Genomic DNA, 70,371 nt, shown 5'->3' with positions numbered 1-70,371 from the left:
AGCCTAATTGTGTGGTTGCATCATATAACTACTATTTTCCTTCTTGTGTGTTATTCTCTCTCTATGACTACTATCTTTGATTTATTTGATTCTTTATGTCCATTATTTTGTGTATGAATGCATTTATATGATTGAGACCTTGATTTCATTTGAGCTCACTTACCCAAATGGCCTTACCCTTTATCCACCTTTGTTAACCAATTTTGAGCCTATTTTAATCTCCTTTTGTTCTTAATTTTAGCACATCACTACCCCTAAGTGAAAAATAATAAATATCCTTAATTTGGATCTTTGATTAACTTAGGCTAGTGAGAGTGTGTATCATTTAAGTATAAAAAGTTTGGAAATATTGGTTAAGATAAAAGTGTATTTTTGAGTTTTCATAAAAAATCTTGGAAGTTAGATACATACTCATGCATTGAATGTTGAACTATATGCATTAATCTCTTTGTATATATTATGTTATTGAAAAAAAAAAGAGAATGAAAGAAAAAATAATATAAAAAGAAAAAAAAGAGAGAAAAAAAGAGAAAAAAGAAAGTAATAATAATAATGCATATGTGTTGTGATTGAAAAGAATGTATGAGTAGGTGAAAAAGTGAGATTATATTGTGTTGAAATTACATAGGTTGTTATATGTATTTGGTCAGAGTTTAGGCTAATTAAAGATGCAAATTTCAAGCTTACTTAGCCATATATATCCTTACCTTAACTCTAGCCCCATTATAGCCTTGTAAAAAGTCCTCATGATAATTGTATGCATGCACTGAATAATTGTTGATTGTTAGATGAAAAACAAATCTTAAAAAGTATGATTAGAGAAGAATCGAGTGGATTGACCCTAAACACTTGAGTGATTAAAGTGTATACACATTCGGTAAGGGTTCGATTGCTCAATTATATGTTTCCATCGATTATTATCTCCTTCTTGCAAGTTGTTAAATTTTTTCCAATAACTCAATTCAATTGTCGATTTGATTTGATTGTGATTGCTTTAACCCCTGTGTTTATACATGCTTTCTTGGGATTGATTTATTTTGACCAAGTAGTTGCATGCATGTAGATAGGCTGCATATAGATAGTTTTCTTGCATTGAATAAATGTTGATATCCCTTTCTTGTATCTTTCTTGGTTTAGCATGAGGACATTCTTGGTTTAAGTGTGGGGAGGTTGATAAACCTCAATTTTAGGGTTTATCTTGTGTTGAATTTAGTGGATTTTATCAACTTATCTCATATTTATTCAATAAAATAATATGGTTTTGTGCATTTCTCCTAATTTGTGTTTAAGAGTAAAAACATATTTTTGGGCCCTTAATTTGCTAAATTTAATTCACTTTAATTCCATTTGATGCCTTGATGTGTTTGATGAAGTAATTTCAGGCTTAGGAGGAAAAGATTAGATTAGAATGAAGAAAAATCATGTAAAAGTGGAGAATTCATGAAGAAATAAGGATTTGGTAATCTGTCTAGTTCTACGTACGCGTGACCCACGCATACGCATGACAAGCAGCACGTGACCAACTTAAAGAAACACGTTGGAGGTGATTTTTGTGCTCATGAAGGCCCAAATCCAACTCAATTCTAAAATATTTGAGGCCAAACTCAAGAAGAAACAATGGGGGAGCAATTATTGTAGCTTAGGAATCATGTTTTAGGTCATTTTCTAGAGAGAGAAGCTCCCTCTTCTCTCTAGAATTAGGGTAGAATTAGGTTAATCTCCTTAGATTTAGGTTTTATTTCTTATTTTCATCTAGTTTCTTTTACCTTTTCTTGTTCTATTGCCTTAATTTCCTTAGTTTATCTTGTTAATTTTTCTTTTATGTCACTTTTATGTTTATGAACTTTGTTACTTTTAATTTCATTTAATACAATTTGATGGTTTTATATTTATTGTTACTTAATTGAGTTGTTATTATTATTTTCTTGCATTTGGTAGCTTTAGATTTTATTATTATTGTAATTTAATATGTTTTCTTTTTATGCCTTCTAAGTGTTTAATAAAATGCTTGGTTGGATTTTAGAGTAGATTTTTAGCATTCTTGGCTTGGAAAGAGAAGCTTGGCAATCTTGAGTCATTAATACCTAACTTAGATTGGTGATCTAGAGTTGTTAGTTAATCTTGTTTCCATTGACACTACTTATGGATTGGGATGAACTAGGCCTAATTGATCTTCTTCCGATGTGAAGATAACGTAATAGGCTTAAATCTTGGTAATTATTGTGTTATGATTAATGACTAGGATAGAAAACTTTGATTCTCAATCCTTACTATGAATACCTCTTTAGTATTTGTCATCTTTAGTTATTGGATTTATTTTATTATCATTTAAATTCTTACCTTTTTATCAACCCACTCCCGTGAATCTCATAACCAATAATTGAGCATTCGATTGTAATTTCTAAAGAGAAAGGCCCATGAGTAACACTCTCGGTTAATTTTTATTGGGTTGAACTTGTGATAACCAAAACTAAACTTTGATGTGAGGATTCATTGTTGGTTTAGACTATGCTTGCAACAAAGTTCTTTTTCTATTAAAAAATTATAGACTGACATAAATTCTTACACATCAAGAAACAAGAAACATACAAAAGGGTACATCCTTATAGATTTAAAATCCAAAGAATTATTCATTTCTAGAAACGTTTTCTTTTATGGAAATTATTTTCCTTTAACACAAACAGCCACAAATATTCCAAGTGTTGCTATGAATATGATAAATCCATCACAAAGAATTTTTTCTTGCAATGACTTTGATCCCTTTGGGAACTTTCACACCACTTCAGATTCTCTCGTCACTTTTCAATCACCACAACACTCATTACCACCAATACTTACTGCACCTCATAATAATACACATCACACACAAACACTTAATCAAGATATTTCAAATCATAGCACGTCAACCACAAATAATATATCTCACACACAATTATATCCCTCGGCCAACATTAATATTAGATCTCAAAGAATAAGAAAACCACCCCTTCACTTGAAGGATGATCAATGTATGCATGTCTTCTCCTCCAACACTATTAATTCATCTTGTAGGTATCCAATAGATAATTACATCTTTTATGATGCACTATCATAATCACATAAGCACTTTTCATTATCTATATCAGCAACTTTGGAACCCAAGTCATATGATGAGGTTGTAAAGGAAGATTGTTGGAGGAAGGCAATAAATGATGAACTTCTGGCTCTTGAGAGAAATAGAACCTGGTCGTTAACTACTCTTCCTGCTGGGAAAAAGGCCATAAGATTTAAGTGGGTGTTTAAAATCAAACATAAGGCTGATGGTAGTGTAGAAAGGCAAAAAGCTAGACTAGTCGCAAAAGGGTTTACACAAACTGCTAGCTTTGATTATTTTGATACATTTAGCCCAGTCGTAAAGATGATAACTTTTCAATTGATCTTGGCACTTGTAGTAGTCAAGGACTGGCATTTACAACAGCTAGACATAAATATAGCATTCTTACATAGAGATTTATCTGAAGATGTATACATGAGGGCACCACCAAGTCTAAAGGTTCCAAACAACACCGTGTGCAAACTTGAGAGGTCTCTGTATGGCCTCAAATAAGCCAGCAGACAATGGAATTCTAAGCTAAAATCAGTGCTTCTCGTAGCAAGCTATATTCAGTTCAAAAGTGATCATTCTCTTTTCACCAAGTGTCAAAATCAAAAATTCACAGTAGTTCTTGTGTATGTAGATGATTTAGTTATGGATAGTGATGACATGAATGAAATCAATGCCCTCAAAGAACTGTTGGATGCAAAATTCACCATCAAGGATTTGGGATAACTGAAATTTTTTCTTTGAATGGATGTAGGTCGTTGGTGCGGTATTTATAACCCACACTTACTAACCGGCAAGTGCACCGGGTCGTACCAAGTAATACCTTACGTGAGTAAGGATCGATCCCACGAGAATTGATGGATTAAGCAATAATAGTGTTTGATAGGATTAGTTAGACAAACAGAAAATAGTGTTTGGAAGTTCAAAGAGCATTAAACAATCGTACTGAAACTAAAATAGTAAAATAAATGGCTTGGGAATAAAATATGGAGAAAACAGTTAAGGTTTCAGAGTTATCTATTTTCTGGATTAACTTTTCTTACTAACTATTTTAATTATGTAGGATTTAATTTATGGCAAACTATATGTGACTAGACCCTAATTCCTTAGACCTTTCTAGTCTCCTCTAAAATTCATTAACTGCCAATTCCTTGGTCAATTAATTCCAATTAGAAGGTGATAATCAATTTCTAGTTTATATGCCACAAAAACTCTAATTACCCAAGAAATAAAAGGATTATATGTTACGTATCCTATTAAATTCAGATAATTAAAATTTAGGAGAAATTATTTTCAAGCTGTTGTTCAAGTAGAGAGCTTTTCCAAGTTTTACAAGAACTCAAATAGAAAGAGGGTCATACTTCTGTTCCACCCAAATTCATAAAATAAAGAGCGAAAACAATTCTTAAATATAAATCCAAAACATAAATTAAAATAGAAAGAACAAATGAATCAATCCATACACATAGACAGAGCTCCTAACCTTAACAATGAAGGATTAATTACTCATGGTTCAGAGAAGAAAACTAGGATTCTAATAAAATGTACTGTGTTCCAATCTGATGGCATCAGATCCCTTTTTATAACTAATCCTAATAAATTTAAAATCTAATTATCTAAAATTAAAAACAATATCTTTTCCTAAAAATAAGATTTGAATTTAAATTCAAATTAATTAACAAGTCTTCAGCTGATGGGTGGGGACCACTTGATTTGTCCATTCTGTAGCTTCTAATCTGTGTTTTCTGGGCTGGAAACTGGGTCAAAACAGCCCAAAAATTGCCCCCAGTGTTTTTCTGCATTTTTCTGTATGTGGCGCATGTCACGCGTACGCGTCAGTCACGCGTACGCGTTGATGGTCTTTTCTGCAAGTCACGCGGACGCATCGGTTATGCGAACGCGTCGTTGAGCAAATCTTCAATTCACGCGTACGCGTTAGTCACGCGCACGCGTCGCCGTGGAAAGCTCCAATTCACGCGCACGCGTCAGGCACGCGTGCGTGTCGCTCCTCGCAGCCATCTCCTTTGATTCTTGTGCTGCAGAAACTCCATCAAATCTAGCCGAATGCTACCTAAAATAAACAGTATTGCACAAAACTCAAAATAGCATCCATAGTGGCTAAAATATAATTAATTCTTAATTAAACTCAACAAATTAGATGCAAATTCACTAGGAAAAGATAGACAAGATGCTCACGCATCACAACACCAAACTTAAACTGTTGCTTGTCCTCAAGCAACCAAAACTAATATAAGCTTAGGATGTGAATTTGCATGAGAATGAGAGTTCGATTAAGCTCGTGTCTCTTTTTATAGTGGGATTTATAACTGTAATCCTGAATAGGTTTGGCATCTCACTCTCCTTTAAATTAGAAGGATGTCACTGTCATCTGGAATTAGAATTCGGATAATATTATGAATTCTCTTATCTTTTATATTTCAGTTTAATCCTTGAACACAGCAAAATTTACTTTAATTTATTTTTCTTTGGTGCTTTGCACCTTGAGCCTAGCCGTGACTTTAAATGTTTTGTCTCAAGAATTACTTGACACAGAAACACCACAAGCACTTAACTGGGGAACTCTCTTTGAGTCCTGATTTTTCTTTCAATTACTCCCAAACAGTGATGCTCAAAGCCTTTGGCATACTCTGTTAAATGTACTTGGTTCGACTCTAAGTGTTTTATCTCAAGGATTACTTAAAACAATCACACCACAAGCATATGACTTGGGAAATGATGAGCGGATAATTTGTACGCTTTTTGGCATTGTTTTTAGTATGTTTTTAGTATGTTTTAGTTAGTTTTTATTATATTTTTATTAGTTTAGAGTTAAAATTCACTTTTCTGGATTTTACTATGAGTTTGTGTGTTTTTCGGTAATTTCAGGTATTTTCTGGCTGAAATTGAGAGACCTGAGCAAAAATCTGATTTAGAGGCTGAAAAGGACTGCAGATGCTGTTGGATTCTGACCTCCCTACACTCGAAGTGAATTTTTTGGAGCTACAGAAGCCCAATTGGCGCGCTCTCAACTGCGTTGGAAAGTAGACATCCTGGGCTTTCCAGCAATGTATAATAGTCTATACTTTGCCCGAGATTTGATGGCCCAAACTGGCATTCCAAATCAGCTCAAAACTGCCCGGCGTTAAACGCCGGAACTGGCACAAGAATGGGAGTTAAACGTCCAAACTGGCACAAAAGCTAGCGTTTAACTCCAAGAGAAGTCTCTACATGAAAATTCTTTAATGCTCAGCCCAAGCACACACCAAGTGGGCCCGGAAGTGGATTTTTATGTCATTTACTCATCTTTGTAAATCCTAAGCTACTAGTTCTCTATAAGTAGGACCTTTTGCTATTGTATTATCATCTTTAGATCTTTGAATCTTTTGATCACTTTAGATCTCTAGATCATATTTGGACGTCTAGTTCTTAGATTATGGGAGGCTGGCCATTCGGCCATGCCTAGACCTTGTTCTTATGTATTTTCAACGGTGGAGTTTCTACACACCATAGATTAAGGTGTGGAGCTTTGCTGTACCTCGAGTATTAATGCAATTACTATTGTTCTTCTATTCAATTCGGCTTATTCTTGTTCTAAGATATCACTTGTTCCTTAACTTGATGAATGTGATGATCCGTGACACTCATCATCATTCTCACTTATGAATGTGTGCCAGACAACCACCTCCGTTCTACCTTAGATTGAGTGGATATCTCTTGGATCCCTTAATTGGAATCTTCGTGGTATAAGCTAGAATTGATGGCGGCATTCAAGAGAATCCGGAAGGTCTAAACCTTGTCTGTGGTATTCTGAGTAGGATTCAAGGATTGAATAACTGTGACGAGCTTCAAACTCACGATTGTGGGGCGTTAGTGACAGACGCAAAAGAATCATTGGATTCTATTCCGACATGATCGAGAACCGATAGCTGAATAGCCGTGCTGTGACAGAGCGTGTTGAACATTTTTACTGAGAGGATGGGAGGTAGCCATTGACAACGATGAAACCCTACATACAGCTTGCTATGGAAATGAGTAAGAAGGGTTGGATGAAGACAGTAGGAAAGCAGAGAGACGGAAGGGACAAAGCATCTCCATACGCTTATTTGAAATTCTCACCAATGAATTACATAAGTATCTCTATCTTTATTTTATGCTTTATTCATAAATCATTCATAACCATTTGAATCTTCCTGACTGAGATTTACAAGATGACCATAGCTTGCTTCATACCAACAATCTCTGTGGGATCGACCCTTACTTGCGTAAGGTTTATTACTTGGACGACCCAGTGCACTTGCTGGTTAGTTGTGCGAAGTTGTGATAAAGAGTTGAGATTGCAATTGAGCGTACCATGTTGATGGCGCCATTGATGATCACAATTTCATGCACCAGGAAACAACTCTTTGAGCTTTTAATCATGTCTAACCTCCCTAGTCATTGATGCTCAGAGCCTTGGACCTTGCTTTTATTTTTATTTATTTATTTTTATTTTTTTCTTTTCTTTTGCTGTTTCTTTTGCTTCAAGGATTAAATTTTTTTGTTTATTTCAGAGAAGTCATAATAATTCTCTAAATTCATGTTCCTTATACATCAACATCCCTTGATTCAAATTCAAATATGCACTGTTCATATCATGCATTCAGAATTACAATTAATACCATCACATTTAAGTAAATAAGACTACTTTTAAAATTAACTCAATTTCTCATGCAATACATCACTTCTGTATTTTTTATTTGAATTCAAGTTCAGTGAGTAATACATGAGATATCTTTTCAGAATTAAAGCAATTAAGAAAAAAAAGCTAAACTAGTCCTAGGATTCTAACTAATAAAGAATCATGCAACAAGTAAAGCAAAATAGCAGAAAACCAGAATGAAACATAGAAAAAGAGGGGAGGAATAAAAATGAAAGGAACTCAACCACCTTAGTTATCCTAGCAGTCGCTTTATTCTTCAGGTTGTGCTCCTCCGTGAAGATGATTCGCCTCCCTTTGGGTGCCATAGGAATAAACAGAAAGCTTTAAGCGAAGCGTCAACACCAAACTTAAATGTTTGCTTGTCCTCAAGCAAAGAAGAACTGAAAAATAGACAGAGACAAATATCATGAAAATAGAGAAGGATAAAAGAACAAGAGAGAATTAGGATTGGGGGAGGGAAAAAGAAAATTAAAACTTGGGCGGCGAACTAGTGGAGTTGTGCGGCGTAGGCGACGCATACGCGTGCAGCACGCGTAGGCGTGGGTCGCCGAATTTTCTTAATGACGCGTAAGCGTCAGGCATGGGTCCGTGTGCCATGGGTTTTGTGCGATTTGCGCGAAGCCAGCCGCGCGCACGCACAACTCTCTATTCGCGTGGGTTGGGAACCAATAATTTCATACGATGCGTGCGCGTCATGCACGCGCACGCATGGATGACCATTTCTGCAAATGACGTACACGCATCATGGACGCGTATGCGTGAGTAAATTTTATGCCTCTAGCACGCTTCCAGCCCCAAGCCAGCACAACTCTCTGCTCGACACATATTTACATTGAAATTCAAGGTCACGCGTACGCATCATGCCAAAATCACGAATAATGCGCACGCGTGGGCTTTGTTTGTGCGAAAGGCTTCATTTTGGCGCCACTCCCGTGCAACTCTCTGTTCATATTTATTTTTCACGCACATGCATATGACGCGTACGCGTCAGCGACGCTTGCGCGTCATATGCTCCTCTTCTTTCCTTTTTTTATTTGTTATTATCCGGTTCCTGTTCTAAAATAGCTGCATGATCAGAAAATTAGTAAGAACTCAATAACTAAGAATGAAAAGGAACGATCATACCACGGTGGGTAGTCTCCCACCAAGCACTTTTAGTTAAAGTCCTTAAGTTGGACATGTGGTGAGCTCCTTGTCATGGTGGCTTGTGCTCGTACTGATCCAGGAATTTCCACCAATGTTTGTAATTCCAATGGCTACCGGGATCCCAAACTAGGCGCTTAACGCCTTTGAGCAAGTTGAAGCAAGTGACAAGGCCCTAAGAGTGTTGATTGTGGGAATGAATTCCAGGGTCCCAAACCTTGCTTTTACACCCGTCTTCTTGTAGATCACCATTGTTCCCACCGGGTGGTGTAACACCCTAACTACCAAAGCTCACGCTTCCGACTGCGCAACTCTGATAGCTCGGACATTACGACAACACTTATACTATTTAATACTAAAATATAAGCCTGTTTAAAACTTTAAACCGCAATACCGCTCCAAAAATTACTTTCGTTCGATAACATACATCCATAGATACCATACAACTTACAAAAGCTCATCAAGAGTACACCATATATATACATACATATATATAAATAATACTACAAACATTACCCAATACAATTCCTAACCCTCTTACAGAACATCTCAAGATAAAGGCGAGGGTACAATAAATAATAATCTAAAGCAATACAAAACATCTCAACAACAACTAAATAAACCCTTCGTAACTTCTGCACCATATCCTGAAAAGGGAAAAATGTAAGGGGTGAGAACATCATCCTCGAAAAGGTTCTCAGTAGAGGGTTTTTGGGAATTACTGTAATAGGATATGTGAAGATAACCGCACCAGTGATTAATAACTGTCTTATGCCTCTTTTCAAAAACAACAGTTTATAATAAAAGTAAACTCGGAAATCTTTTCTGAAAGAGGAACCATTTAATTCTCAAAAACTCAAAAGCCTTTCAAAGCGGTTTATCTATGCTAAAACAAAATAGCCTTTCATATCTTATTCCAAACCAAAAATACAAACCGAAATCAACCATCGGTTCATCTCATTCCAACCACGGCCCTAGGCCCAAACAATCCAACCATCAACCAATCACCATAGTCCAACAGAATCCCAGTAGCAAACACAAATAAGAAGATGTAAGCACAAACAAACAATTATTGCAAGTAGAACAATTAGCAGTTAATCACATAGGCAAACCAAGTACAATATGCGCACCCAAACAATGTCACATAAATGCATATGATGCATGCCTGTCCCTAGTGGCTGATGATATCATCTGTCGGTTATATAGCCAACCCGACACGTCCTGGTAGCTAACCATGGACAGAAACACCCCTTGCAGAGCAAGTAGGTTTGAGCTACAACCCCATTGCTACTACCCGCTCAACCCAGAGCCAGTGAAATAACCACTACTGTGGCTACTTCCCAGGTGGGTGTTTAAAAGCTCAACCTGGAGCGAGTGGAACCACCACTACTACCGCTACTACACAGGCGTCACAGTCTCTGACCTGGAGCAAGTGGGACGAACCACAACCCTTGCTACTACCCAAGTATCTTAAGTATATATTCATTCAGTCCCAGCTAAGGATCAACATCCATCTCAGCCATCCGGCTTAAATTCATAATTCATAGTCAGCCATACAGCCCATAACTCATTCGGTAATCAGCCATAAATCAATATCATACACAGCCATTCCGGCTCACGGTTCAATCCAGAACCAGCCAATATTCATAATCATACACAGCCATTCTGGCCCATAACAAAACAACACTTCCATCATTCAACATCATCAAATTCATAAAACCGGCATTTAAGCCATAAATTACTTTTCTCAAGCCATTTCACTTTGCAATCAAGTTTCAACTCTTTTCAGCCTTGGCTTTAGAAATCTCGTTTCTCAAATCATCTCAGACTCATACGCCACTTTTACTCAAAGTAAGTTCCCCTTTTAAAAACAATGCCACTCTCGGCATCCTCTTTCCACAACTTCCATAACCATGGTAAGTTAAAGATTCATTTTGAAACATTCAAAATCATCCATCTAACAAGGGGATTTAATAACAAAAGTTTCTCGACAGAGTCTCAAGCCTTTAGGGGAGAATAACATAACTCATTCCACCAAATTCATTTAAAATCATTAAAACATTGGCTTTCGGAATTGAGTCATAAAATAGGATCTAAGCCAATCCGAGACATGTAATCAATTACTCTTTTCAAAGCCATTTCCTTTACTTAAACAAAACCAGCTTCAATTCCATAATTAAATTTGAAGCGTTTCAAACTGCTAAGAGAATTATTTTTTGTTGTGTTAAACTAGAGTTCAAAGGGTACTCTGAATCTTATTCAAAACGTCAAAATAATGAGGTTCATCAATCAAAATCCAATTCCTTTTAAAATCACAAAAACTCTTCCAATGGACACTCTTTATGTTTAATAGAGAAAAACATAAACCCGTTTTACCTCTTAAAACAGCCCCAAGGCAAAATTCTCTTCCGAATAACTTGTACCCAAAAACATACTATTCTTCTTGGAAAACAAGGAGAAATCATGATTCCCCTTTTTCAATAATTCTTTCAAAGCATAGCTTCATCGCTTTCATAATCGTTCTAAGCAAAGATAATAAGAGAAGCACTAAATTCACAATCCTCCGAGTAAATAGGAAAGGCATTAAACTCAAAATTTCCCAAATAACATTTCAAATAAAGCCTCGGATTTTATAGAAATTTCGGCAGCATCTTCCCTAAAACTTGGACTTTGCCACCCGGTTCGGGTCCCAACTAAACCGTTCCTCAATCCCTTTCAACAGTCCAGAATCCAAAAATCAATTCAAAATCAAGCTAAATCCAACAGTCGCCTCATTGGAATATCTCGAATCAATATCAACTGATTTAACTCATTTCTAAAGCTTTAAAGAAACGGTTCAATAACAAATCATTTGTCCGAAACCAAGTCAATTAAAGTAAACCAGGCTGAATTCAAAAGTGCATTCGACTTTTCAAATCATCAAAATAATTAACTCAAACCAAATCAATCATCAGCGGATTAAACTCAGATTTCAAATCTTTAAAGAATCAACTACAAAACATTACATTTCACAAGCCGCACAACAATTCAGCCAAATCAATATCCATAATCATTCGAGTCAATTAAATAATACATAAGGCAGATACAATCACCAAATACATAATATCTCACATCAGTATCCATATGTAATAATTCCAATACATAAAACATAGTGTTTGGAAAGTGCCCCTACCTCAAAACGCAAATCCATAACCCAAACGCGTCACAGTGTCCTTTCTGCCTCAACCCGAAATCGACAATCAAAACCCAGGTTCCGCGTGTCTTTCTCAAAAGTAGAAACAACCTCAACGCCACAAGTAAACTCGGATTCTAACTCCTAGAACCATCAACATTACAATTACTTTATTACATAGAACAGAACACTAACGCAGAGCTTTCGAAATAGGAATACTTACTGAAACTAAGAACGGTTGAACCGGACCGCAGTGCCCTCTGAACCGGTTGGGCGGTGTCCCCGACAGCCACCTCCAGCGGCTGCGGAGACCCAACTCTGGCAACGGTGACTGAAACCAACATGCCGCAACAATAAAACTCCAGAATCTCACAAGAAACGAAAACCAAATTCGAAACCCTTACTAGCATTGGATCTCGACGGCGGCAGAGGCGTTTTCCGGCAACGGCAGCGGGGGTCTCAAGTGGCAGAAACGGCCAGAAGCTCCGGTGTGGTTCCGGTAGCCACAGCCACTTCTCCGGCAGCCATAAACACAGAGGTGCAGCTCCCCTTTCCAACAGCGTCACCTGCGGTGGTGGTCGGTGCAGCAGTGACATTTTCCGGCAGCAGAGGCTTACCGGCGCACCCCATGAGCAGCGACAAGGTTCCCAACAACAGCTGGGCTTCACGGTGGCAGAGTAAGCACGACTGGCAACGGTGCGGCTGGAGGTCACGGTGCATACGATGGCGACGCGGATGGACTCCGACGCGGTGGTTGGACCTCAGCTCGGCCTTAGATCCGTTCTCTCCTTCGCGCGTCTCCCTTTCTCTCAGCCTGGCTCGGCGACTCACGGATGAACCGAATGACGGTGGCACGGGGACGGTGGCGCGACGGCAAGACGTGGGTCGACGGCAGGGCGCGGCGGCACGTTCTCTTCTCTCTTCCCTTGCGTGACAGCCCTCAAGGCGTGGCACGACGACGCGGCAAGATGGGACGGCAGCGTTGAGCAGGACGGCGGCGCGATGGTGGTGGTGAGACTAGCACGCCGGCGCGAGTCTTCCTTTCCTTCTCCCTTATTCTGCGGCCCCTTCCCCTTACCCCCATTCTTCTTTCTTTTTCGTTCTTTCAGAGAGAAAAGAAGCTTTGTGTGTGTGTGTGTGTGTGTGCTGCTGTTAGAAGGGAGGGCTGCAGCAGTTGTGGGGAAACCAGGTCATGGGTCATGGGTTAGGGTTTCAGAGTTAGGGTTTTATTTTCAAAAATTAGGGTTAGGGGCATTTTGGTAATTTCACATAAAATTGGGAATAATATAGTAATTGGAACCCAATGTAAATCCAACACTAATAGTATATGGAAAAATACTATTTGCTCTTCTATTTTTACAAATTACTTTCAATAAAATACCCAAATCAAATAACCAAAAATAATATAATTAAATCCTTTATTTTCCAAAGTAGCAGTATTAATATTTAAAAATATTAATTATTTAATCCAAATCATATAAAATCTATATTGTTTCATAACTGCTAACTTTATAATTTAAATATAGAAAATAACCCAATAATTATAAAATTGGATAAAGATCATAACTCGTCTCAATTTCAATAAATCAAAACTTGCCTTAATTATCTTTAATAAAACAATTTCTGAAATTAAGGCTATAAATAACTATATGATTTGAGACTTGATCATAAAAAGGCTTTTCAAAGGTTCTGGGCCTTACATTCTACCCACCTTATAAAAATTTTCGTCCTCGAAAATTGGTACAAAATGAAAGAAATCTCATAACAGTTCACCCTTGAACACATTTAAGGAATAAGCAAAAATATCTCAAAATATAAACATATGTATGATTTTCAAATACTTGGATTATCGTATGCATAAGGATACAAAGGTAGGAATGTGATTGCAAGGCAAACTTTACAAGATAGGCTCAATGCACAAGGTCACGTAATCTCAAGGCTTTACAAAAACTTGAGGTGCCAAAATAGGGTGCAAATCAAGATAGGTGTTCGCAAAGTAAAGTGGTAATTAATGTGGTAAAAGGCTGCAAGGCATGTTTGTATTTAAACAGCGGGATAATTCGTTGACGAATCTTGTTCCCACTTCAGAACTTCACTTTCCCAACTCCACCAAACATTTTACAACCTCATAGCCAATCATATGCCTAACACCCACAAACTCGTTTGTAAGGGACAAAACACCCACAACTCGTAACATGGTACACCTACCGTTCCAGTTTCTGTATATACATATCACGTCTTAGAGAACTAACGCATCGCATTACTATGTCTACAAGTCGCACGTGATATCAAAACAATTCTCGAGTCTACTCAAAAGGGTACCAGATTCAGAAAGGAAAGACACATGTCAAGAATAATACTCATAGATTTGGGAAAATGCATCCAATCCAGGTAACAAAGACACTCAACCAATGAAGTTTGCTAGAAATTAATCGATTGACAACTTCAAAGATAACCCTTATATCAAAGAAATCCAACAGGACCAATAAAAAGAAAATTCAACGCAATATTTTAAAACAAATCCAAGTTGAATCGAAGAAGTGTGAGGTCTACAGAAAAGAATATCTCAGACCCAAGACAAAGCTCACAGAACTCAAGAGCACGATTAGAAATACTCCCGAATACATTGTTCATAAAAGAATCGAAAACTTGCGGAAAAATTACTTCGCAATTTAAAAGAAAAGTTAAGTAACAAACATTCTCCAAGAGAATAACAAAAGCAATAACGTGGCTTTGCTGTAATACAATTTTTATGTTGAAACAGATCATGCAGAATTTTAAAAACAAGGTGCACACAAGTTTGGCTAAAGGCTAAATTATCTCCTCAAATATTTTAGAAAAATAATTAGGTGCACAACTTAACCAAAAGCAATCATAAAACTCGGAAGAAGAATCAAATGCTTGTTCAAAAATCTCCAAAGTCCATATTCAAACAAGCGTGTATAAAAATCTTAGCGAAGTCGAAAGAGAAAGTTAAGCTCTATTTAGAAAAGGAAATCCGAGGTAAAAGTTTGCTATAAATTGGTAAAGGAATTAAGTGTTGCATTACAGACAAACCAGTTTCCAATAAACAAGAAAGCTTTCAAAACTTCGTTTAAAATAGTGCATGCCCAATTTAAATCAACTTTGTCAAAGATTGAACAATGGTTTCAATTGTAACCAAGCAACTAAAAAAAATAAGTTCGATTTAGAGCTTCTTCAAAGAGAATTCAATCTACTTTATAAAATTCAAAACAAGACTCCAAAAGTATACTTGAAATCACCATCTCACAATAATATTCAAGATGATTAGAATGTACTTGAAAAGGAGTCAAGTCATACAAGAAAGGATCTTAAATCAAAGTAGTTCAAACAAGATCCACTAGGCATGAGACATCAAACAAGCTTTCAATTGATTCAAAAGAATACAGAAGTCATAGAAAAGACAACTCAACCATTAGTAACTTCTCAAGGATAAATCTTTGACTAAAACTCTGGTAAAGACAATGAGAGGATAAACGATGCACCATTTTGAAACGAATCAAACTAACTCATATAGGAATGAGATTCACAAGAAAATAAAAACCAAGATCAATAGTAACGTTCACAAGGTGTAAAAGGTCAGTTAAAAACAAAGTCAAACATGACGTTCATGGAGATAGAAAGCTATGAGTCCAACATTCTCAAAAGAACAACAATGGCATAAACCATATAGCATGCTAAATCAAACTCAATTCAAAATAAGTTAAGTAAAGCTTATCAAACGAAACTCAACCGGGATAGAAATGAAAAATTCCTTCTTTCCAAAATTTTGAAAAATATCCAAATACATAATCAAATGAAAATGTGTCTTAGAACTATAGTAAAATTATTAGAAAGTCAATTTGTATTTAAAGTAAGTGCAGTTCCATAATACAGTAAAAGCTCACACGAGGTATTAGAAATAGACAATTGTTAAACTATATAAGAAATCTTCAAAGTTGCACCTATAGAAAAGTATATATCTTTTTAACAATTTTCATAAAAATCTCAAAATTGGCTACAATCACTGTTAAATAAGAGGAAAATTGAATCAATAATTTCTCTATTAATGGACTCGGAACCCGGAGTTAAAATGCACAGCGCAGAAGGACAAGTTCAAAGTCATATCAAATGATACATGAATCAAGAAGAACTCAATCAGAGAAAGGTAGATACAACAAGGATTTCAACCAAGCATATGCAATTAAGTTCAAACAGGATTGCATATGAATAGAGGAATAAAGTTGAAAAATCAAGCTACTTTTCAAAAGGATTAGTAACCAAGAACTTCAAGTTAGGATACGAAAGAATAGGTCGACTCGAATAGAATTCAAGACACACAACTGAATAGCCTCGAGAAATAGTTTCCAACGTTCCCAAAACCCGCGATTCGCTTTACTCGAAACTCGTATATCGCCTATGATAACCCATCAGTGCTCTCATGTACATAATTCACTAGTATTAAGCCGGCCAAACTTAATATCAGAAATTATGCAATGCAAGACTAACAGCGTTAATCAATAGACCGTCATGTGCATAAAGCTCTAATTCTCGTCATTTGACAAGACCTAATACATGACAAACGTTCAGAGTATGCAATTGAAGCATAGCCAGTCCAATCCTCAGGCTCTACAGGAAGGACTGCTCTGATACTATAATGTAACACCCTAACTACCAAAGCTCACACTTCCGGCTGCGCAACTCTGATAGCTCGGACATTACAACAACACTTATACTATTTAATACTAAAATATGAGCCTGTTTAAAACTTTAAACCGCAATACCGCTCCAAAAATTACTTTCGTTTGATAACGTACATCCATAGATACCATACAACTTACAAAAGCTCATCAAGAGTACACCATATACATATACATACATATATATAAATAATACTACAAATATTACCCAATACAATTCCTAACCCTCTTACAGAACATCTCAAGATAAAAGTGAGGGTACAATAAATAATAATCTAAAGCAATACAAAGTATCTCAACAACAACTAAATAAACCCTTCGTAACTTCTGCGCCATATCCTGAAAAGGGAAAAATGTAAGGGGTGAGAACATCATCCTCGAAAGGGTTCTCAATAGAGGGTTTTTGGGAATTACTGTAATAGGATACGTGGAGATAACCGCACCAGTGATTAATAACCGTCTTATGCCTCTTTTCAAAAATAACAGTTTACAATAAAAGTAAAGTCGGAAATCTTTTCTGAAAGAGGAACCATTCAATTCTCAAAAACTCAAAAGCCTTTCAAAGCGGTTTATCTATGCTAAAACAAAATAGCCTTTCATATCTTATTCCAAACCAAAAATACAAACCGAAATCAACCATCGGTTTATCTCATTCCAACCACGGCCCTAGGCCCAAACAATCCAACCATCAACCAATCACCACAGTCCAACAGAATCCCAGTAGCAAACACAAATAAGAAGATGTAAGCACAAACAAACAATTATTGCAAGTAGAACAATTAGCAGTTAATCACATAGGCAAACCAAGTACAATATGCACACCCAAACAATGTCACATAAATGCATATGATGCATGCATGTCCCTAGTGGCTGATGATATCATCTGTCGGTTATATAGCCAACCCGACACGTCCTGGTAGCTAACCATGGACAGAAACACCCCTCGCAGAGCAAGTAGGTTTGAGCTACAACCCCATTGCTATTACCCGCTCAACCCAGAGCCAGTGGAATAACCACTAATGTGGCTACTTCCCAGGTGGGTGTTTAAAAGCTCAACCTGGAACGAGTGGAATCACCACTACTACCACTACTACCCAGGCGTCACAGTCTCTGACCTGGAGCAAGTGGGACGAACCACAACCCTTGCTACTACCCAGGTATCTTAAGTATATATTCATTCAGTCCCAGCCATGGATCAACATCCATCTTAGTCATCCAGCTTAAATTCATAATTCATAGTCAGCCATACGGCCCATAACTCATTCGGCAATCAGCCATAAATCAATATCATACACAGCCATTCTGGCTCACGGTTCAATCCAGAACCAGCCAATATTCATAATCGTACAAAGCCATTCCGACCCATAACAAAACAGCACTTCCATCATTCAACATCATCAAATTCACAAAATCGGCATTTAAGCCATAAATTACTTTTCTCAAGCCATTTCACTTTGAAATCAAGTTTCAACTCTTTTCAGCCTTGGCTTTAGAAATCTCGTTTCTCAAATCATCTCAGGCTCATAAGCCACTTTTACTCAAAGTAAGTTCCCCTTTTAAAAACAATGCCACTCTCGGCATCCTCTTTCCACAACTTTTATAACCATGGTAAGTTAAAGATTCATTTTGAAACATTCAAAATCATCCATCTAACAAGGGGATTTAATAACAAAAGTTTCTCGACAGAGTCTCAAGCCTTTAGGGGAGAATAACATAACTCATTCCACCAAATTCATTTAATATCATTAAAACATTCGCTTTTGGAATTGAGTAATAAAATAGGATCTAAGCCAATCCGAGACATGTAATCAATTACTCTTTTCAAAGCCATTTCCTTTACTTAAACAAAACCAGCTTCAATTCCATAATTAAATTTGAAGCGTTTCAAACTGCTAAGAGAATTATTTTTTGTTGTGTTAAACTAGAGTTCAAAGGGTACTCTGAATCTTATTCAAAACGTCAAAATAATGAGGTTCATCAATCAAAATCCAATTCCTTTTAAAATCACAAAAACTCTTCCAATGGACACTCTTTATGTTTAATAGAGAAAAACATAAACCCGTTTTACCTCTTAAAACAACCCTAAGGCAAAATTCTCTCCCGAATAACTTGTACCCAAAAACATACTATTCTTCTTGGAAAACAAGGAGAAATCATGATTCTCCTTTTTCAATAATTCTTTCAAAGCATAGCTTCATCGCTTTCATAATCGTTCTAAGCAAAGATAATAAGAGAAGCCCTAAATTCACAATCCTCCGAGTAAATAGGAAAGGCATTAAACTCAAAATTTCCCAAATAACATTTCAAATAAAGCCTCGGATTTTATAGAAATTTCGGCAGCATCTCCCCTAAAACTTGGACTTTGCCACCCGGTTCGGGTCCCAACTAAACTGTTCCTCAATCCCTTTCAACAGTCCAGAATCCAAAAATCAATTCAAAATCAAGTTAAATCCAACAGTCGCCTCATTGGCATATCTCAAGGAAACCGTTTTAAAATCAAATTAATATCAACTGATTTAACTCATTTCTAAAGCTTTAAAGAAATGGTTCAGTAACAAATCATTTGTCCAAAACCAAGTCAATTAAAGTAAACCAGGCTGAATTCAAAAGTGCATTCGACTTTTCAAATCATCAAAACAATTAACTCAAACCAAATCAATCATCAGCGGATTAAAATCAGATTTCAAATCTTTAAAGAATCAACTTCAAAACATTACATTTCACAAGCCGCACAACAATTCAACCAAATCAACATCCATAATCATTTGAGTCAATCAAATAATACATAAGGCAGATACAATCACCAAATACACAATATCTCACATCAGTATCCATATGTAATAATTCCAATACATAAAACATAGTGTTTGGAAAGCGCCCCTACCTCAAAATGCAAATCCATAACCTAAACGCGTCACAGTGTCCTTTCTGCCTCAACCCGAAATCGACAATCAAAACCCCGGTTCTGTGTGTCTTTCTCAAAAGTAGAAACAACCTCAACGCCACAAGTAAACTCGGATTCTAACTCCTAGAACCATCAACATTACAATTACTTTATTAAACAGAACAGAACACTAACGCATAGCTCTCGAAATAGGGATACTTATTGAAACTAAGAACGGTTGAACCGGACCGCAGTGCCCTCTGAACCGGTTGGGCGGTGTCCCCGGCAGCCGCCTCTAGCGGCTGCGGCGACCCGACTCTGGCAACAGTGACTGAAACCAACATGCCGCAACAATAAAACTCTAGAATCTCACAAGAAACGAAAACCAAATTCGAAATTCTTACCAGCATTGGATCTCGACGGCGGCAGAGGCGTTTTTCGGCGACGGCAGTGGGGGTGTCAAGTGGCAGAAATGGCCAGAAGCTCCGGTGTGGTTCCGGTAGCCACAACCACTTCTCCGGCAGCCATAAACACAGTGGTGCAGCTCCCCTTTCCAACAGCGTCACCTGCGGCGGTGGCCGGTGCAGCAGTGACGTTTTTCTGTGGCAGAGGCTTACCGGCGCACCCCATGAGCAGCGACAAGGTTCCCAACAGCAGCTGGGCTTCACAGTGGCAGAGTAAGCACGACTGGCAACAGCGCGGCTGGAGGTCACGGCGCATACAACGGCGACGCGGATGGACTCCGACGCGGTGGTTTGACCTCAGCTCGGCCTCAGATCCATTCTCTCCTTCGCGCGTCTCCCTTTCTCTCAGCCTGGCTCGGCGACTCGCGGATGGACCGAATGACGGTGGCACGAGGACGGTGGTGCGACGGCGAGACGTGGGTCGACGGCAGGGCGCGGTGGCACGTTCTCTTCTCTCTTCCCTTGTGTGACAGCCCTCAAGGCGTGGCACGACGACGCGGCAAGATGGGACGGCAGCATTGAGCAGGACGGCGGCGCGATGGCGGCGGTGAGACTAGCATGCCGGCGCAAGTCTTCCTCTCCTTCTCCCTTATTTCGCGGCCCCTTCCCCTTACCCCCATTCTTCTTTCTTTTTCGTTCTTTCAAAGAGAAAGGAAGCTTTGTGTGTGTGTGTGTGTGTGTGTGTGTGTGCTGCTGTTAGAAGGGAGGGCTGCAGCAGTTGTGGGGAAACCGGGTCATGGGTCATGGGTTAGGGTTTCAGGGTTAGGGTTTCATTTTCAAAAATTAGGGTTAGGGGCATTTTGGTAATTTCACATAAAATTGGGAATAACATAGTAATTGGAACCCAATGTAAATCCAACACTAATAGTATATGGAAAAATACTATTTGCTCTTCTATTTTTACAAATTACTTTCAATAAAATACCCAAAATCAAATAACTAAAAATAATATAATTAAATCCTTTATTTTCCAAAGTAGCAGTATTAATATTTAAAAATATTAATTATTTAATCCAAATCATATAAAATCCATATTGTTTCATAACTGCCAACTTTATAATTTAAATATAGAAAATAACCCAATAATTATAAAATTGGATAAAGATCATAACTCGTCTCAATTTCAATAAATCAAAACTTGCCTTAATTATCTTTAATAAAACAATTTCTGAAATTAAGGCTATAAATAACTATATGATTTGAGACTTGATCATAAAAAGGCTTTTCAAAGGTTCTGGACCTTACAGGTGGCAAACAATCTGAATTCTTATAGAGACATCTAAACAACCTTCTAGACCTATTCAATTGAGCTCTACACCAATCCTTGCACTTTAATTTGGAGCATGCAACCATATTGAACCTTGCTTGACAACTCTTGCCACTAACCATCTTCCTCTTACTCTTAATGCCACAAAGAGCTCTAAGTTGACCATCCGTCTCCAGTAGCCCATATTCAAGTGGGAAAGTAAGGATTAAGGATAGGAATTTTAGTCACTTGAATGTTGTATTGGATGGTGATGGCTTTGGAAGAGGTCTTGCAAGCTCTACTCCCTTGTGTTCTTCTTTGAATTCTTCCACTTCTTTGCAAGCTTCCTTAATTTCAACCTCTTCCTCTTGGTAACTTTCTTCTAATTCAATCTCTTCTTCATTGCTTACCAAGGGAATGGGAGGTTGTGCATCTTCCTCTTCTTCCATATGTGAGAGTGGAAAGTTCTCTAATTCATTGGAGTATAAACTCCTTTGATTGGTTTGCTCACTTTCTTCCATAGGATTTTGCATTGTATCTCTTGGGAAGGAATTTGCTTACTCCTCTTCCTGTGACTTAATAATTGACTGCACATGCTTCTCTATATTTTTGACACTCGTCTTTATATCATGTAAGAATTCTTTCATGAGAAGCTCAAGATCTGATGGTGTTTGAGATGAATAAGGAGGAGGTGGCTCTTGATATGAATAAGAAGGAGATGATGGTTCTTGATAGGTGTAAAAAAAGGACGGTTCTTAGTATGAATAGGTAGATAGTGGCTCTTGATATGGGTAGAAAGATGATGGTTCTTGATATGGATAGAGAGGTGGTGGTTCTTGGTATGGATATGGAGATGGTGGTTCTTGATAGTTGGAACATGGAGCACTAAAGTTTCTTTGGTTTTGACCTTGCCAACCAAAATTTGGGTAGTTCCCCCATTCATAATGATATGAATTACTACTCGGGTGTGAGTAGTAGCCCATATGATCTCTCTCCATTATTTTTCCTTAGCACAAAACACAAAAAAGGATTAAACACACCATGTGGTAAACAGGAAAGCAAAGAAGAAAGAACAGAATTCTAAGAATTAAAATAAGAAAAATTAAAATAAAACTAATTACGAAACACCAAACTTAATTTCAAAAATTAAGAAATTTTTTTATTTTTTTGTTTTTATTTTTTTATTTTTTGTTTTTTTATTTTTTTATTTTTTTTATTTTTTATTTTTTAAATAATAAAAGAAAAAAGAAAAAGAATTAAAGAAAACGAAACAGGAGAGGGGGGTTGCTAACGCGAAACAAGGAGAAAAAATTTTTCTTTTATTTTTTTTCGAAAAATAATAAAACAATTTTTTTAAATAAAATTAAAATTAAAATGCCTAATCTAAACAATCAAACAACTAATAGTTGTTAATCACAATCAATTTCCGGCAACGGCACCAAAAACTTGGTGCGGTATTTATAACCCACACTTACTAACCGGCAAGTGCACCGGGTCGTACCAAGTAATACCTTACGTGAGTAAGGGTCGATCCCATGAGAATTGATGGATTAAGCAACAATAGTATCTGATAGGATTAGTTAGACAAACAGAAAATAATGTTTGGAAGTTCAAAGAGCATTAAACAATCGTACAGAAACTAAAATAGTAAAATAAATGGCTTGGGAATAAAATAAGGAGAAAACAGTTAAAGTTTCAGAGTTATCTATTTTCTGGATTAACTTTTCTTACTAACTATTTTAATTATGTAGGATTTAATTTATGGCAAACTAAATGTGACTAGACCCTAATTCCTTAGATCTTTCTAGTCTCCTCTAAAATTCATTAACTGCCAATTCCTTGGTCAATTAATTCCAATTAGAAGGTGATAATCAATTTCTAGTTTATATGCCACAAAAACTCTAATTACCCAAGAAATAAAATGATTATATGTTACGTATCCTATTAAATTCAGATAATTAAAATTTAGGAGAAATTATTTTCAAACTGTTGTTCAAGTAGAGAGCTTTTCCAAGTTTTACAAGAACTCAAATAGAAAGAGGGTCATACTTCTGTTCCACCCAAATTCATAAAATAAAGAGCGAAAACAATTCTTAAATATAAATCCAAAACATAAATTAAAATAGAAAGAACAAATGAATCAATCCATACACATAGACAGAGCTCCTAACCTTAACAATGAAGGATTAATTACTCATGGTTCAGAGAAGAAAACTAGGATTCTAATAAAATGTACTGTGTTCCAATCTGATGGCATCAGATCCCTTTTTATAACTAATCCTAATAAATTTAAAATCTAATTATCTAAAATTAAAAACAATATCTTTTCCTAAAAATAAGATTTGAATTTAAATTCAAATTAATTAACAAGTCTTCAGCTGATGGGTGGGGACCACTTGATTTGTCCATTATGTAGCTTCTAATCTGTGTTTTCTGGGCTGGAAACTGGGTCAAAATAGCCCAGAAATCGCCCCCCAGCATTTTTCTGCATTTTTCTGCACGTGGCGCATGTCACGCGTACGCGTCAGTCACGCGTACGCGTCAGTCACGCGTACGTGTCGATGGTCTTTTCTGCAAGTCACGCGGACGCGTCGGTTACGCGGACGCGTCGGTTACGCGGACGCGTTGCTGAGCATATCTTCAATTCACGCGTACGCGTCAGTCACGCGCACGCGTCGCCTTGGAAAGCTCCAATTCACGTGCATGCGTGCGCGTCGCTCCTCGCAGCCATCTCCTTTGATTCTTGTGCTGCAGAAACTCCATCAAATCTAGCTGAATGCTACCTAAAATAAACAGTATTGCACAAAACTCAAAACAGCATCCATAGTGACTAAAATATAATTAATTCTTAATTAAACTCAACAAATTAGATGCAAATTCACTAGAAAAAGATAGAAAATATGCTCATGCCTCAGTCGTAACAGCAAAAGCATCTTTCTTTATCAATGCAAATACACACTCGACCTCCTCAAGGATTTTGGCATGTTAGAATCTAAACCTGCTTCAACTCTTATGTGTTATAACACTCAGATCACCAAAGATTCAGGGAAAAGATTAGAAGACACATCCAAGTACCGACAACTCATTGGACGACTCATCTATCTAATAAATACCAGACCTGACATCTCCTTCGTAGTTGGAAAGCTTAGCCAATACCTCGATTGTCCCACTGATTCTCACTTCAAAGCAAGCATGCACCTTCTCATATATCTCAAGTTATCTCTAGTAGCTGGCCTTTTCTTCAGTTCAAATTTTGATTTTTCACTCTCTGGCTACACGAACTTAGACTGGGCAACATGCTCAGACACATGATGCTCAGTCTTTGACCAATGTTTCTATCTTGGTACCTCCCTTCTTTCATGGAAAAGCAAAAAGCAAGCTATGGTGACTCGCTCATCTTCGGAAGCTGAATACCGGGCCATGGCTTTAGGCACGGTTGAAGGACAGTGGCTCTTGTACTTGCTTAAGGACCTCATAATTGACCATTCCAAGCTATTTACCTTGTACTACGACAATCAATCCACCCTCCACATCGAAGCCAATCCGGTCTTCCATGAATGCACTAAACACATTGAAGTCGATTATCACATCACAAAAGAAAAAGCTCAAGCTGGCATCCTCAAACTCCTACCCATCTCCTCCTCTAATCAAACCACTGATATTTTCACTAAAACTTTGGCTCTTGGACCTTTTAGCGATGCATATTCCAAGCTTGGACTAGTGAACATTCACTCTTCAGCTTGCAGAGAGATGTAAGAGGATGTATTATTGTTGCGTAAGTTAAACATTAGTTTAGTTACAAGTAGTAGTGACTCTTCAGCTAAGCTAGTTATAAAATATAAAGAAGCAAAGAGAAGTTTGTTAGCTTTATGTGTATATAAACCTTTTTTATTCTTCTCTGTAAAGTATGGTTTACTATTATTGAATTATGACTTTCGTTTCCTCTTTCTAATTCTCTCTATAACAGCTATCTCTCTCTTCTCTCTCTCTCTCATCTCTTTTCTCTTGGATCACAACTCCCCAAACTTTTATATTTAGGATAAAATTAAAACAAGTTCTAGATGTTGAGGGTAAGATATATATTTATTTTTAACTAAATTATTTATGATAAAAAAAGTAAAAGAAATTATTTAAGATTGAAAAATGATAAATTTTGTGATAAATTGATCTAGCTAAATTAATTTAATAATAATTAGTTTCTGATTTAATCATAGTTATACACAATTTAAGGTGCAAAAGAGACTATTTAAGAGCTATAGAGGTCATTTAATTGTTTAGTTGATGGAAAAATGGAAAGATTAGAAACGGGAGAGAAAGGAGAAGGAAGTGAGAGGAAAAATTATTATATTTTGTGTTAATGTTAAAATTAGTCTATAAAATATTATGCATAAATTAATTTGATCTATTTATAGTTGTAAGTTTTAATTACACTTCATAATCGTCAAAAAATGACTGCGATTTAGATATGTTGTCGTATAAATTATATATATTATTACACATTAGCATAAGTTTGAGTCTAAATAATTAACTAATTAATGAGTATTACTACATATATAAGTTTTTTTGGCATATAAATCATACAAGTCACTTACATAACGCGCGCGTAAAATTATGTTGTTTCTCTTTGTATCCCGCATTCTTCCTCCTCCTCCTCATTTTTTTTGCGTATTTCATTTTTATCGTGTGTTTTTTTAATTATTGTTGTTATTGCTGCACTTTTTTCTCTCCTAGTCTCCTCCTCTTTCTATTGATTTTGCAACATTATGTATTTATTTTTATTTGATTTTTTTCTCCCAAGAAAAATTATGAGAATATGAAATAAGAAGATGAAGAACAAGAACTAGCAGAAGATGAGGAGGAGAAAGAGGAAGAGTTTTGAATTATGCAGAACTTATCAACACACATACACAAAAAGTTCTTAAACAATACACTCAAATATCTTCGTGTTACAACCAAATATCTTTGTGTTACATCCAAATTTGCTGCAAATATAGAAAAATATTTCTTCTAATGCTGCATTTTTTTCTTCTTCTTTTTTTCCTTATTTCTTTCTTTCTTTTAGTTAAATAAATATAAGTTTATTCTTTTTTAAGTAATTTTGCAGCATTATGTGTTTTTTTCTTCTTTGTTTGATTTTTTTGTTTTTATTCTTATTAAAAGAGTAAAAGAAGAAGAAACTTGAGAAGGTAAATTAAAAAGGAAAAGATGAATAAAAAAAGAAGATGGTGATGATGATGAAAAAAAGAAGAAGCAGCAGAAGATGAGGAGGAGGAAGAGGAAGAGTTTTGAATTATGCAGAACTTATCAACACACATATACCGAAAATTCTTAAACAATACACTCAAATATTTTTGTGTTACACCCAGATATCTTTGTGTTACACCCAAATTTGATGCAAATACAGAAAAATATTTTCTCTAATGCTGCATTTTTTCTTCTTCTTTTTTCCCTTATTTCTTTCTTTCTTTTAGGTGAATGAATGTAAGTTCATCATCTTGCAAGTAATTTTGCAGCATTATGTGTTTCTTCTTCTTCTTTGTTTGATTTTTTGTTTTTATTTTTGTTAAAATAGTAAAACAAGAAGAAACTTGAGAAGATAAAACAAGAAAAAAAAGAATATGATGATGATGATGATGAAAAAGAAGAAGAAGTAGCAGAAGATGAGGAGGGGAGAAGAAGAGTTTTGAATTATGCAGAACTTATCAGCTACATAGACCGAAAATTCTTAAATAATACACTCAAATATCTTCGCGTTACACCCAAATTTGCTGTAAATACAGAAAAATATTTTCTTCAATACAGAACTTTTATATTACATTCAATTTAAACTATCAACAATGAAATATTATTCATCTACAAAATTATAACAAGATAACTAATGATGGAGGAGAAGGAGGAAAAGGAAAGAGAAGAAGAAATTCTAATGGAAAAAGAAGGAAGAAGAGGAGAATGATGAGGATGTGGTGTTGGTGACGACGATAACGAAAGAGAAGAAGAAGAAGGTGCAGTAACGACACGAAGAAAAACGTGCACGTGTGAATATAAATAACTAATTGTGTAGACTTGTATAAAAAAATAACTTATATGTGGAGGATAATTGTTAATTAATTAATTAATTATACACTAAAATTTAAAAAAGTGGTTAGATATGTAACTTGGTGACTACCGACTTAATTTTGATAAAAACAGCAAATTTATTTTTTTATATACATCCAATTCTTTACTTTTCTTATAAATTCGATGAATAAAAAATATATAAAAAAAAATCAAAAGTACCCTTGAATTCTCAAATATATATTGAGTCAACGATAAACCATTTAAAACCCGTTGATGTTGAACGAGAACCACATTTTTATTAACGCTATGAAGTAATGATGCTGTTCATCGGACCTCGGTGATGTAATGGCTTTCTATTTTGAGCAAATATGCGTTTTTAAGATATATATTAAAATTATTATTATTAAATTATTTTATTTTTTTAATAAATTCATATTAAATATATCAAAAAAATATAATATTATATTTTCCATAAAACCTTTTTTAATTATCATTTTTAATATGTATTCTGACGACAAACTTTAGGTAAACTTTTTATTTATTGTAGTCTTTTTATGTAGAATGCACTCTCTAGCAACTTGTTTTTGTTTAAAAAATGTATTTAAATTAATTTAAAAAATTAATTTATACTTAAGAGTGCTAATAATTTTTATTAAAATTGATCTTATTGAATCATATTAAAAATATTAATTTTATAACCAATTAATAATTTTTATTTTTCTTTGTTATTAGATAGTTAAATATTATATATAGATCGAATAAATTATTTTACAATATAAGAACAAAAGCATCAATATTTTTTTTCTGTTTATTTTTTTTCTCTCGTCCAAATACAACAATTTTTTTATTCAACTATATATTTTAACACCTTCTCAAAAATTAACGAATTATAGCTTAAATAATATAGTATTTTTGTACTTATTTAAAAATTACGAGTTCGTTAGTAAAAAAAAAAAAACCACCTCAAAAAGGAAGAAAGTGAGCAAAGTAAACCCTAAATTCTATCATGAATGTATTATTTATGTGACATCAGTGTCAATCTACTTTATTTAATGGGTGTGTCCTACTATAATCTTTATTTATTAGCTTGTTGATTCTAAATTTATCAATTATAAGAGTATAATAGTCTCTAAATTTATTAACAAAATTGAAAAATAAAAAGATTTAATTGATCATCAATTCATCATATAGAGGAATACAAGATTTTCATCTTCGAATATATGAAAGAATTCTTTTATAAAGCTACAGGCACATCTCTACCCACCAATGCCATGGCACCATGTGACCATGATGAAGAAGTACGTCTTCGAGAATTCATTATTATTAATATCTTTAAAGATTTTTTCACATATTAAATAAAATGAAAGTTTCGACTTTCGAACCAATGGAAAACCTTTATATTATTATTATTATTCCAGGACCCAAAGAAAAACCTTGCAGAAAATAGATGGCTTTCAATTTTTTATTTTTTTGTTTTTAGGAAATGATAAATATAATATTAAATAATAATAATTAGTTATGATAGTAGTTGATAACAAAAGAGAACAGTGTGTCATTGTTTCAGCTGAGACTATTCTTTCTCTTTTCTTGGAATCCCAACTACAGGCCCTTCTCCACTGTCGGGTAAATTTCTCAACTTTTTCGCTTTTTCTCACTGCCCTTTTGATTTTCCACTTTTCTTTTTTTTTTTCTCATTTTTCTTCCTTTATAGATAATATCTTATATTATTAGTTCACTACTTTTGAGTTATTGTTGTCTGAGCTTCTGTTCTTCTTCTGTTGCTTGTTTCTAAGGTTGTAAGGTATGCAATTGTTGAGTTTTTTCTTGTGCTGAGAAGAAGAATAAGAAGAAAGGTGTTGTCAAAAGTGGAGAATTTCTCATAGGTTTGAATTCTTCAGCTCTTCTTCATGTTCAATGATGATGGCGCAGCAACCAAGCTTAACGGGTCAACTTGTGGGTTCAGAGATACATGGCTTCCACACATTGCAAGGTACTTGCTTCAATGCATTCTTCTTCACTCTATCACTCTTTTTTGGACTTGGATTATGCATATGACTTGGTTGACTTGACCCTCAAAACCTTCCTCAAGTTTCAATTTTGAAAATTCCCCCCTTTTGGTTGAAGTTTGAGCTGACTTTGGTTTCTGAAAGTGGAAGTTTGTGATTTTCAGTGCAACCTAGGAGTGGAGGCAAAAGGGGGATAAAGGAAGTGTGAAATTGTGTATTGTGGAGTGTGGACTCTTCACTCTTATGGTGTTTTTGAAAGCAACAACGGAATATGGTTTAGGAAGTACTGGTGGTTGTTTATACCTATTGGAGTTCAAAATCTTTTACTATGTCAGTAGTAATCATTGATGTTTTGACAAATTATTAAGGGGACTCTGGCAACTTCCCAAAGATTTTCTGTTGTTTCTGCTATTAAGGGCACTCTTTCAATGTTTTACACTGATGCTATAGTATTCTTTTACCCTAAAATAACAAAGCATTGTCTATGTGGGGTTAGTTTCATGAATCGAAAGACGTGATAGTGTTCTATAGTGAACTATGTCAATTCCACTAAAATAAAGTTTTGTGAATTCCATGTACTTTCTTCCATATGGGGGAAATTTTTGTGGTATTCTTAAGTCAAAAATGTCTAGATTGAGCGACTGTTACTTGTTAGTTTCTCATTTGGCGATGAGCCGAATATGTCAACTTCATGATTTCCACAAGGTGTTCATACAGCATATTGGAACCTCGATTAAATTCTCATTGTGTGTTACCAACAGATGTCAAACTCGCATACTGCTATAGTTTTGTTAGGCTATACCATATTGGAAGGTAACTAATGAAAGGAAATGGTATGAAGGCTTAGCTCTGATGTTTGTTTCAATGCAGTTACGTGTATGAACTTGTATATCGTAAGATGGGATTGAAAGGAAGCTGAGCAACTGACTAACTGACAACACATATATTCATTGTGTATGATTTCTCTTGATTGTGTGCCAGCGGTCAACCTATTAATCATTTCTCTTGATTTGTTTTTCTCAATAGACCTGGATGTTGAAAACACCATGGAGGAAGCAAAGAGCAGATGGCTTCGTCCCAATGAGATTCATGCTATACTCTCAAATTCCAAATATTTCACTATCCATGTCAAGCCAGTGAATAAGCCCAAAAGTAATCATATATTATATCTATCGGCATCAGTTTTCTGTTTGTAAATAGATTTTAATATACCACGTCGTTATTTGCAGCTTATTTGTAATTTTCGTAGACTTCTAGGCCCTTCATTCCTGTTGAAGCAATTCGTAGTGAATAGAAAAGATGTTTAATGTATTGACACATTTATGCATCTTCTAGTGTATTTGTCATGTTCATAAAGTCTCCCTAGAGTTGATTTCTGGTATTTCTCTCTTTCAAAATAAGGATATTTTACTTAGTTGTTTTACATTTAGGTAACAAGTTTTAACTACATTAGACATTGTATATGATTTTGAATAGGATGCAAACCACTAGTGATAATGTTTCTTGTTGTGCTGATAAACAGGTGGTCGTATTATATTATTTGACCGCAAAATGCTTAGGAACTTTCGAAAAGATGGGTACAACTGGAAGAAGAAAAATGATGGGAAAACAGTTAAAGAAGCACATGAGCACTTAAAAGTGAGAATTCTCATTTTCATGAATATTCATTTGTTGTGCTTTCTTCCGTGAATGATATTTTCTTGATGGAAATTTTGATATTTACTTGGTTCAGATATCTCTTATCATCTTGTGTTTGATTTAGGAGTAGCAATTAACTAATAAAGTAGTGTTTGACTATATAATACATTCTTTTTTGCATTCTAAATCTTCAGTTTGTGCAAACTTTACTTCTTTTTTGTTACACTTGAATTCTGATGCTAGATATACTCAGTAATGAATGATGCACATATTATCTGATCTTTTACATTCTTTTTGGTCATTCTGTTTAACGTTGTATCTTTCAGGTTGGTAACGAAGAAAGGATACACGTATATTATGCACATGGCCAAGATAACCCAGGACTTGTTCGTAGATGTTATTGGTTGCTTGATAAGTATGTATATCTATGTTTAGCTTTATCACTTAAGCCCCCAAATCCAATATGTCATGCATGCCTATATTCTGAACTGTGAATCAATATGCAAAGGAATTGGTGGTTATGTATTTTCTTGCATATTATTTTTCAATTAAACTTGAATAGAAGCACATAGAGTTGTCTTACAATTATATTTATTTTCATTTCAGGAGGCTGGAGCACATAGTCCTTGTTCATTACCGTGAAACACAAGAGGTTGTGTAAATCATTTTCCTTCTTGATTTGTCCTCTTTCTGAATCTATTTTTCTGTAAAAGTTTAACTAAAAAAGGATGCTTTTAAAAGAAGAGTCTTATTCAAACGCATCCTATGTTTATAAGAGAAAGAGAAAGTCTCACACACTAATGCTTAATGTGTCACATGCTATACCCCTTGATCTGGTTAATGAATATAATTAACATTTTATCATACAGTCACAAGTTTCTCCTGTCACACCTGTAAATTCTCATTCTAGTTCAGCCTCTGACCAACCATGGTTATCAGAAGAATTAGACTCAGGGACCAACACTGCTTATGCCAGTGGTAAGAAATACAATTCATACTCTTCAGGTTATCAATATGAACAACTTTTATTACATTTCTTTGAAGCCGGAGACCTTTTAAATGCAGATGTTAAGGGTTTTTAGTGGAAAAATATAGAAGGAAATTTATTGGAAGAGCACATGCAATGCACATATGTCTTTAGTCATCAAACATTTTTATTCCTCCCACTACCACCATTTGTGTTACTTTTAGTTTATGCTGCTATGTACCAGTGCTGCCATCTTGGTTTATGTAGTTTTTCTTCCCTTGACTAGGTATTATGTTTTCATTCCTTTTATAAACAGGATTTAATGACAATTTGACGGTTGAGAGTCATGAAATGAAGCTTCATGAGCTTAATACACTTGAATGGGATGACCTCGTGCTTTCAAACGACAACACCTCTACAATAGCCACTAGTGGTAATTGTTTGTGCTCTATTACTTGTTCGGAAAAAATCTTGTGACTCTATTACATCAAATTTATCTTTTTGCAGGAAATGTTCAATCCTTTAATCAACAAAACCAAAGTTTTCTGAAAGGGAGCTCTGGCAATGTAAGATGATATATTTTCTTTTAAAAAAGGAAGTGAATCACCATTAACAAAAGGATGAAATATGCTCTTAAAATAAAAGGAACGAACAAAATGAAATATTCAAGAATGCAGCAAAAAAGCTGCACAAAAACTACAAGAATCTGGGCTATTATTACTGCTTTTAAATTCATCTTTCGTATCAGTCATCCTCTTCATAGAATCTTTGTAAAAGGAAGGGCTTTATTGAATTTGATTGACATAATTTCGTAGATGCTTGGGCCTTTTGCATGTATAATGTCTCACTGCTGAATTTTATCTATTAGTATCAGTGAGTTCAAAATTGGTTTTCCTTCATAATTTTTGAAATTATCAACAATGACGAAGGCATGGTTGTTTGGTGTTCTTCCCTCCCCTCCCCCCCAACTGTGCACGCAGGCCCTTGTTTATGTTGGACTAAGTATTACAACTATTTTATGGAGGCTGGAGAACCTGGTTTCATATATTATATATTTGTAAATAGATAGTAAAAGTACATAACTTTTTTGTTGGTATAGATTAAATTGTGTTGCTCATTTATTTCCTCTTGTTTTTCTACCAGGTAGCAAGCAATTTGGTTCCAGAAATTCATTCTTTCAGTAAGTTAGCTCAGCCAATTGTTGAGAGCAATAGTGTTCCTTACAGTATTCCAGATAGTGTTGATTTTCAGAGGACTTCTCCTATCTCTTTAGCTGGTGTTGATTCCTCGAACACTTTGGTAAATCCAAGCTTGCAAAGTCAGGACAGCTTTGGAATGTGGATAAACAATATGATATCTGATTCGCCACCTTGTTCTGTTGAGTCAGCTCTTGAATCCTCAATTTCTTCGTCGGTTCAGGGGCAATATTCATCACTGGTGGCTGGTAATCAGCTATCTTCTCTGCCTGAACAAGTATTTACTATCACTGATGTGTCCCCGACATGGGCTTCTTCCACCGAGAAAACTAAGGTTTGCCTCTGCTATATAATATTTGCTTGCGAAATCTGGGTCTCCGTGAGGAGTATTGTTAAAAATGGCATTTTCAATGTGTTATCATGTGTAGCACAGTTATGACTAAACTCTCTGAGTCCCTTTGCTTTTTGCAGATCCTTGTAACTGGTTTATTTCATAATGACTATCAACACCTTGCAAAGTCCAATCTATATTGTGTCTGCAGTGATGCAAGTATTCCTGTAGAAACTGTTCAGCTTGGAGTCTACCGATGCTGGGTATCACCGCATTCTCCTGGATTTGTGAATCTCTACTTGAGCTTTGATGGCCGTAAACCAATTAGTCAAGTTGTTAACTTTGAGTATCGGACACCACTATTGCACAATCCTACTGCTTTTATGGAACAGAAATACGACTGGGAAGAATTTCGACTTCAAATTAGGCTTACTAATTTGCTTTTTGATACAAAAAAGAGCCTTGATATTTTCTCTAGTAAAGTGTCACCCAAGTCGCTGAAAGAGGCTAGGAAATTTGCCTTTAAAACATCTTTTATTTCTAAAAGCTGGCAATACCTGATGAAATCAACTGAGGAAAATACAATTCCATTTCCACAAGCAAAAGATGACTTGTTTCAAATTGCTTTGAAAAACAGATTAAAGGAATGGCTTTTGGAACGAATCAGCTTAGGTGTTAAGACTACTGAACATGATAAACAAGGGCAAGGAGTAATTCATTTGTGTGCAATTCTGGGATATACTTGGGCTGTTTCTTTATTTTCATGGTCCGGCTTGTCTCTTGATTTCCGTGACAAATTTGGATGGACAGCTCTACACTGGGCAGCATATTATGGAAGGTTTGATACACAAACCCTACTTGATTTAAGTATCAGCTCATCTGTGAGTCGGCAACTGCATTTTACCTAAATGGCTTCATTGTTTTCGTTTTCAATTATTTTGTTATAATCTATTGATGAATGATGAAAGTCAATGAACTTTTCATTGTTTATTCCATTTTGTAATTGTGTCTGCAGGGAGAAAATGGTTGGAACTCTTTTGTCTTTTGGGGCAAAGCCAAATTTGGTCACAGATCCAACTCCCCAAAATCCTGGTGGATGTACTGCTGCTGATCTTGCTTATATTAAGGGCTATGATGGGTTAGCGGCTTATCTTTCAGAAAAGTCTCTGGTCGAGCAAGTCAATGACATGAACCTAGCCGGAAATATCAGTGGCCCACTGGAAACCACCACAGTGGATATAGGAAACACTGAGAACCTTACCGAGGACCAACTCTATCTCAAGGAGACACTGGCATCTTACCGCACTGCAGCTGAGGCAGCAGCACGGATACAATCTGCATTTAGGGAGCACTCTCTAAAATTGCGATCTATGAAAATTGAATCTTTAAGTCCAGAGGATCAAGAACGCCAAATAGTGGCAGCAATGAAGATCCAGCATGCTTTCCGCAACTATGAGACAAGGAAAACGATGGCAGCCGCTGCTCGAATCCAATATAGATACCGTACATTTAAGTTGAGAAGAGAATTTCTCCACATGAAACGCCAGGTTATTAGAATTCAGGTATGAGCTGCTCTTCCTCCATGAAAATTGATTGTTTATTAACATGACTTGTTCAACAAGTCATGAGGGTATTCTCATCCAAGGACTTGAGCACATTTGACCGGTTGATTATTTTCCTTCTACGTTGCGTCTTATTATAGTTTACACTGAGGAGGAAGATTAATTGCATGTATTCCAATGCAGGCTGCTTTCAGGGGATTTCAAGCCAGGAAGCAATATCGCAAAATTATTTGGTCTGTTGGAGTGCTTGAGAAAGTAATCCTGCGTTGGCGTTTGAAGAGAAAAGGTTTCCGTGGTCTCCAGGTCAATCCTGACCAAGAAATGAAAGATGAGACACAGGGAAGCGACATAGAGGAGGACTTCTTTAGGACTAGTAGGAAACAAGCTGAAGAACGTGTTGAGAGGTCTGTCGTGCGTGTACAAGCCATGTTCCGTTCTAAGAAGGCACAAGAAGAGTACAGAAGGATGAAGCTGGCACATAATCAAGCACAGGTGACTTATATGTGCGAATTTTGTTGATATGATTTGATTTCACTTGTTTACTGAATTTTAGATTTGCTTTGTGCAGCTGGAGCTTGAATTTGAAGAACTACTGATTTGTGGAGATGACATGATAACGGAGAAGCAGTAAACTTGTTAAAAGAGTTATGTAACAAACTAGTGATAGGTTGGTGCTATTTTGTATAGCTTGTATGTATATCTTGTAAATTTATCAGTGTAGATTTTAATTCATGAACCTTTCAAACGCTTTGATGTATATTCAATGGATCATGTATGAAGCTTTCATGTGCAGTGTAATTTAACTCTATGGTGGGTGCTTCTGATGAAGATGTTTCTTAAGGAGCACCCCTTCTAGAGTTGAATAGATATCATTATTCTAAGAGCCGAATACCTGCATGATCTTACATGGCTCCTAAACCTATCCCTTCTGTCCAATTGTAGCATTAATATTTCTTACAACAATTAGAACAATTGATGGAAATTATGGTGATGATTGAATAAAATATGGTGGTTGGGTGTGCATCATATACTTTTTTGACAATTAATTTCTGATAAGATTTCGGCCAGCTACCAATTTGTTTCAATAGTTAGAATTATGTCGTCATGTGGAGCTAGGCCTTTGTTTAAACGTTGATGGAGTGGTAGTTGGCATTATGAGATATGTAATTGTTTGAGCAATATATAGGAGACATCACAAATGGGAACTATGAAAATGTTATGTCCATTCCATGGAATAAGGATTTAGCTATAACCTATAGTAGTTTTTATTAATGAGGCCCGGTACCAAACTACGATATTGAAGCAGTAAATTAGCAAGCATGTTTTCAGAAATATAAAGAATGAAAAAAAAAATAAGAAAAAAGGCAATACTACTCATTTAAGTATGAATTCTCCAGGGGTAACCACCACCCTGGAAACTACACAGCCAAATGCTGATATTCAATCCAGTTGAAGGTAAATCAACAACACTGAGGATACTTATTTGTCTATATCTTCTTTCATCATTTGATGTACTGAGAAAGCCACTTAAAGCCTTCGCCATACCCCATCTTGCGGACAATACTGCACATGAACACCTCCAGAGGGCGGAGGTTGGAGTCGGCAAGATTGACCTTTCCCTTGCCTGTGGTGAAGTTGGTCAGTCCCATGTGGTAACGCAGCTCCTCCTCCGATGCAGCATAAGGTATGTCAATCTTGTTTCCCAATATAAGGAAAGGTACTTTCGCCAGTGACTCATCTGCAAGAAGAGCATCCAGTTCCTTCTTTGATTCTGCAAACCGTTCCTTATCATATGCATCAACCAGATAAACCACAGCATCCACCTACATGAAATAAAATTTACAGTTCAACCTGCTAGTCCAAGGAGAAAAACTATATACTCCAAAGATTAGGACTAACTCGGCCTATGTTTACATAGCCGGTCCCAATCCCTGCGACAGCCAACATAAAACTGTGTCGCATAGCAACGCATGGCTAGGATGCAATGACGTCTCATGTAGGGTTGTGTAAGACCTGCAGCGAACGTAAAACTTTGTTGCATCCCAATGCATGAACATGACACTACATTTTTAAACCATGTAGCCAACCTCATCTAGTGGGAAAAGGCTTTGTTGATTAAATATTAGGATAAATAAATGTGAGATAATAGACATCACAGAACAAAAGCCAGTGGCACATTCCTTCTATCTATAAAATACTCCTTGAATTCAATTTTATCTGTCACTATTGCGGTCACTTTTCGCCACATACTTGGATCAATTTTAGCTCACAGCATGCATTCATGCATAAATTGGCTTAACTAGGAGGTTCCATTGGCTTAACTAGTCAAAATTGTAACCGAACAATTACTGAATTGTGGTTGAATTGAAAGGTATGTTATCTAAAAAAATAATAATTCATGGTCTAACCAGTTTAACTAGAAGGTTGGTCCAACTTTTAAAACAATGGTCAGAAACATAAAAAACAGGAATCACAATAAGAACTTAAATTTCCAAATTTTAAGCGAACCACCCTACACAATATTAATAACAAGACAACACAATTAGAAGAGTGGCATTGAAAGTTTGAAACTCGTCATCAAAGCCACCAATGAGCATGGAGCTCAGCTGGAGGAGACTGCTATAAGCAACTATGTTATAAAGGAGAGCTTTGTGGTTCAATCCTCCAATACCTATGGTGACCCCATGAAAAAGGAACAAAGAAACTAAGAATTAACCTGAGCATAATAGTCCCTCCAGACTCTGCGAGCAATCTGGTGTCCCCCCAAATCAAAGGCTTTGAATTTGATCTTCCCAATACTCAACTCCTCCGAAGTTGGGTATTGAGTTGGTTGATGCTGAACTAACCTCTGCAACAACAACAACGACAACAAAGAAAACACACAAATTTCAAAACTTTTTCAACAATTGCTTCATAAATTGATCAATCAATTAATTAGTTAATTTGAAAAAGTTTAGATTAAATAAACCTACCTCGTCTTTGAGCATGTGAAGCAAGGTGGTCTTGCCAGCATTATCAAGCCCTAGGAACAAGATTTTCGCTTCCTTTTGCCACAGACCCAGTGATGCCAAAATTCCATAGAACCAATCAAAAAGAAACATTTTTTTTCTCTCCGAAACAAAAAAAATTTCCTAAGCCTGAGAGTTTTCAGGCGACGACTTCGCCGGAATGTGCAACCGGCGACGGAAAGAAAGACACAGAAAACGAAAAGAGAAAAAAAATTATATTTTTGTTCACTTGGGTAATTTTTTAGTCAAATTATTTTTTTTGGAATGTATATAGGTGACGCTGGGTACTGGTTACCGATGTGGCAGGTAAAGGTGACGCTGTGGTGTGACGTGTTTCCGTCGAATGCTTGACTTGGAAAGTTAAGGGGAATGATGAGGTGACTGGAAGAGCCGGTTGTTGGGCAGGTGTGCTACGTGTACGTGTTTGGTTGGGTGGTACGCGTCACTGGGTTTGACACAGTGAGAGGGAGTGCTTGCGTGTATGAAGAGGGGGCGAATATATTTATTTAGCTAGAAAGAAAGGAAAGTACTAGAAAATAGTCAAATGCTTATTAAAGAAAAATAAGAAAGCAGTCAACCAGTTTTTTTTTTTAAATATTATTGATGCCTTTTAATTTTTAATATTATTTGTCATCTAATGATCTAATTAAACAATAATTACATGAGTCGGATTCTAGATTTAGGTTGTATAATAATCCGTTCTGTTTTTAAAACTCGATCTTTTTATTGTAATAGGTGATAGGATTTTGAGTTGAATTCCATTATTTTTTAAATGTAGAAGAATGGAAATAATAGATTATTAAAAGTTCTTGTAGAAGAAAAGGTTAAGTGAAATCACTAAACGGAATAATTAAAGGTTCCTTATTGAAAAGTGTAAATCCTTAGGTATCTTTCCACTTGAGTGTGACTAAAATCTGTGTTGTTGTGGTGGCTGTGTGACCTGCAGAGGATTAGGGCATGGCATTGAAGTTGAAGTGTGGAAGAATTCTTAAGAGGTTGTTTCCACTAAAGGAATGGAGGTATATGGCAAATCTATGGTTGCCACTCCTGCAAATGTTATTTATATGTCGAGTATTTTGGGTCGTGATAGACCAAATCCTGTGCATAAGTGCGACTGGAAATGTGAAAACGAAAATGTTTGTGGGAACATGTATCGCTGCAAGCTAACAGGGCTAACTCACATCTGTGATAAAAACTGTAACCAGAGAATTTTGTATGATAACCACAGCTCGCTTTGTAGAGCAAGTGGTCAAATTTCCCCCTTACACCAGCAGAGGAACAAGCAGTGAGGGGTGTTCGAAGAAAGCTCGATGCGGATAATTCATCGTCCGATGGCTGTGGTTTTAAGCGTAGACGGGATGCACAATTCCATACTTCTCCTTTCGAGAGATTTTTTTCTGCTCAGTCCTATCTGCAACCAAGTTGGAGATGACATGGATATGAGCTAGATACATGTTTCCTTCCTTTTTGGATCTTTTTTTCTTTTTCCCTTTTACTATCAGATGAGTATCAATTACAACAATTGAATAAATGGACTACCTATTGGTGGACAACATGTATGTCCATCCACTTTGAGAACTCCTTATATTTTCAGTAATAATGTAATGTGGCACTTAAAGTAGCTTGACTGGTTTAGTATTCAGATGACTTTAGTTTCTTGCTTACCTTGGTGGGAAGTAGACATTTAGCTGGCTACAAGATAAAACTCAGACTTTATGATGCCTGTACTTTGATTTAGGACCTGAAATGATGTACTATGTATCAGCATTCAACAATTTACTTAACTGTAACCCTTTTCTAGCTGGCTATTTTGTAGTTTCTAGCGAATATCTAATTACAATGCATAACTTTCCAAGAATTGGTGCGTTAATTACTAATACTACTGCTGTGAGTGGCACTATTTTATTTTAGATCTTGTTTATCTTAATTCCGTTAGAATAGTGCACCATTGGCAGTCATGTCTATTAGGCTGATAATTCTAATCAGGGTAATTTTTGATAACCTTGATCAATGCAGGTAAGGTTCCTAATATGCTCAAAATAGTCAAGTATGAAGTATGTAAAAAATACTACTCTTTCTTTTTTTTTTTTCATTTTTCCTTCCTGAATGTCTTCCTACTTTTGCAGACTCACCAGAGATGGAATAGCTTACATTTTTAAAGTTGTCATTCTATTATCTTTTCTTTACATTCTCTGATTAATTGCTGGCTGTCTGAGTTTAATGTAACTTGTGCAGGTTCAGAAGCATGTACTATCAAGGAGCTTTATAAACATTTGTATTGCAGATAAATATAGAATTGGTTTATATTAGAAAATGAAATATTGATACCTATATACTTATTTTCTAGATGTAGGAACAAGCATTGCCACTTATGCTAAAGTTTGCATCTACTGGAGTTTGGGTAGGAGGATGGTTATGGGGTTGTGAAGAATCTTGAGATTCCACAGGTGCTTCAGACAGAAAGTGACAGACAGATGGTTACGATGTCCTCGCTTTGCAAGTTTTAATGAATCTGTTAAGATTTGAAAAACTTGAAAAGTATATACCCAGTTACATGTTAAATTGAGACCACATTTCTTTATCCACCAAATTAGATTATCATCTATTGGGTGTGACATTTATTGGGCTAAAAGAGAAGGACTTGATCAAGGCAGACCTAGTTATTTGCAAGTTTGAGCATAGTGTATATATCAAACTTGCATTTTCTCTGTACATTTGAGTATTGAAAAAGATTTACCCTGTATTTGAGCCTTATGATATTTTCTTGCAAGTTTTTCATTGTCGTCTGGGCAGATTCAACTTTGTATTGAATGATATTATGTATTTTGAAAATTTGATGCCATAAATTTGTAATGGTAACCATGGCTGTTGCTTTTACTCTATCATTTTTGTAACATACCATTAATATTAATTAGTGGAACATTTAGAACAGTTGAATTTCACTTGTGTATACAAAGTATTTTTATGTTATAAAGATAGAAAATTTATTAAGTCAAGAAAGCCAAAGCAAGTTGCCATTCAGAATAAATCTTAGCAAAAAGGTTTACCTAAATAACAAGTTTTGAATCCACCATAGACCAAAGATAGGTAAAATCTTAGCAAAAAGGTTTACCTAAATAACAAGTTTTGAATCCACCATAGACCAAAGATAGGTAAAATCTTATATAATTGCTCTCGTTGAGAGTCAAACTAATTGAGCTACGAGAGCTTGTTAATATTTTTGTTTTGGAAATCCTATTTAATGTATTTAAAGGATTTTGAATATTTGCTTTGGAATTTGTTTTATGAATCAATTTAAGGACAAGTTACATAATTAAAATGAATTGGTTTTGAATTTATCCAATTGCAACTTTTTGAAATGAAAGACATGTTTGTAACTTTTTTTTTATCCTATGTAAACTACTATTAGCTGTAGCAGTTTTAATTTAAATATAATCCGCTACAAGCTAGCGCAGATTATGTGAGAAAAGGTATTGAACAGAAATTGTTAGAGACTATAGTGATTTCCGAAAAAATCTGTGGGAGGTTCTAGCAAATTACGTGAAGCTTAGGTGAATTCTAATGTGTGAAATTTTTTATAATCTCTAGATGTGACTGAATTGACATTTGAATCTTCCATTATAAATACAAATAGTAAGATTAAATTGACTAATTTCATTTTAAATAAGCTATTAAGATACGAGAATGTTTGGAATAATAAAATAATTCTAATGGACATAATTAGAAAATAAATTATTATTATTATTATTATTATTATTATTATTATTATTATTATTATGAGAGTTTAAGAAATAATGCTAAATAATTATCCTGTGATGATGATTTATTTGGAGCTTGAATAAGCAAAGTAACTAACTGTTATAATGATCTTTATCATTCTACACTAAACATGTATATTTTTTTTAAAAAATTAATAAAAAATTGTTATAAAATATTTAAACAAATTATTCTATATTTCATTTATTTGTAAATTTTTTTATCCCAAAAACATGCACAAATATATCACTATTATATAATGTTTTTTTTTTTTACTTAATTTGTTTGACTTTGTTTTTATATGTGTATACACAGTATATTGATATAAGATTAGATTCGATTCGCACACGAGATCGAATTACGAATTTCAGGTAGATTTTCGCATATCCTATAAATTTGCAAAATATAAATAAATAAGTAATTTTTTTATATTTTATTTCAAATAATAATTATTATATATGTTGTATTATTTTATTTTTATTATTTAGAAAAAATATGTTTAATAATATTTTAGAAGTTAAAAGAGTGAAAAAAATATTGATTTTTTAATAAAAATAAGTTTTTTTAAAATATTTTATATTTTGCAAATATATCCGATTTGCAAATGTGCGGATCAGATCCAAACTAAAAAAACGTATATATTGGATCCGATCCGATGATTTTAGTGCAGACTGAATTGAAATTTTGACGATCTGATTCACATTGCCTCGCTATTTGCATCTAATGCAGTTATTATGTATTTAATAAATTCTCTTTTTAACTTAAGTTATCATAGATAGTATTTTAATTTATGTTCTATTAATTAGATCTCTAAATATCAATGTTCTAAAAATCGGATCGGACCGGCCGGTTGAACCGGTTCAACCGGAGACCAGTGGGTAAAACGTTCCAGTCCCCCCTTAAAACCGCTTATACAAAAACCGTTCAGAAACCGATGAACCGGACGGTAACCGGCCGGTTGGATCGGACCGGAAACCGACCGGTTCGCATAAAACAACGTCGTTTTCTCTTTTTTTTTAAAAAACAAAAAAAAACAAAAAAGTTAAACCCAACCCCCCTCCCCAACACACACCAAACACCCCTTCCTTCGAACATCGAAGCAGCTAGCCCTAAGGTTGCCCAGACGCCCAGACCCAAAACCCAACTTCGTCGCCGGAACCGCCGCCGCCGTCCGTGGTTGTCTGCGTCTTCGCGGCCTCCTCCTTCCCCTGTCCCAAAGGCATACGGCCAGAGCTTCTCTTCTAGCTCCTGCCGGTGAAGTTGCTGTTCGAGGCTTCCAGCTGCTGCGCCGTCGTCTCGCCGTTGACGTCCTGCTGTGGTGGAAGGTTAGTGGCACTGTGATTTCTGTTGAATACTTTAGATTATTGAATTTGAATGTCTCTGAAGTTTGAAGTAGTGATTTGTGATTTTGAATGTCTCTGATTACTTGATTATTTATTTGTGTTTTGAATATGAAATTTGTGATAAATGATAACTGATTTGTTCTGCTGCTGTTGCCATTTTTTTCTCAGTAAACTCATAAGCATTGAACTGTGCTGTTTTCCCTCAAATTAATTTTGGTTCATGTGATTTAATTGGTGTTTAGGGTACAAAGTGAAAAGCTATTTTTAATTGGATTTGCAAGGTGATTTTTGGTTGATTTTTTATTTAATTTGGTAATAGTGTTTATGATTGGGTTTATCTGGTTTTCATTCTTTTTGAATTTGGTAATAGTGTGATTATTTGTTGGTGTTTTGTAATATTTGTTGCTGAATGATGGTTGTTCGTTCTTGCCTCTGTTTAGTAATATTTATTGAAAGAGCAATGCTAGGGAGCCAGCAACTTTTGTGATTGTTAGCCATCAACTAGCCATCAATGATGATTTGATGGTGTGAGATTGGTGTGAGATTTCATCCAATGGCTCACCTTTTTCTGCTGGTTACATGCTGGACAAAATTCAATAAAATTGCTGGCCCTCTAGACTTTTCCTTATTGAAATTTTGTACATTTTCATTGCTACACTCTTCAACTATGGATTGTATTATATGCTGCTAGATTTGAACTCATCAAAGTTCCCTGAATTTAAGTTCTCCTTTGGAGACACATATTCAATTACCAGTGAAATGATAAACAATCCTGCATCACTTGGTAAACATGCATCTGCCTCTAGCTAATTCAATATAAATAGTGAATTTATTTATTTTTTTAATTCTTTACAAATTATTAAAGGGGGAATTGGAATACAATTAATAATGTCGGTACAAAGTTTTGGGCTGACAAAATTACCTTTGTTTCAAGGGTTTTATGTGTCACGGAATTTGCTAAGATTATTGTTATAATGGAAATTGTTAAAGTTTCAAAGGGTCATTCACAATTCCTTTGTGCTTGCAGCCTCTTAGCAACTTATGCCATAGTTAAGCATTACTTGCCTAGTCCAGTGTGTATGCTCTTTGGTTCCCTAGAGCAAACATTGTGTGAATTCATGAATATTATAATGTTTCTTGGAGACATCTCATGTTAACAACAGAGACAAAAATTCACCTCACTGCACTATATAATCATGCATCCAAGCTCATATCTATTTCCAGTTAGTTTGTAGTTGTGTACTATAAGTGATTTGTACATATCATCGTAAAAAAAATAACTGGTTACAATTGTTTATCGAAAATGTGCAAATTTAAGTCATGAAAGTTGTTTGTATATGTGAGATCTCAATGAATAAGTAGCTTTGCATTGTATTCAATGATTATTTGAACCTTCAGTGTTGTCTTCTTATCTATTTTTATGCTATTAATTCATCTCTACATGTTGCTTGACATATTCTAAAATCAATCAAAAGGCACCGTTGTATCATGTCTTACCTATTTGTCAAGTATATTAATATATTTTGTAATATTAATGTATTTTTGTGATTAATTCCTATTATTTGTAATATTAAGGAGATGGATTCACCATTAGTATTACAAGGTTTGTTCAATTTGTTTGATCTTTTTTAATTCTTTACATTAGGAAAGAGATGAAAGAGATATTGTTGACTGAATGACAGTGTTGTTATGAGACAAAAAGTGGGTTGAGTTATAGTTTAGGATGTTTATTTATAATTTATTTATTATTTTATTCTAAAACGGTTTTTTCGGTTGAACCATGGTTGAACCGGTTGGACCAGTAAACCAGTGAACCAGTGACTAGAGCGGTTCAATGACCGGTCCGGTTCTCAGAACCTTGCTTGTATATCATATATAATTGTGAGCTGCTGTATTTTTTATTTTCTGTTAAAAGATGAAACATGTTATTTGTGAATATGAAGTTTAAGTTGGTCATTTTTTGTTGCAGTAATTTTAATCAAGTATATATTATGGTTAATTGGTTAGATTATTTTTCATTTAATTAACAGTATAACAATTTTGTCTCAAATTTTACAAAAGGAAAAAAGCTTTATGGCGCGGGGCAGGCTAAGATTTTCAGACTGCTGGCCTGCCCGGTTTAGTGGCGGGCTTCGGCACGGCGGGCTGGGGAGGGGAGGGGTGGGGCGTACATGCCTGTTTGCCACCTCCTATATCATGCAACTGACTTTAATGTTATACATGTATATATTACTTTTAGCAATCAACACACAGAAACAGCAATGAGTGATTCAAGGGAGAGCTCCCCAGATTGGTTGCGTTCTTTTCAGGTAATTTGATCAGTTTCCATTGGGATAGATGATGAGTTACCATGCTTTACATCCTCAGATAAATTTTATTATTATTGACTAGGTGCCATCGCATTCGCCATTGATACTGTCATCTGATTCCAAGTCCTTACATGACGATAGCCTATCAATTGGGGATGAGACTGATGCTGAAGGATCATCTCTGGAGATCAGCAAGTGTAAGAGTAAGAATAAGAGTAAGAGCAGGAGCACTGGTCTTGGCAAAAGCCGTTATAAGTCTTCACCTAGAAAGACATTAGAAGTAGCTGCTGTTGAAATAGAAGGTTGTACTACGTCATCTAGAAGAAAGAAATCAGAGAAGCAAAATGCAGAAGGTATACTGATTTGTATTTGTGTTTAGAGTTCTGTATTGATGAGTAAATAGAACATTTAAGTTCAGAGGTCTAGGACATGAGTGATGCAATCCTAATTAATTGTTTATTAACAGAACAGAAAAAAGGCTGTATAGATTATCTATACTAATTGCTGAGAGAGTCTCCCGCGTTTGATGCCTTCTCTATATTTCTAAAATTTTCCAAATTTTACTCTCAATATAAGTAAAATCTAGGGGATTTTTTTTGGAATCAATTAAACACAAAAGACCCATGACTTACACACATTGGAGCTATTATTTTTTTGTACTTCTAATTTAAAACCAATCTGCATATAGTTTTATTTCCCCCCTAAAAACATGATATCATTAACATATCAGGCTTTGTTTCTATCTAGTGATAGCATGCAACAATCATTTTACAATTTGCTACTTTATTGAATTGTCGTTTGGTCTCTTATGATGCAGGAGACATAGAGGAAAGGAAGATTGGCATTGATTCAAACAATGACATGCATGTCGAGCATAAAGTAAGAACCTTGCCCCATTAATTCTTAGGTGGGATCAGTAGTTTTAGAGAAGCTATTGATATTTCATCCTTGAACATCAAGAGGATTCTAATCCATCAAGCATAGAATATCTAACCAGTATACCATTTTTTCTCGTCCTTAGAATAATTCTATTTCCTACTACAACACCAATATGAGCATTGCAGGGTCGGATAGGTAAAGGATTAAGAATGATATATCACCAGAAAAAAGGAAGCATATTTTCCCTTGTATTTTATAAGAAAAATGTGTTTGGCTTGCTAACGCTTGGCTGCGATTACTTTCTGGTTGCTGATTAGTCAAATGTTTTTGCATAGGAATCTGTTTATCCAATTTTGAGTCTATCATCGGATTCTGAGTCGTGCCTTGATCATAGCCCCAAAAAAGAAATTCGTAACAATCAGGTGGAAGCTTCTCAGCAACAAATACCTCAATTGATTAGTGAAGAAGCTAAGGATAAAATTATCCTTGGCAATGATGGAAAGTCTCCATCCAGAAAGGGTTCAAAAGGAAAGTCTTCTCAGAAACCAATTCATGTAGAAGATCATTCACCAGTGAAAGGGAAGAAAACAAAGGGCAGTGCAAAGGAGAGAGGTATGGAATGGGTTAGTATGGGCATATAAGTTGTAAGATATCACTCCATTCTCTTTTTATGGATTTCTGACCATGTGCTTGTGGTTTCTACAAATGGGACAGGTAGTGGTGGAGATCTGGAGGCTGAGGAGGAAGAAACTTGTGAAAAGCTCATTGAGACAAATGTAAGAATGACTACAATAATTAATTAATTATAATGACTCACCACACTCCCATGACTTTGAAACTGAAATAAGTGATAGCCATCATAAGCTATCTTGTTATCTAGTCCAGCATCCTGATTTTGCGTGCTATTTGTAATTTGCAGGTCTCCTCTTCAAGGCTGCCTTTGGTGCTTTCTGAGAAAGTTCAACGCACAAAGATAGGATAGCAACTATATGTTATGGATTTTTCTTTGCTGTATGTTGTGTTTTGTAATTGGAAGGGCCATGTTGTTATGTTCTCTTCTTAATTCATGAGAATGGAAAGGGTACCTGAGGAGGAGCTTTGGTTTTGCAGGCTCTTGTTAAGTGCCAAGGTGACTCCATAGATCTCAGTGGTGATGTGGGAGCTGTAGGCCGGGTTATAATTTCAGATTCTGCATCCAGAGATCAGGAAATGCACTTAGACTTGAAAGGTACTTTTTGTTTTAGCTCATATATTTTCTGATTCTCAAAGAAATCAGAGAGTTTCATCAATATAAAGACATGGACAAATATTTTCTTAATCATAATATTGTAGCGTGAGTATGTGAAGAAAAAACAGAGTACAGTTTAGTAATGTCAACTTACTTCTTATGGCAAAATTATTACATGTGGAGTTCCCAAAATACAAAAGGACTCATGCTTCGTATTTTAAAAATAGGAATATCGGAATCATAAGCACAGTACTTTCTTTTCTTCTTAATGACATATTATATTATTTTTTTATTTAAATAAAAATCATCATAAATATTACCTCAGTTTTTTAGCTTAAAACGAGAGAAAAAAGAAAGAAAAAACTTCTCGTAATATATTTTCATTCCTTTACTAAGTTATATGCCTTTATAATATGTTCATTATAAGTATATTCCGTTTTCTGTGTTAGTTTTAGGCAGTGACAAACTGTTTCTGATTGTTTGTATTGTTGGCATCATTTCAGGAACTATATACAAAACATCTATAGTTCCTTGCCGGACATTTTGTGTGGTAAGTAATTAAGTTGGATGTAATCTGCATTTAAAATTTTTATTTGTAATGTCCTTGTGGCTAGTTACCTTCATGATCGAGTTATATCAAACCTTTCCTGCTTGTATTTTTCAAACACTGATACGAGCTTGTTATTTGTTCAGGTTAGCTTTGGACAGTCCGAGGCAAAGGTCTGTTGATTATCTAATATTTTCGTATTTACTCACATATTTGAAAATTGTTTGACGCAATTATTACTATCCTGAGTTATAAATCTGTATTTATTGTCAAGGTTTCTCTTCTACTTTTTATTTGTGTTAATCATCAGTATCAGCCCTGACAAGGATTATGATAAATATCTGCTGTCATTATGTTTAACTGATATTTTGATGTTATTCTTAATATTTCTTCATCAGATAGAGGCCATTATGAATGACTTCATACAGCTGGAGCCACAATCTAATGTATATGAAGCTGAAACTATGGTTGAAGGTTATTTGCATCTACCAAATTGAGGCTTTTATTTCTGGTAGTTTTTCCTTTATATTATGAATAAACTCCTTTACTCACATCTTAACCTTTCATGTGAGAAGGGACACTGGATGGTTTTGCCTTCGATTCAGATGAGGAAGCTGGCAAGATGCCAAAGGCCACCCAAACTGATCAAAATGAGCATGCTGAGGAAGAAACTCACAGTAAATCCAAAGGGAAGGGTGACAAGAAAACAGTAAGTTCCTAAAAAGTTTTCTTGGTTTCAGATTCTCCCTTTATAAATGAAAATGCTGCTGCATACATACTAAATTGTATAAGATTTGGATACAGGGTGTGCTGAAAAGAAGAGAGGTAGAAGTACTGGAGGAAAACCACAACCTAAGACAGTAAAGAAAAAAGCTCCAAAAAAAGCTCCAAATTCTAAGGCAAAGACGAAGAATTGAAGAATTGAGTCGAAGAAGTGTTCCATTGTGTATGTTGTAAACTTATACTCAATCCTTGGGTTAAAAGTACTAGTTGATGAAATACTTTGCCCATGTCAGAGATAATAACATTACAGCAGCAACAAATCCACCCCAGAAGAATTGGTACTTTTATGATTGGTGAATGAGTTCTTATCAAATCCTTCTTACATGTTCCTGTTTCCATAATACTCACATTGTAGTTTCTTTTCCAGTGAATTATTATTTGTTATCTCTGCTTTTAGTTGACTTGTATTAGCTGGCTAATATAATTTTGAAATATTACTTTGTTAACTAAATTCTGCCAAACATGGGAGAATGAATTTCAGGATTCTAATTTTCCTGATTACATTGACTATGCTTGTTCCCCTCCAAAGAATGTCTTGCAAGATTGTAAATCTTGTTCGCTGATTGCTAATATTATTCTTGCTTGTTCATTTCAATCTCACGAGCAGGGATTCTTTTCTCCCTCTTTTGAGAAGCACTCCTGGAGTTTCTTGTCATTCCATATCAATAATGTTCGTGTCTTAGAAACACTGAGAAAGAAGATCGAGAATCAAGAGAATGATAGGCGCTGGTAAGGGCAAGAGAGTATTTGATGAGGAAGTAACTTGCTTACGCTTGGGCTTTCTAGGTGGTGGTGTATGATTTTGGTTTTTCATCCTGTGTTGTAAATTGTAATGTAAAATGTTAGTTAGTTATTGGATGGGTTTATCATGAAAATGTGGCAATAAACAAAAAGAGAAGGGAAACAAATCACAGTTGTGGAAGATGATGCATAGTTGTAAACCTGTAGGGACAAAAAACAATCTCATATTCACTAGCTTTGCAAGTGAAAGTGCTGGTTCCATCATCAAATGCATAACTATAAGCTCTAGGACACGCCTTCTTGAAGATAGTTGAATAAAATGTAGGCTGGCAACTCTTTGGGTTAGCATATTGTCCAGCGCAGCAGTACTGATCCGACTTGAATGCCTCACAAGCACTTCTGCACCCTACTACACCACGCTGGTTTCCTTCTTCACCAAGCACTTGAAGTTCTCTAGGGCAACCTATACCATTGCATTTTTTTATAATTCTATAAGGTACCCTTTTTATTCTCGCATGTTAGCTTTCAGTTGTATAGTTTATTTTCTTTATGTACTTTTGAACTCTTACCACTGTTGATATCAGTCACGCATCCTGTAGCATTACAGGCTCCACCAGATACACCTCGTGGTAGAGCCACTAACGGCAAATTGTAGCCATCTACCATGCTGACATCGTAAAAATCTTGTCCATTGGCTCCGTCGAGTGTTATCTCAAACAGTGAGGTAGGAGGTGCTGCACCATTTCCATCACATTCCAGTTTTCCCCCACAGTCACCAGTTAGGCATTTGCCAGCTCCTGTGACATCAAATTTGCAACCCGTCCTTGCCCATATTCGTCCCGACCATCCTGGTACCGTGGTTAGTCTGACACTTTGGCTTGAGTCCAACTGGAATCCAGTCGTTGATAGTTTAGGGCTCCCTGAACCAGCAAGTGTACCAGGCCATATAGTATGAGGGCAGTTGTTGATTATGGTGAATGTGTAAGAGAAAGTGTTAGAGAAAAATGTTAAGAGAATAAGTAACCTAGGCCAGGGTGCCATAGTTGTGTATTTGAAGGATTATATTTGGTAGTAAAAGTTGAGTCCTAAGGGGGTACCTAGGGAATTGGTGCGAGAAAGGGAGTAGTCAATGGCCCCCCGATTTGATATTTATAAGGATTTGAAGGAGGTAATTGTATGGTATTACCGTATCCGTTATGCAATGTAGAACCAAATCGTTACGTTGCTTAAACCAATATTATGGATTTCGCATTTCTTTTATTGTGGATGGCCTCTGTTGAAAGCAATTCTTTGCTTTTTTTTTTATTTGCACCAGGGTATTCATCAGGCCGAAAGCCCAATGACTAATCCCTTGGGTACTGCAGAGGCACATAAAGTGAGCGACCCTCCCAAGCAAGCAAGCTCTATTCTCATCCTCCAGTGAGTATCGAACCCGGGAGAAATGGTTAAGAGACACAGACCTTCATCCATTTGTGCCAACTTGCGTTGGTAGCAATTCTTTGCTTTTGCTGTTGCATGGGAAATTTCACAAACTTTTGGAAATCACGGATTTCCTCGTAGAATCGTGTATAGAACTTTCTAGGTTGAACCTTGTAAGAATTTGCATGGATTATTCGGTGTGTTTCCAAGTCCAAAGGTAGAAATAGAACTTTGATCCTATAGTGGCTTATCGTGATGATCTTTACAAAATTTGGTCAACAAGCATATAACCCGATCCGAACGTAATTACATGTCTCAATACTTACTACCTATACCCGGACCCGGGTCGGAAAGGGCTAAATATAGCATTCGCTAAGCAGCTAAACTGAAGTCAAATACTCGGCTAAATCCTATCTCCGAATTCCGGTAAGGAAGAAATTCATTGATAACAGATCATTGCTAAGAAAGAAGAGTTGAGTTAGCAGGCTCAATGGGATCTTAGATTAAAGCATTTTTCTTTCGACCATGTGGTTCGGCTTGTTGTGCCACCTCACTTAACCAAACATATCCGAGAAGAAGTTCTACCAGATCTACAGCACTTGCTGCTTCTGCTTCATGCCCGGTTGCATCTGACTTTTCTGGTTCACCTTCTAAACAGGTATCCGCACCTGATACACATCCTTCTCCTGTAGCTTCTTCTTTTTCCTATGACTTTTACCAAGGTCTTATGGGAAGCAAAATTACTTTTCAATGGTGAAAAATAGAAATTGACCTCAACCTCGAGTATGCAAATTAAGCAGTTATCCACCGCGAAGACTAAGGCTGCGAGAGGATCTTTCCCGAGACAATCTTGTATATCTTAAACTTTTGGGTTAAGTACGATTTTTGTCTCTAAGATATAGGTTGAAAATTTTTTTTTGTGCCTAATCTATTTTTATATACAAAATCGTCTCTAAGGTTTAAATCAAATTTTAAAATCGTCTTTTTTACTTAAATCTTAAAATTTTGGACCAAATTACCCATAACAAAAAATTATAAAATTAAAAAAAAAGAAAAATAAGAAAAGGAGAGTGTTTCTTCTCTTGCGAAGGGGAAGAGAAGAAGAACAAGGGAGAAGGGAAGAAGAAAAAGCTGGTCATGATTCACCTCTGCCTCCGCTTTCACCGCTAAATATTTAAAACCAAGTTAAACCTTAGGGACGATTTTAAATTCAAGTTAAATCTTAGAGACCATTTTATATACAAAAAAAAGTTGGGGATAAAAAAAATTTTCAATCTATATCTTAGGACCAAAATCGTACTTAACCCTAAACTTTTCGAGAAAACTTGGAGTTTTGGTAGTAAATTTTGCGCAAACTTATTATAAACAAATTTAAAAACTTGCCTGGAAGAAATCCATTTTTCTAAGTGATATTTTGATTGAATTCATTTTGTATGTAATTTTATCTATTAAATTTAGGGCAAGTTACATAATTAAATGAATTAGTTTGGAATTTATCCAATTGCAACTTTCTGAAACGGAAGACATGTTTGTAATTTTTTTACAAGAGAAAAGGTGTTGAATAGAAATCGCTAGAGGCTATAGAGGTTGTAGCGGTTTCTAAAGGATTCAAGCAATGCATGAACTGCTACTGACTATATCGATTTATGAAGAAACGTCGGCATGTTCAATCTGTGGGAGGTTCTAGCGGTTTTTGTGAAGTTGAGTTCTCTATAAATACAAGTGCAAGACAATTGAAAAGAAGTGGAGATATTTAGAGATCTAATTAATAGAACATAAATTAAAATACTATATATGATAACTTAGGATTTATTAAATAGATAAGAACTGCATTAGATGCAAATAGCGAGGCAATGTGAATCAGATCGTCAAAATTTTAATTCAGTCTGCACTAAAATCATCGGATCGGATCCAATATATACGTTTTTTTAGTTTGGATCTGATCCGCACATTTGCAAATCGGATATATTTTCAAAATATAAAATATTTTTAAAAAACTTATTTTTATTAAAAAATCAATATTTTTTTCACTCTTTTAATTTCTTAAATATTATTAAACATACTTTTCCTAAATAATAAAAATAAAATAATACAACATATATAATAATTATTATTTGAAATAAAATATAAAAAAATTACTTATTTATTTATATTTTGCAGATTCATAGGATATGCGAAAATTTACTTGAAATTCGCAATTCGATCTCATTAGTGTGCGAATCGGATCTAATCTCATATCAATATATTGTGTATACACGTATAAAAACAAAGTCAAACAAATTAAGTAAAAAAAAAACATTATATAACAGTGATATATTTGTGCATGTCTTTTGGGATAAAAAAAATTTACAAATAAATAAAATATAGAATAATTTGTTTAAATATTTTATAACAATTTTTTTATTAATTTTTTTTAAAAAAAATACATGTTTAGTATAGAATGATAAAGATGATTATAACAGTTAGTTACTTTGCTTATTCAAGCTCCAAATAAATCATCATCACAAGATAATTATTTAGCATTATTTCTTAAACTCTCATAATAATAATAATAATAATAATAATAATAATAATAATAATAATAATTTATTTTCTAATTATGTCAATTAGAATTATTTTATTATTCCAAACATTCTCGTATTTTAATAGCTTATTTAAAATAGAATTAGTCAATTTAATCTTACTATTTATATTTATAATGAAAGATCCAAATGTCAATTCAGTCACATCTAGAGATTATAAAAAATTTCACACATTAGAATTCACCTGAGAATAACCAGCTTCACGTAAATTGCTAGAACCTCCCACAGATTTTTTCAAAAACCACTATAGTCTCTAACAATTTCTGTTCAATACCTTTTCTCACATAATTTGCGCTAGCTTGTAGCAGATTATATTTAAATTAAAACTACTACAACTAATAGCGGTTTACATAGGGTAAAAAAAAAAGTTATAAACATGTCTTTCGTTTCAAAAAGTTGCAATTGGATAAATTCAAAACCAATTCATTTTAATTATGTAACTTGTCCTTAAATTGATTGATAAAACAAATTCCAAAGCAAATATTCAAAATCTTTTAAATACATTAAATAAGATTTCCAAAACAAAAATATTAACAAGCTCTCATAGCTCAGTTGGTTAGAGCACCTGTTTAGTAAGTGGGAGGTCTTCGATTCTTAACAAGAGCAATTGTACAAGATTTTACCTATCTTTGCTTTATGGTGGATTCAAAACTTGTTATTTAGGTAAACCTTTTTGCTAAGATTTATTCTGAATGACAACTTACTTTGGCTTTTGGCTTAATAAATTTTCTATCTTTATAACATAAAAATACTTTGTATACACAAGTGAAACTCAACTGTTCTAAATGTTCCACTAATTAATATTAATGGTATGTTACAAAAATGATAGAGTAAAAGCAACAGCCATGGTTACCATTACAAATTTATGGCATCAAAATTTCAAAATACATAATATCATTCAATACAAAGTTGAATCTGCCCAGACGACACAATGAAAAACTTGCAAGAAAATATCCTAAGGCTCAAATACAGGGTAAATCTTTTTCAATACTCAAATGTACAGAGGAAATGCAAGTTTGATATATACACTGTGCTCATACTTGTAAATAACTAGGTCTGCCTTGATCAAGTCCTTCTCTTTTAGCCCAATAAATATCACACCCAATAGATGATAATCTGATTTGGTGGATAAAGAAATGTGGTCTCAATTTAACATGTAACTGGGTATATACTTTCCAAGCTTTTCAAATCTTAACAGATTCATTAAAACTTGCAAAGCGAGGACATCGTAACCATCTGTCTGTCACTTCCTGTCTAAAGCACCTGTGGAATCTCAAGATTCTTCACAACCCCATAACCATCCTCCTACCCAAACTCCAGTAGATGCAAACTTTAGCATAAGTGGCAATGCTTGTTCCTACATCTAGAAAATAAGCAGATAGGTATCAATATTTCATTTTCTAATATAAACCAATTCTATATTTATCTGCAATACAAATGTTTATAAAGCTCCTTGATAGTACATGCTTCTGAACCTGCACAAGTTACATTAAACTCAGACAGCCAGCAATTAATCAGAGGATGTAAAGAAAAGATAATAGAATGACAATTTTAAAAATGTAAGCTATTCCATCTCTGGTGAGTCTACAAAAGTAGGAAGACATTCAGGAAGGAAAAATGAAAAAAAAGAAAGAGTAGTGTTTTTCACATACTTCATACTTGACTATTTTGAGCATATTAGGAACCTTACCTGCATTGATCAAGGTTATCAAAAATTACCCTGATTAGAATTATCAGCCTAATAGACATGACTGCCAATGGTGCACTATTCTAATGGAATTAAGATAAACAAGATCTAAAATAAAATAGTGCCACTCACAGCAGTAGTATTAGTAATTAACGCACCAACTCTTGGAAAGTTATGCATTGCAATTAGATATTCGCTAGAAACTACAAAACAGCCAGCTAGAAAAGGGTTACAGTTAAGTAAATTGTTGAATGCTGATACATAGTACATCATTTCAGGTCCTAAATCAAATCCAGGCATCATAAAGTCTGAGTTTCATCTTGTAGCCAGCTAAATATCTGCTTCCCACCAAGGTAAGCAATAAACTAAAGTCATCTGAATACTAAACCAGTCAAGCTACTTTAAGTGCCACATTACATTATTACTGGAAATATAAAGAGTTCTCAAAGTGGATGGACATACATGTTGTCCACCAATAGGTAGTCCATTTATTCAAGTGCTGTAATTGATACTCATCTGATAGTAAAAGGGAAAAAGAAAAAAAGATCCAAAAAGGAAGGAAATATGTATCTAGCTCATATCCATGCCATCTCCAACTTGGCTGCAGATAGGACTGACAGCAGAAAAAGATCTCTCGAAAGGAGAAGTATGGAATTGTGCATCCCGTCTACGCTTAAAACCACAGCCATCAGACGATGAATTATCCGCATCGAGCTTTCTTCAAACACCCCTCACTGCTTGTTCCTCTGCTGGTGTAAGGGGGAAAATTTGACCACTTGCTCTACAAAGCGAGCTGTGGTTATCATACAAAATTCTCTGGTTACAGTTTTTATCACAGATGTGAGTTAGCCCTGTTAGCTTGCAGCGATACATGTTCCCACAAACATTTTCTTTTTAACATTTCCAGTCGCACTTATGCACAGGAGTTGGTCCATCACGGCCCAAAATACTCGACATATAAATAACATTTGCAGGAGCTGCAACCATAGATTTGCCATATGCCTCCATTCCTTTAGTGGAAACAACCTCTTAAGAACTCTTCCACACTTCAACTTCAATGCCTTGCCCTAATCCTCTGCAGGTCACACAGCCACCACAACAACACAGATTTCAGTCATACTCAAGTGGAAAGATACCTAAGGATTTACACTTTCCAATAAGTAACCTTTAATTATCCCGTTTAGTGATTTCACTTAACCTTTTCTTCTACAAGGACTTTCAATAATCTATTATTCCCATTCTTCTACATTTGAAAAATAATGGAATTCAACTCAAAATCCTATCTCCTATCACAATAGAAAGATTGAGTTTCAAAAACAGAACGGATTATTATAAAACCTAAATCTAGAATTCGACTCATGTAATTATTGTTTAATTAGATCATTAGATGACAAATAATATTAAAATCAAGGTTGCGAGAACCGGACCGGTCAATAAACCGGTGAGGTCACTGGTTCAATGATTCACTGGTTCGACCGGAGTACAACCGGTTTAATTGAATATTAAATAAAAGACAGTGAAGGAGGCTCGGCGTTCTCTAGTAAGCTGCATAACCTACACTCAATAGTGAAAAAAACCAGTTATGTGGCCACTTCTTAGAAAAATTATGTGTGTCCTTATTCATTATCATCTCAAAATGACAATATCTTGTATCAGCTTCTTACCTTTTGTTCTAGAACCACCAAATCCTTCTTTAATTTTGAGATCGTCGAATTCTTCGTACGTATGATGTCTTCTAGTTCAGTAGCCCTCTATTTTAAACAGTATCATAAGTGATTAGTAAACCAGACAAAAGGAGAATTTGAATGCAATGTGAATGAGTATTATCACCTTGTAATTAGCAGTCTCAGAGGATTTCATGAAGCAGCAAACAAATTCATGAAGCCAGCAAATAAATTCATGAAAAAATAACCTCAGAATCATGAAGCCAGCAAACAAACAAATAATGAAGCCAGTAAACAAAATCATGAACAGAGAACAAATAAATCAAGCACAGAAAATCAAAATCAGAAGGCAGCAACAAAATCAATTTTACCATACCACCATCAACAATTCAGATTCAATGAAAATCAGCAACCAAAATTAACAACTCAATCAGAAAAACCAGCATAAAGCCATAAACAACTCAGAATTAACATAAACAACTCAGAATCAGAAAAAATTCTAGCATTAACAATGTTCATCAACAACGTAGAATCGGAAATATCAACGGCCAACAACTCAAAAATCAGAATAAATAAAATTAACAAAATAACCAAAAATAAATTGAGGCAGTAGTGCTTACCAGCGGCGAGGGAGGAAAGATGGTGACGGCGCGGTGAATACTCCACAGCCGAGCAGAGAGACACGTCGCAGTGAGAGATGGGCACCAACAAATCGAGCACAGACGACAATGGAGAAGCCCTTCGCGGCGGCGTCGCCAACAGTTCCGAACAAGCACTCGACGTTGAGGAGAAGAGGATCGAGAAGCGAGCAGACCTTCCACGAGCGAAGACGGCACCCAAGTCTGTCTCTGCCGGCGGCGACAACACCGTCTATCGGAAGAGAAGAGCTCGGCGATGGGATGGGGTTGGGTTCCTACCGCCGTTAGGGTTTGAGTTTGCCCAGTGAGAGAGAGAGGGAGAGAGAGAGAGAGGGGGGCAGGGGTGGGTGAAGGCCTGAGGGGTTCTGAATGTTTTTTTTTAACAATATATATATATATATATATATATATATATATATATATATATCCTGAACCGGAAAAAAACCGAGCGGTTTGACTGGTTTTTAAGCCGGTTTTTTGCAAGACGGTTTTTCACAGCAACCAAACCGGACAATTGACTGATTTCCGGTTAATCCGGTCGAACCGACCAGTCCGGTTCGGTTTTCAAAACAATGCCTTTTAGAACTAATTTATTTGATGAAGTATATATATATATATATATATATATATATATATATATATATATATATATATATATATAATATTTTTGTGAATATATCCGTCAGAATTTAAAATTATTATCATAATAGTATATTATTTACTCATCTCTTTTCCAAGTTATAATAAGTTAATAATTATTCGGTTGCTCGGGTCCGAAATGAATTTAGTACGATAGAGTTCGAGAGTTGGTGGGTTACTGGATGCCTGGCCTGGGAGAGCTCCGGAGCGCAGGTGAGGGAGACTCTTCTGAGCTGACGAGGAAGGGGTGCCACCTGCAAGGACTCCGATGCTCAAGTTAGTGTCCGTACAAGAGGCGGCAATTAGGGTAAAGGGAGTGATGTACTTGGGGGGTAGGGCCCTCCCATTATATAGTCTGTACTAGAGTGGGTCCCACATGTGCAGATCCTCTTTCTTAAAAGTTTTCTTTCCAGCTGTCCAGGGGTTCTGATGAGGTAGAGGAGTGAGGCGAGTTGGCGGGTTAAGAAACCCGTCGAGTCGGCTTGCAGGGAACACCCGAACCCAATTTGCTGGTGGGCTGGGTCGAATTAGTGCCTCCAATGCGTTAATCACTAAAATAGGTGATTGGCGCGTTAGTGTAACTCGCCCCTTCTCTGGTTGAGCTCCCCGTAGATCGGGAGTCCGTTGATGGAGGACGCGACTTCGTGTGCGTGTTTTGCCCCCACGCGTAGCTTGGCGTGTCGCTTCGACCTTCACGTTGAGCATTTAAAGCTCATAATGATGGATTTGAAAACCCAGGAAAAAAGACTATTGTGCCCCTGTCTTTTCGCGCTTCCTTTTTTTACGGTTACCATTCTGATTTTCTCAAAACTACCATCTTTTTCATTTGCTTCCACATTTTCATTCCCCTTTTCATCTGCTTCTGTTTATTGCTTCATTTTCCAGATCACTCTCGAAGAAACTTTTGCGCGCAGTTCTTCATCTAATTATTATCTTCTTTCTGCACGTTTCTCTGTAAGTGCTTCACGCTCCTTTTGCTATTTCATTGCTTAGTTCCTTCTTGTTCTGTTTTGTGATTGTCACTTTCATGATGCATGCCATTTTTTCTTTTTCGCCTTGGTTCATGTTTGCTTGAATAAATATAGCCCATGTTAGATAGTTGCTAGGGAGTACCATTCAGGCGTTTATAGTAAATCTAGGCTTTAGATACTAGCGCAGAAATTATAGATCAGTAATATATTTAGTCGTAGATCCGTTTTGTTTATTTTTCGACTTAGCGATCTCCCGGGTTAACTTGAGTGGTGCCCCCGCTGTAGGTATGGCGCGACACCAGCACCGAACGTTATTGATTTTTACGTTTGGGTGACCTCGGATGTGAAGGACACACCGCTTAGGTAACTAGGGAAGAGCTCCAGGCTCTTTGAGACGCGGGTTCCTTATGCGGGGGAGGTCCCGAGGAAGCACACTACCAGGTCTATATCCCCGGCGAACGTGAGAGGGTGTGCCATAAAAACATGGCTTCTCCCCAGGTGGTCGACTAGCTGTGGGTATATAAGCATATGTTCACCATGTTGGGTCTCCGGCTTCCTTTCTCCCCCTTCATTATGTCACTACTCAACCGCTGCGCGTTGCCCCATCACAGCTTCATCCAAATAGCTGGGCCGTTGTTCGGTGTTTTGAACTGGTGTGTGAGTACTTGGAGATCCCGGCCTCTGTAAATGTCTCCTCTATCTCTTTCTTCTAACGAACCCCTCTCGCACGGGGAAAGACGAAGAAAGGGCATATGCCCTTCCGGGCCGTTCAAGGCCGTAGAATATTTGGTCTCCTCGAAGATTCTTTCCATCACTTCAAGAGCACCTTCTTTAAGGTACGGCCTACCCCGGGTCATCACCCTTTATGGCTTACCCTGCAGGGGGAAAGAAGGATCCCGACCTACTGGAGTTTCGGGGCGGACTCGGACTATTTGATAGAAGAAACTTACGAGGGGATGAGTGAGGAGAACTGCCGGATTGCTGACATACTGTCGATGATTTTTGGTTCCAAGAATCTGAATCCTCACTGTGATGGGGGACCGGGAAGTCGGTCGTACTCATGTCGGTAGGTTATCGCCTTGTTTTCTTAGACCCTTCCTTTCCGTTTCTTCTGGTTTTTCTTATTGCTAACTTTGGTATCTTACTTGTGTTTCCTCAGCAGTTTCCCTGGCTGATGGGAAGACCACCATGTCCGATCTTATGGCCCACTTCCTTGGAAGTGATGACGACGATTCCTCGGCTACCCATTCAGACAACCTGGGCTCCGACGTCGTTGGCGAAGGGAGCGGCCAAGTTGCTGCAGGATGTTAAGATGACTCCTAGCCTTCCAGGAGCACTCAGGTTGAACGCCCTCCGGAGAACGCGGCTGTGGAGGAGCCGATCCTGGAGCAGGAAATTGGCCTCGAGGCTGATCCCAATTTGACCACCGTGCCCAATCCTGAGAAACAAAAGGGACCTGCTGGGGAGACTCTAATAGTAATGGAGAGGAGTTTTGATGCTGGGGGCTTTATTGACTCTCAACTCCTCCCGGGGACCGAGGAATTCTTTCGGGAGGAGGACCTTGCTGCCCAAGCAAAGTGGGTTTATTGCAGCCTCCTCCGAGCTACTGCCATTGCCCGGAAGGTGGAGCCCGTTTTGGCCAGCGCCAGGTTCTAGAGGGAAAGCTTCGTGCTGCCCAAAAAGATATTGCCGACCTGACGGCCCGGGAAGGGTTCTTCAAGACTCAGCTCGTCGAGAAGGATAAGAAGGCGGAGGAAGATGCCACCGAAATCAACAGGCTGGTGGAGCGTGGTGCACGAAATTATAATCACACTTTTGCAATTCCGCACAACTAACCAGCAAGTGCACTGGGTCGTCCAAGTAATACCTTACGTGAGTAAGGGTCGATCCCACGGAGATTGTCGGCTTGAAGCAAGCTATGGTCATCTTGTTAATCTCAGTCAAGCAGATTCAAATGGTCATGAGTTTTGATAATTAAAAGATAAAGGAAACATAAAATAAAGATAGAAGTACTTATGTAATTCATTGGTAGGAGTTTCAGATAAGCGTATCAAGATGCTTTGTTCCTTCTGAATCTCTGCTTTCCTATTGCCTTCATCCAATCATGCGTACTCCTTTCCATGGCAAGCTGTATGTTGGGAGATCACCATTGTCAATGGCTACCGTCCGTCTTCTCAGTGAAAATGGTCCGGCTACGGGTTACGAAGGGCTAATCATCTATCGGTTCTCACTTGTGTTGGAATAAGATCCAATAATCCTTTTGCGCATTGTCACTGTGCCCAACAGTCATGAGTTTGAAGCTCGTCACAATCATCCCATCCCAGATCCTACTCAGAATACCACAGACAAGGTTTAGACTTTCCGGATCTCAAGAATGCTGCCAATTGATTCTAGCTTATACCACGAAGACTTTGATTTCATGGAATTGAAAGGCTCTGTTGTCAGGAGAGGCAATCATGCATTGTGAACCAGGAACCCAAGAGATACACACTCAAGCTCTCGCAGATAGAACGGAGGTGGTTGTCAAGCACGCGTTCATAAGGGAGGATGATGATGAGTGTCACGGATCATCACATCCATCGGGTTGAAGTACGAGTGAATATCTTAGAACAAGAATAAGCGTGAATTGAATAGACAATAGTAGTAATTGCATTGATTCATGAGGAACAGCAGAGGTCCACACCTTAATCTATGATGTGTAGAAGCTCCACCGTTGAAAATACAAAAGTGATGAAGGTCCAGGCATGGCCGAATGGCCAGCCCCCAAAATGTGATCAAGAGATCAAAAGTGATCCAAAGATAGTCTCAAAAATGATCTAAAGATAAAAATACAATAGTAAAAGGTCATATTTATAATGAACTAGCAGCCTAGGGTTTATAGAAATGAGTAAATGATGCAGAAATCCACTTCCGGGGCCCACTTGGTGTGTGCTTAGGCTGAGCATTGAAGCTTTCACGTGCATAGGATATTCTTGGAGTTAAACACCAGCTCTGGTGCCAGTTTGGGCGTTTAACTCCAATTCTGGTGCCAGTTTGGGCGTTTAACTCATTCTGGTGCCAGTTTGGGCGTTTTACGCCAGAATTTTTATGCTAACTTGGAACGCCAGTTTGAGCCATCAAATCTCGAGCAAAGTATAGACTATTATATATTGTTGGAGAGCCCAGGATGTCTACTTTCTAACGCAATCAAGAATGCGTTAATTGGGCTTCTATGGCTCCAGAAAATCCACTTAGAGTGCTGGGAAATCAGAATCCAACAGCATCTGCAGCCCTTTTTGAGCCTCTGAATAAGATTTTTGCTCAGGTCCCTCAATTTCAGCCAGAAAATACTTGAAATCATAGAATAACACACAAACTCATAGTAAAGTCTAGAAATGTGATTTTTGCATAAAAACTAATAAGAATATAATAAAAATTAACTAAAACATACTAAAAATAATGCTAAAAAGTGTATAAATTATCCGCTCATCACAACACCAAACTTAAATTGTTGCTTGTCCCCAAGCAACTAAAAACAAAATAGGATAAAAAGAAGAGAATATACAATAAATTTCGAAAACATCTATGAAGACCAGTCTTAATTAGATGAGCGGGGCTTTTTGCTTTTTGCTTCTGAACAGTTTTGGCATCTCACTTTATCCTTTGAAGCTCAGAATGATTGGCATCTATAGGAACTCAGAATTCAGATAGTGTTATTGATTCTCCTAGTTCAGTATGTTGATTCTTGAACACAGTTACTTTATGAGTCTTGGCCGTGACCCTAAGCATTTTGTTTTCCAGTATTAGGGGTGTAAGTTACCGAACCGGACCGAAATTATCGCAGAACCGAACCGAATCTTACAACAACCAATTAGAAAACTGAAAAAATCGGTTTTTTTGATTTTTTTCGAACTAAACCGATCGGTTCGGTTCGGTTTTCGGTTGGCTCGGCAGAAACCGAATCGAACCGGACCGAACCAAAGAATGAGGGTTCAATGGTGTGTTTTTACAAAATTGCCCTTTAACCTAGGTATAAAAGAGCCCTATCACACAGAACCCTAGCTTTCTTCTTCCCTTTTACGCGAACGACGATTCTGTCCCGAGCTCTCTTCTTCTCTTCCACGGTTCCACCTCCGATTCGGCGATTCCTCCATGCTCGAGAGAAGAAGACCCTGTCCACCGTGAAGGAAGTCGCCACTCCTTGCTCGAAGGCGTTTAGTCATCGCTGCCGCAGGGTAGCCGTCGCTGGGTCACCGTCGCCGAGGAGCATTCCATTCACCGAGCAGCAGTCCTGTCACGGAGCAGCAGTCCAGTCGCCAACAAGACTCCAGTGGCCATCGCAGTCCAACACTCCAACTCGAGCGATGATAAGCATAAAGCACTCCTGTCAGTCTGTGACCAAGCCATCTCCTGCAAAAAGCAACTCCACAATGTCTTCTTCGGAGGTTAGAAATTCTGAACAATTGTTTTTAGAGATTTTGTTTAGTGATAATGTGATATTGTGCATTTGTGCTTGATTTAACCTGAACAATTGTTTGTGGTTATGTTTTTTAGAAATTCTATTTGTGCCATTGTGGTTATGTATTTTAGAAATTCTGTTTTTAGATTCTGAACAAGCAGTTATGGATGCTAATATGATTACTATTCTCTTTGGAGAACACATAATATGGGTAGATACTAGATAGACCAACAAATTGTCCAACAGATTCCTATCTCAACAAGTTCAGTCATAAAGCATAATATGGAACTAGAGTACACTAGGATTGGAATTTATTCCATTATCATTTGGCATGTCAAAACAAGTAATTGCAATGCAGTTGGATTTTTCATTGCATATATCAGAAACACTCAACAAAATAGAAAATAAACTGATATGTCACTTTAGTCCCCAATACATACAGGTAGCAAATGAAAATTGTGTGCACACCATAAGATCATATACTATGAATGATTCTAGTATGTAAGAGTGTAGGACCTTTTGAGGGAGAAATTTTGGCAAATTCCAGTTTGGTGTGCAGAAGGCAAATTTTCTTCCACGGTATTAGTAAATATTATAGCTTAACTCCTGCTACTTAAAATTTGTTTCCTTTGTTTTTCTATGACATAAAAGCAGACTAATTAAGAAATAAAAAATTTATTTATTTATTATGGTTTTTAATTTCATAAAGATGGTTGGCGGACGGCCTAGTTAATTGTTGGATGTTTCCTTTCACTTGAAAACAAAGAACGAAGTTGAATCACTAATAACTTCAGGTTTATGCATGCACACTATAATCATGTTGTTAATCCCCATTTAGTTATTTTATATATGCACTTTGCAATACATATACTTTAAAATATTACCACTACCTAAAGTTGAAGTTGACATTTTCTTCATAAGAAGAACAAAATGCACGTGCCCATATACTACTTAGCTTGTTGCAGATTAATACTCCAGTTGAGTCTTCTTTAGATTATTTAATTTGAGGTAGGTCATTGAAACCATGCGTTGAATTAATTAATAAATAATATATACGAGTACTTTGCTGAGTCGGCAAATCTTTTTTTTTAATCTCATAGATTAATATATCCAATGATGCTTGTTTTGGTAGACTGTTAGCTAGTAATGAATTTAAATTCTGTTGATTATATGGCAGTTAATGAGTATTAAATAATGCAAATAACCTAGTTAGTCGTACTGTTAGAGCTTGTTTTGGTGCTGTTCATGAATTAAAAATGCTAATTTTTTATTGTTCTGTTTATATATATGCAGCCAACAAGCAATGAGGTGTCCAGTGAGCGGACGCCTGAAGTTGGGGGTGAAATTATTGAGTCCGCGGTACGTTCTTCAACGGACAGCGGCGTGCTTACCAAACCCCCGCCCCATCCTAGATCAAAGAAGAGGAAGGTTTATTCAACTAATGTGGGTGCAACTCTGGGAGCAACTCCAACAAATCCATCTCCAAGCACTCTGGAAACTGATGAAGAGGATAGCAAGGATGAAGCTAATGAAGGTAATAGAAAACCTTCTAGACCTAGATCTTGAACTTGGGAACACTTTACAAAGGATCCTAATTCCAAGCCATCACATCCTAGGGTTAAATGTAATTGGTGTGGTGCATCATATGCATGTGATTCTCATAGAAATGGTACAACTAATATGCGTTATCATTTGTTGAACCAATGTAAAAAATTTCCTAGGGAGTCGGTGACCCTAGTCAAACAATCCTTACTTTCCAACAAAAAAAAAGAGGGTAAAGGGGTATTTACTGCAGTTACTTTTGATGCTGAAATGTGTAGAAAAGCCCTTGCTAGGATGATAATTGTTGATGAGCTGCCATTCAAGTTTGTTGAGGGGGAGGGATTTAGATTCTATATGAGTATTGTGCAACCTAGATTTCCACTTCCGGGAAGGATTACTGTTGCTAAGGACTGTTGGAATCTTTATATTAGTGAGAAGAATAGGTTGAAAACTGTGTTCAAGCAACCGAATCAATCTGTTTGTTTAACTACTGATTGTTAGACTTCTGTGCAAAATCTGAATTATATATGTCTCACTGCTCATTACATTGATCATGATTGGAAACTGCAAAAGAGGATTATCAATTTTTGTCTTATTAAAAACCACAAGGGAGAAACAATTGGTAGAAAATTGAGAGATGTCTTTTGGGGTGGGGGATATCTAGAGTGTTTACAATTACTGTTGATAACGCTAGTTCTAATGATACTGTAATATCTTACCTAAGAACTAGAATGGAGGATTGGAATTTACATCCTTTGAAAGGAGAGCATTTGCATGTTAGGTGTTGTGCACATATTCTTAATCTTGTTGTTAATGATGGATTGAAAGAAATGCATGAATCTATTAGCAAGATAAGAAATGCTATTAGATATGTGCGTGCTTCCCCTAGTCGTATGAATAGGTTCAAAAATTTCATTAAGGAAGCTAGGATACAAGACAAGTGTACTGTTCAACTCGATGTTCCCACTAGATGGAACTCTACATACACCATGCTTGAAAGTGGTTTGAAGTTTCAAAAGGCGTTTAAGAGGCTAGGGGAGAGAGATACAGAATATGCTCTAATGCAAGGTGGTATTTCGATGAATATTGATTGGGACAATGCAAAACACTTTATGGAATTCTTGAAATTTTTTCATGATGTTACGAAGAGTGTGTCTGGTAGTTTGCTTGTGACTTCTTCTCAATATTTTCATGAGTTTTGTAAGATTTTGCGTGTGTTCAAGGCTTCTTGTGGTAGTCGAGATCCATTACTTGGGAGTATGGCTGAGAGGATGAAGCTTAAGTATGACAAGTACTGGGGTAACATTAAAAATATCAATATGATGATTTTTGTTGCTGTGATTCTTGATCCTAGATACAAGTTGAAGTTTGTGAACTTTAGCTTTGAAAAGCTATATGATAAGGATGATGCTGATTTTTTGGGTGCAAAAGTGAAAGAAATCTTCTCCAAGATGTTTGAATGCTATATGAATGCAAATAATGGGGGAAGATCTTTTACTTCAACAACAATGGATGGTGCATCAGATGTGGGAGTACCTGATGGTGACATGGCTGGTGATTTTTTTAAGGAGGTGCATTTTCATGAGATCATCAACAAGAATGAGGTGGATTTGTATTTGATGGATGGTTTAGAGAAGCCTCGTGATCAAAATACTTTTGACATATTGAATTGGTGGAAGGTAAATTCTAGCAAGTATCCTATCTTATCCCAAATAGCTAGAGATGTCTTAGCAATGCCGGTCTCAACTGTTGCTTCAGAATCAGCTTTTAGCACTGGTGGAAGAGTGCTTAACAACTATAGGAGTTCTTTAACTCCAAAGACAGTTGAGGCATTGATATGCACACAAAATTGGCTTCGTGCTTCTCCGATGACAACTGGTTTTGAGGAACTTATTGAAGAGTTTGAGAAACTTGAATTAGGTAAGCAAAAAAAAAATTTGTAGTTCCTTTCATGGTTTATGTTTATAATCTATAATCTATATTATATTTATAATCTATATTGATTTCCTTGTTTTATTTTTGTAGAAATTGCACCAACTGGAGAAGATGAGGATGAGTCCGGTGTAGATTCAGATTAAGTATGGTGGTTGACTGGCTGTTTGGTTTTTAGTTGTTTTAAAGTGACTGTTGCGGTTTAAAATGTGTTTATTTTTGTTATTTTGCTAGACATTTTTAATTGCTTTTGTTTTATATTTAATTAAGTTGAATTTGTATCAGATTTGGATGTGATATACTCTTGTTATTCTAGTTTATTGAAGGTTTTAAACTTCATTTTATGATATTTTAAATTCTGTTTATTATGTATAAAAAAAACCGAAAAAACCGACCGAACCAAACCGCTGTTGGTTCGGTTCGGTTCGGTTCGGTTGTCCAAAAAACAGCCAACCGAATGGTTGATATTAACGTACAACCGATCAGGTCGGTTCGGTTGGTTTTCGGTCCAAAACCGAACCAAACCGAACCGATTACACCCCTATCCAGTATTACCACCGGATACATAAATGTCACAGACACATAACTGGGTGAACCTTTTCAGATTGTGACTCAGCTTTGCTAGAGTCCCCAATTAGAGGTGTCCAGAGCTCTTAAGCACACTCTTTTTGCTTTGGACCACGACTTTAACCGCTCAGTCTCAAATTTTTCACTTGACACCTTCACGCCACAAGCACATGGTTAGGGACAGCTTGGTTTAGCCGCTTAGGCCAGGATGTTATTCCTTTAGGCCCTCTTATCCATTAATGCTCAAAGCCTTGGATCCTCTTTACCCTTGCCTTTTGGTTTAAAGGGTTATTGGCTTTTTCCGCTTGTTTTTTCTTTTTCTCTTCTTTTTTTTTGCATATAAATTTTTTCTATTCACTGCTTTTTCTTGCTTCAAGAATCAATTTTATGATTTTTCAGATTATCAATAACATTTCTCCTTTTTCATTATTCTTTCAAGAGCCAACAAATTTAACATTCATAAACTTCACTATAAAAAATATGCACTGTTCAAACATTCATTCAGAAAACAAAAAGTATTGCCACCACATCAAAATAATTAAACTATTTTAAAATTTGAAATTCATGTACTTCTTTTTCTTTTTCAGAAAACATTTTTTTCATTTAGGCGAGGTGAAGGATTCATAGGACATTCATAACTTTAAAGCATAGGCACTAGATACTAATGATCATGTAATGAAGATGCAAACATAGATAGCACATAAATCATAAAAATCAAAAAAACAGAAAGATAAGAACAAGAGAATCAAAGAACAGGTCCACCTTAGTGATGGCGGCTAGTTCTTCATCTTGAAGATCCAATGGAACGCTTGAGCTCCTCTATGTCTCTTCCTTGCCTTTGTTGCTCTTTTCTCATGGCTATTTGATCCTCTCTAATTTCATGGAGAATAATGGAGTGCTCTTGGTGCTCCATCTTTAGTTGCTCCATATTGGAACTCAAATCTCCTAAAGAGGTGTTGAGTTGCTCCCAATAGTTGTGTAGAGAAAAATGCATCCCTTGAGATATCTCAAGGATTTCTTGATGAGGGACTTCCTCATACTCTTGTTGAGGTCCATAAGTGGGCTCTCTTATTTTCTCCATCCTCTTTTAGTGATGGGCTTGTCCTCTTCAATGAGGCTGTCTTCTCCTATGACAACTCCAACTAAATTGCATAGGTGACAGATGAGATGAGGGAAGGCTAACCTTACCAAAGTGGAGGTTTTGTCAGCCACTTTGTAGAGTTCTAGAGATATGACCTCATGAAATTCTACTTCCTCTCCAATCATGATGCTATGGATCATGATAGCCCGATCTATAGTTACTTCGGATCGGTTGCTAGTAGAAATGATGGAGCGTTGGATGAATTCCAACCATCCTCTAGCCACGGGTCTAAGGTCATGCCTTCTCAATTGAACCGGCTTGCCTTTAGAGTCTCTTCTCCACTAAGCTCCTTCCACACATATGTCCATGAGGACTTGGTCCAACCTTTGATCAAAGTTGACCCTTCTAGTGTAGGGGCGTGCATCTCCTTGCATCATTGGCAAGTTGAATGCTAACCTTACATTTTCCGGACTGAAATCTAAGTATTTCTCCCGAACCATTGTAAGTCAATTCTTTGGGTTCGGGTTCACACTTTGATCATGGTTTTTGGTGACCCATGCATTAGCATAGAACTCTTGAACCATTAAGATTCTGACTTGTTGAGTGGGGTTGGTGAGAACTTCCCAACCTCTTTTCGAATCTCATGTCGGATCTCCGGATACTCATTCCTTTTGAGCATGAAAGGGACCTCAAGGATCACCTTCTTCTTGGCCACAACTTCATAGAAGTGGTCTTGATGGACCTTTGAGATGAATCTCTCCATCTTTCATGACTCAGAGGTGGAAGCTTTTGCCTTTCCTTTCCTCTTTCTAGAGGTTTCTCCGGCCTCAGGTGCCATAAATGGTTATGGAAAAACAAAAAGTAATGCTTTTACCACACCAAACTTAGAAGGTTTGCTCGTCCTTGAGCAAAAGAAGAAAGAAGGGAGGAAAAAAGAAGAAAATGGAGGAGATGGAGAGTTATGAGTGGTTCGGCCAAGGGGGGCAAATAAGTATTTATGATGTGTAAAAATGAAGGAGGGATGAGAGGTTTATATAGGAGTGGAGTGAGGGGTGGGGTTCGTGTATTAGGGGTTGGGTTTGGGAGGGGAAATGATTTGAATTTGAATTGTGAGGTGGGTAGGGTTTTTGGGGAAGAGTAGGTGGAGGTGATTGGTGAAGAGGTGATGGGGAAGAGAAATGGAGGTGATTGGTGAAGTGTATTTGGGGAGGGTGTTATGTGAAGGTGTGAAGAAAAGAGAGAGAGAGTTGAGATAGGTGGGGATCCTGTGGGGTCCACAGATCTTGAGGTGTCAAGGATTTCTCATCCCTGTACCATTTTGGCGTGTAAACGCCCCTTTGAGTGCCAATCCTGGCGTTAAATGACAGGTTGCTGCCCATTTCTGGCGTTTAACGCCAGCTTTTCTCCCCTTTCTTGCGTTAAACGCCAGCTTGTTGCCCTTTTCTGGCGTTAAACGCCAGTCTGGTGCCC

General features: G+C 36.3%; 7 protein-coding genes, 1 long non-coding RNA gene and 1 pseudogene across 13 annotated transcripts; 5 read left to right on the top strand and 4 right to left on the bottom strand.

Moving 5' to 3' along the window:
- Nucleotides 1–16,891: 16,891 nt before the first annotated feature.
- Nucleotides 16,892–20,857, bottom strand: LOC140184400 (uncharacterized). The gene is made up of 3 exons (XR_011880998.1): nt 20,085–20,857; nt 19,681–19,824; nt 16,892–17,135 (listed from the first exon to the last, which is right to left on the bottom strand). It is a non-coding gene; the product is annotated as an uncharacterized lncRNA (long non-coding RNA).
- Nucleotides 20,858–28,795: 7,938 nt separating this feature from the next.
- LOC112796351 (calmodulin-binding transcription activator 5) lies at nt 28,796–36,173 on the top strand. 3 transcript variants are annotated; one of them, XM_072235130.1, is made up of 15 exons: nt 28,796–29,070; nt 29,241–29,437; nt 30,480–30,605; nt 30,976–31,091; nt 31,418–31,506; nt 31,698–31,743; nt 31,961–32,069; nt 32,375–32,491; nt 32,566–32,624; nt 33,202–33,238; nt 33,332–33,588; nt 33,726–34,423; nt 34,601–35,147; nt 35,331–35,639; nt 35,716–36,173. In XM_072235130.1, the coding sequence occupies exons 2-15, from the start codon at nt 29,362–29,364 to the stop codon at nt 35,776–35,778; spliced, it is 2,649 nt and encodes an 882-aa protein (XP_072091231.1). In that variant the 5' UTR covers nt 28,796–29,070; nt 29,241–29,361; the 3' UTR covers nt 35,779–36,173. The 3 variants fall into 3 exon arrangements, with proteins under 3 accessions (XP_072091231.1, XP_072091229.1, XP_072091230.1); XM_072235128.1 differs by having other exon boundaries at nt 33,202–33,588; XM_072235129.1 differs by having other exon boundaries at nt 28,939–29,070; nt 29,618–30,605; nt 33,202–33,588.
- Nucleotides 36,174–36,500: 327 nt separating this feature from the next.
- Nucleotides 36,501–38,411, bottom strand: LOC112796355 (small COPII coat GTPase SAR1A). Its single transcript, XM_025838770.3, has 3 exons — nt 38,120–38,411; nt 37,864–37,995; nt 36,501–36,970 (listed from the first exon to the last, which is right to left on the bottom strand). The coding sequence occupies exons 1-3, from the start codon at nt 38,246–38,248 to the stop codon at nt 36,650–36,652; spliced, it is 582 nt and encodes a 193-aa protein (XP_025694555.1). The 5' UTR covers nt 38,249–38,411; the 3' UTR covers nt 36,501–36,649.
- A 627-nt stretch (nt 38,412–39,038) lies between these two features.
- On the top strand, nt 39,039–39,798 carry LOC112796356 (uncharacterized; annotated as a pseudogene).
- Nucleotides 39,799–42,970: 3,172 nt separating this feature from the next.
- Nucleotides 42,971–47,670, top strand: LOC112796352 (uncharacterized). 4 transcript variants are annotated; one of them, XM_029297792.2, is made up of 8 exons: nt 42,971–43,236; nt 45,316–45,563; nt 45,646–45,916; nt 46,381–46,442; nt 46,778–47,054; nt 47,157–47,218; nt 47,362–47,433; nt 47,553–47,670. In XM_029297792.2, exons 2-7 carry the CDS (start codon nt 45,426–45,428, stop codon nt 47,422–47,424), a joined length of 873 nt encoding a protein of 290 aa, XP_029153625.1. In that variant the 5' UTR covers nt 42,971–43,236; nt 45,316–45,425; the 3' UTR covers nt 47,425–47,433; nt 47,553–47,670. The 4 variants fall into 4 exon arrangements, with proteins under 4 accessions (XP_029153625.1, XP_029153623.1, XP_072091226.1 ...); XM_029297790.2 differs by having other exon boundaries at nt 46,778–47,065; XM_072235125.1 differs by having other exon boundaries at nt 47,362–47,573.
- LOC114924100 (DNA-binding protein BIN4) lies at nt 47,534–49,528 on the top strand. The gene is made up of 6 exons (XM_072235127.1): nt 47,534–47,670; nt 48,174–48,220; nt 48,364–48,390; nt 48,616–48,691; nt 48,793–48,926; nt 49,022–49,528. Exons 1-6 carry the CDS (start codon nt 47,652–47,654, stop codon nt 49,079–49,081), a joined length of 363 nt encoding a protein of 120 aa, XP_072091228.1. The 5' UTR covers nt 47,534–47,651; the 3' UTR covers nt 49,082–49,528.
- Nucleotides 49,425–50,995, bottom strand: LOC112796353 (pathogenesis-related protein 5). Its single transcript, XM_029297571.2, has 3 exons — nt 50,311–50,995; nt 49,943–50,204; nt 49,425–49,815 (listed from the first exon to the last, which is right to left on the bottom strand). Exons 1-3 carry the CDS (start codon nt 50,780–50,782, stop codon nt 49,680–49,682), a joined length of 870 nt encoding a protein of 289 aa, XP_029153404.2. The 5' UTR covers nt 50,783–50,995; the 3' UTR covers nt 49,425–49,679.
- Nucleotides 50,996–55,648: 4,653 nt separating this feature from the next.
- Nucleotides 55,649–60,198, bottom strand: LOC140184052 (uncharacterized). Its single transcript, XM_072234332.1, has 6 exons — nt 60,060–60,198; nt 57,714–58,096; nt 57,260–57,274; nt 57,094–57,180; nt 56,857–56,983; nt 55,649–56,504 (listed from the first exon to the last, which is right to left on the bottom strand). The coding sequence occupies exons 1-5, from the start codon at nt 60,196–60,198 to the stop codon at nt 56,921–56,923; spliced, it is 687 nt and encodes a 228-aa protein (XP_072090433.1). The 3' UTR covers nt 55,649–56,504; nt 56,857–56,920.
- A 5,854-nt stretch (nt 60,199–66,052) lies between these two features.
- LOC112794672 (zinc finger BED domain-containing protein RICESLEEPER 2-like) lies at nt 66,053–67,399 on the top strand. Its single transcript, XM_025836658.1, has 2 exons — nt 66,053–67,241; nt 67,347–67,399. Exons 1-2 carry the CDS (start codon nt 66,053–66,055, stop codon nt 67,397–67,399), a joined length of 1,242 nt encoding a protein of 413 aa, XP_025692443.1.
- The last annotated feature ends 2,972 nt before the right edge of the window (nt 67,400–70,371 follow it).

This window comes from Arachis hypogaea, chromosome 4 (genome assembly GCF_003086295.3).
Source record: "Arachis hypogaea cultivar Tifrunner chromosome 4, arahy.Tifrunner.gnm2.J5K5, whole genome shotgun sequence".
Lineage (NCBI taxonomy): Eukaryota > Viridiplantae > Streptophyta > Magnoliopsida > Fabales > Fabaceae > Arachis > Arachis hypogaea.
This window is presented reverse-complemented; position numbering and strand designations above follow the sequence as displayed.

Coding starts and splice junctions, on each gene's coding strand:
- LOC112796351 (XM_072235128.1), top strand. CDS start 29,362: ATGATGATGGCGCAGCAACCAAGCTTAACGGGTCAACTTGTGGGTTCA. Junction 31,507..31,697: donor TGTTATTGGTTGCTTGATAA/GTATGTATATCT, acceptor TTTTCATTTCAG/GAGGCTGGAGCACATAGTCC. Junction 32,070..32,374: donor CAACACTGCTTATGCCAGTG/GTAAGAAATACA, acceptor TTTTATAAACAG/GATTTAATGACAATTTGACG.
- LOC112796355 (XM_025838770.3), bottom strand. CDS start 38,248: ATGTTTCTTTTTGATTGGTTCTATGGAATTTTGGCATCACTGGGTCTG. Junction 37,996..38,119: donor TTCACATGCTCAAAGACGAG/GTAGGTTTATTT, acceptor TTGTTGTTGCAG/AGGTTAGTTCAGCATCAACC. Junction 36,971..37,863: donor GGAGGGACTATTATGCTCAG/GTTAATTCTTAG, acceptor TATTTCATGTAG/GTGGATGCTGTGGTTTATCT.
- LOC112796352 (XM_029297790.2), top strand. CDS start 45,426: ATGCCTGTTTGCCACCTCCTATATCATGCAACTGACTTTAATGTTATA. Junction 46,443..46,777: donor ACATGCATGTCGAGCATAAA/GTAAGAACCTTG, acceptor GTTTTTGCATAG/GAATCTGTTTATCCAATTTT. Junction 47,066..47,156: donor AGGAGAGAGGTATGGAATGG/GTTAGTATGGGC, acceptor CAAATGGGACAG/GTAGTGGTGGAGATCTGGAG.
- LOC114924100 (XM_072235127.1), top strand. Junction 48,221..48,363: donor CTTGCCGGACATTTTGTGTG/GTAAGTAATTAA, acceptor TTATTTGTTCAG/GTTAGCTTTGGACAGTCCGA. Junction 48,692..48,792: donor AGCTGAAACTATGGTTGAAG/GTTATTTGCATC, acceptor TCATGTGAGAAG/GGACACTGGATGGTTTTGCC.
- LOC112796353 (XM_029297571.2), bottom strand. CDS start 50,782: ATGGCACCCTGGCCTAGGTTACTTATTCTCTTAACATTTTTCTCTAAC. Junction 50,205..50,310: donor CGTGACTGATATCAACAGTG/GTAAGAGTTCAA, acceptor GCAATGGTATAG/GTTGCCCTAGAGAACTTCAA. Junction 49,816..49,942: donor ATTGTTTTTTGTCCCTACAG/GTTTACAACTAT, acceptor TTTACAACACAG/GATGAAAAACCAAAATCATA.
- LOC140184052 (XM_072234332.1), bottom strand. CDS start 60,198: ATGACCCGGGGTAGGCCGTACCTTAAAGAAGGTGCTCTTGAAGTGATG. Junction 58,097..60,059: donor TCTTTCCCCGTGCGAGAGGG/GTTCGTTAGAAG, acceptor AAAAACATTCAG/AACCCCTCAGGCCTTCACCC. Junction 56,984..57,093: donor TGGTGGTTCTAGAACAAAAG/GTAAGAAGCTGA, acceptor TATTGAGTGTAG/GTTATGCAGCTTACTAGAGA.
- LOC112794672 (XM_025836658.1), top strand. CDS start 66,053: ATGGAGGATTGGAATTTACATCCTTTGAAAGGAGAGCATTTGCATGTT. Junction 67,242..67,346: donor GTTTGAGAAACTTGAATTAG/GTAAGCAAAAAA, acceptor TTATTTTTGTAG/AAATTGCACCAACTGGAGAA.